The sequence below is a fragment of the Bufo gargarizans genome, chromosome 6 (assembly GCF_014858855.1).
Source record: "Bufo gargarizans isolate SCDJY-AF-19 chromosome 6, ASM1485885v1, whole genome shotgun sequence".
Classification (NCBI taxonomy): Eukaryota; Metazoa; Chordata; class Amphibia; order Anura; family Bufonidae; genus Bufo; species Bufo gargarizans.
This window is the reverse complement of record NC_058085.1, coordinates 387,561,281-387,633,369: the sequence shown is the minus strand read 5'-3', so window position 1 is coordinate 387,633,369 and position 72,089 is coordinate 387,561,281. Positions and strand designations below refer to the sequence as shown.

Sequence of the window (72,089 nt, the reverse complement as noted above, 5' to 3'; positions counted from 1 at the left end):
TTTTACAATTGTGGTGCAATTTTTGATCAGACCACCCCACCCCCCTTTTCCTGAAAACCACACCCCTTTTTATTTAAGCTACACCTCTTGTCTGGCTAGGCACAGACAATTTCTTTAAACCTAGATGCACCAAATTACGCCACAATTTTGGTACAATTACGTCAGAATCTAGGTCCACTCACTTAAGAAGATGTGGGCCTGTATGACAGTGGGTGGCAGCCGTATAGCTCTGTCCTAGAGAACTGCGCGCCCCGCATTTATAATTGTACAGACACAGAAGTTTTTTGTGGTCCAGTAATGCACAGAGAATGCACTTGGTCACTTGGAGGATCTCAGCCTTTATTATACTTTCAGGATATTCATAAAAATAATTTTGAGTATCATTCATGTAATGAACCTGAGCTGTACCTGAAGTATGGAGGAAACTGTGGAGGACGGTGACCCAGGAGGATGAGCAACACGGTGGAATGCTGTTCTGTAGGTGACTACGGGTGACTTCTGTACAAGGGAATGGACGCACAATGAAAAAGATGTAGGAAGAGATTACCCCAGATCTGCTGGAGAAAAACAGGTTCAATGAGGAAGTTTGTCTTACATTAGTCATAACCAGATCTATCTATCTTCAATATGAGCCTTAAGTTTGGGAAAGGTACCACAACTGTGGAAATCATCTTGTGTGGTACTAGTTCAGAAGATACCTCATCCGATGGACCTCAACAGCTACACATCGGTGGCATTGACATCCCACTTGACGAAGGTCTTGGAGAGGTTGGTTCTCACACATCTCCGCCTTCTAGTGAGCTCATCTATGGAACATCTCCAGTTTGCCATCATCCACCTTCTAGACCAAGCTCTTTCGCACCTTGAGAAACCTGGGAACACTGTGAGAATAGTGTTTTTTGATTTCTCCAGTGCTTTCAACACCATACAGCCAGGGCTACTAAGAGAAAAACTGGATCTTGTAGACAACCAATTTGATCGTAGACAACCTGACAAAATGACCTCAGTATGTGAGAGCCTGGGACTGTGTCAGACATGGTGATCTCAAGTACAGGGGCACCTCAGGGCACAGTTCTTGCTCCTTTCCTCTTCATATTGTACACTGCAGACATCAGGTACAACTCATCTAGCTGCTACTTAAGAAGTTCTCTGATGACTCGGCAATAGTAGGCCTCACCACAGAAGAGAATGACATGGAATACAGAGAATCGACCCGGGAATTTGTGGATTGATTCCAGAAGAACCAACATAGGATTAATGCTGGGAAGACTAATGAGATGGTGGTGGACTTCCCCAAGCACAGACATTCTCCTAAACTGGTGGACATTCAGGGGACGGCCAATGGGATTGTCAACACTTATAAGTACCTGGGTGTGCTCCTCAATAATAAGCTGGACTGGGCAGATAACATAGATGAACTATACAAAATGGGTCACAGCAGGCTCTACCTGCTTAGGAGGCTGAGAGCTTTTGGAGTGCAGATGGCACTTCTTAGGGTCTATTTCAACTCTGTAGAGCAGTACCCATCCTATTCGGAGTGGCCTGCTGCGGTAGCAGCATCTCCACCAGTGAGAGGAAGAAACTAGACAAACTGATTAGAAGGGCCATCTCCGTCCTGGGGAGCCCCCTAGAACAAGTGCAGGTGGTAGGTGGGAGAAGTTGATCTCCATGCTGGAGAATAACTCCCATCCCATGCATGAGACAGTCATAGCATGGAGTTGGCAAATCTCCCAGAAAGCAGCCCTCCATATATTTAGCTGTATGTGCCCCCAGGATTATCATATGCAGTATCAGCACCCAAAGGGCACTGAGGGGGCAGAGCATCATATGAATGGGGTGGGGGGTTCACTGCATAAGTCAGAGTTGATATAGGTGTGGCTTGATAAAAGGGGTGTCCCGATGATGGAGGCATTTGGCACTTTGTGCCTATACAGAGGCATATATTGCACCCATGAACAGAGTCTAGGGCAACCAAAACCTCTAAGCTGATTGGATTCATTCCACTTTTTCAGAAACAGATATAAATGTATGATGGCAGGACAGGAGGGGTGAGGGGGGACGCTCTTGCATCTGAGTAAATCTGGGGTCCGTTCAGCCATGCATAGCGCTGATCTGGCAGCAGATTGCAGGCAGACCTGTAAGCCTATCCAGCTACCATTAAGCTGAGTGCATTGTCTATTTATATCAGCTCCTTAGTGCCGGGATCAGCGGCTCTTAACCTGCCGGCCGCTTCTCTGAGTGCAGAGGACAGAGTACTATGTACTAAGGCTGGGTTCACATCATGTTTTCTCCATCCTCTGAAAAGACTGCCCTGCAGTGGCATCCGTTCACCATAGAGTTCCATTGTACTTTGCCGGATACAAGAACGCGATATTCTGCATCTTTGTATCCTTTTTTTTCTTACATATACGTCAAACGGAGACATAGAACGTGATGTGAACCCAGCCCGGGATACAACCTGTGTAATGTCTTCACAATGATTATCTGCACAATGTACAGCACAGAGAGCAATTCTGCCTCGTCGTGAAAATTCATCTTATGCCTGGAGCTGCCCAAACTGACCTGGAGGCCGCCATTCTACTGTAGCCTATACAACCAGACTGCTGCTATAGGGGGCGCTCCAGACTACACATCCAGACTGCTGCTATAGGGGGCGCTCCAGACTATACATACAGACTGCTGCTATAGGGGGCGCTCCAGACTATACATACAGACTGCTGTTATAGGGGGCGCTCCAGACTACACATCCAGACTGCTGTTATAGGGGGAGCTCCAGACTACACATCCAGACTGCTGCTATAGGGGGCGCTCCAGACTATACATACAGACTGCTGCTATAGGGGGCGCTCCAGACTATACATACAGACTGCTGTTATAGGGGGCGCTCCAGACTACACATCCAGACTGCTGCTATAGGGGGCGCTCCAGACTACACAACCAGACTGCTGCTATAGGGGGCGCTCCAGACTATACATACAGACTGCTGCTATAGGGGGCGCTCCAGACTATACATACAGACTGCTGTTATAGGGGGCGCTCCAGACTACACATCCAGACTGCTGCTATAGGGGGCGCTCCAGACTACACAACCAGACTGCTGTTATAGGGGGCGCTCCAGACTACACATCCAGACTGCTGTTATAGGGGGCGCTCCAGACTACACATCCAGACTGCTGTTATAGGGGGCGCTCCAGATTACACAACCAGACTGCTGCTATAGGGGGCGCTCCAGACTACACAACCAGACTGCTGCTATAGGGGGCGCTCCAGACTATACATACAGACTGCTGCTATAGGGGGCGCTCCAGACTACACATCCAGACTGCTGTTATAGGGGGCGCTCCAGACTACACATCCAGACTGCTGTTATAGGGGGCGCTCCAGACTACACATACAGACTGCTGTATAGGGGGCGCTCCAGACTACACATCCAGACTGCTGTTATAGGGGGCGCTCCAGACTACACATCCAGACTGCTGTTATAGGGGGCGCTCCAGACTACACATCCAGACTGCTGTTATAGGGGGCGCTCCAGACTACACATCCAGACTGCTGTTATAGGGGGCGCTCCAGACTACACATCCAGACTGCTGTTATAGGGGGCGCTCCAGACTACACATCCAGACTGCTGTTATAGGGGGCGCTCCAGACTACACATCCAGACTGCTGTTATAGGGGGCGCTCCAGATTACACAACCAGACTGCTGTTATAGGGGGCGCTCCAGACTACACAACCAGACTGCTGCTATAGGGGGCGCTCCAGATTACACATCCAGACTGCTGCTATAGGGGGGCGCTCCAGATTACACATCCAGACTGCTGCTATAGGGGGGCTCCAGACTACACATTCAGACTGCTGCTATAGGGGGCGCTCCAGATTACACAAACAGACTGCTGCTATAGGGGGCGCTCCAGACTACACATCCAGACTGCTGTTATAGGGGGCGCTCCAGACTACACATCCAGACTGCTGTTATAGGGGGCGCTCCAGATTACACATCCAGACTGCTGTTATAGGGGGCGCTCCAGATTACACAACCAGACTGCTGCTATAGGGGGCGCTCCATATTACACATCCAGACTGCTGTTATAGGGGGCGCTCCAGACTACACATCCAGACTGCTGTTATAGGGGGCGCTCCAGATTACACATCCAGACTGCTGTTATAGGGGGCGCTCCAGACTACCCATCCAGACTGCTGCTATAGGGGGTGCTCCAGACTACCCATCCAGACTGCTGTTATAGGGGGCGCTCCAGACTACCCATCCAGACTGCTGCTATAGGGGGCGCTCCAGACTACCCATCCAGACTGCTGCTATAGGGGGCGCTCCAGACTACCCATCCAGACTGCTGTTATAAGGGGGCGCTCCAGACTACACATCCAGACTGCTGTATAGGGGGCGCTCCAGATTACACATCCAGACTGCTGTTAGAGGGGGCGCTCCAGACGACCCATCCAGACTGCTGTTATAGGGGGCGCTCCAGACTACCCATCCAGACTGCTGTTATAGGGGGCGCTCCATACTACACATCCAGACTGCTGTTATAGGGGGCGCTCCAGATTACACATCCAGACTGCTGTTATAGGTGGCGCTCCAGACTACACATCCAGCGCACTAGCTTGTTATAGGGGGCGCTCCAGACTACACATCCAGACTGCTTGCCTATAGGGGCACTCCAGATTACACAACCAGACTGCTGCTATAGGGGGCGCTCCAGATTACACATCCAGACTGCTGTTATAGGGGCGCTCCAGATTACCATCCAGACTGCTGTCATAGGGGGCGCTCCAGACTACACATCCAGACTGCTGCTATAGGGGGCGCTCCAGATTACCAACCAGACTGCTGTTATAGGGGGCGCTCCAGATTACACATCCAGACTGCTGTTATAGGGGGCGCTCCAGACTACACATCCAGACTGCTGTTATAGGGGGCGCTCCAGATTACACATCCAGACTGCTGTATTAGGGGGCGCTCCAGACTTACACATCCAGACTGCTGTTATAGGGGGCGCTCCAGACTACACATCCAGACTGCTGTTATAGGGGGCGCTCCAGACTACACATCCAGACTGCTGTTATAGGGGGCGCTCCAGACTACACATCCAGACTGCTGCTATAGGGGGCGCTCCAGATTACACACCAGACGGCTGTTATAGGGGGCGCTCAGACTATACATACAGACTGCTGTTATAGGGGGCGCTCCAGATTACACATCCAGACTGCTGTTATAGGGGGCGCTCCAGATTACACATCCAGACTGCTGTTATAGGGGGCGCTCCAGACTACACATCCCGACTGTTGTTATAGGGGTGCTCCAGACTACACATCCAGACTGCTGTTATAGGGGGCGCTCCAGACTACACATCCCGACTGTTGTTATAGGGGGTGCTCCAGACTACACATCCAGACTGCTGTTATAGGGGGCGCTCCAGACTACACATCCAGACTGCTGTTATAGGGGGCGCTCCAGACTACACATCCAGACTGCTGTTATAGGGGGCGCTCCAGACTACACATCCAGACTGCTGCTATAGGGGGCGCTCCAGATTACACAACCAGACTGCTGCTATAGGGGGCGCTCCAGATTACACATCCAGACTGCTGTTATAGGTGGGCGCTCCAGACTACACATCCAGACTGCTGTTATAGGGGGCGCTCCAGACTACACATCCAGACTGCTGTTATAGGGGGCGCTCCAGACTACACATCCAGACTGCTGCTATAGGGGGCGCTCCAGATTACACAACCAGACTGCTGCTATAGGGGGCGCTCCAGATTACACATCCAGACTGCTGTTATAGGGGGCGCTCCAGATTACATATCCAGACTGCTGTTATAGGGGGCGCTCCAGACTACACATCCAGACTGCTGTTATAGGGGGCGCTCCAGATTACACATCCAGACTGCTGTTATAGGGGGCGCTCCAGACTACACATCCTGACTGTTGTTATAGGGGGTGCTCCAGATTACACATCCAGACTGCTGTTATAGGGGGCGCTCCAGACTACACATCCAGACTGCTGTTATAGGGGGCGCTCCAGATTACACATTAAGACTGCTGTTATAGGGGGCGCTCCAGACTGCACAACCAGAATGCTGTTATAGGGGGCGCTCCAGACTACACATCCAGACTGCTGTTATAGGGGGCGCTCCAGGCTACACATCCAGACTGCTGTTATAGGGGGCGCTCCAGACTACACATCCAGACTACTGTTATAGGGGGCGCTCCAGTTTACACAACCAGACTGCTGTTATAGGGGGCGCTCCAGACTATACATACAGACTGCTGTTATAGGGGGCGCTCCAGATTACACATCCAGACTGCTGCTATAGGGGGCGCTCCAGACTACACATCCAGACTGCTGTTATAGGGGGCGCTCCAGATTACACATCCAGACTGCTGTTATAGGGGGCGCTCCAGACTACACATCCAGACTGCTGTTATAGGGGGCGCTCCAGACTACCCATCCAGACTGCTGTTATAGGGGGCGCTCCAGACTGCACATCCAGACTGCTGTTATAGGGGGCGCTCCAGATTACACATCAGGACTGCTGTTATAGGGGGCGCTCCAGACTACCCATCCAGACTGCTGTTATAGGGGGCGCTCCAGACTACCCATCCAGACTGCTGTTATAGGGGGCGCTCCATACTACACATCCAGACTGCTGTTATAGGGGGCGCTCCAGATTACACATCCAGACTGCTGTTATAGGGGGCGCTCCAGACTACCCATCCAGACTGCTGTTATAGGGGGCGCTCCAGACTACCATCCAGACTGCTGTTATAGGGGGCGCTCCATACTACACATCCAGACTGCTGTTATAGGGGGCGCTCCAGATTACACATCCAGACTGCTGTTATAGGGGGCGCTCCAGACTACACATCCCGACTGTTGTTATAGGGGGCGCTCCAGACTACACATCCAGACTGCTGCTATAGGGGGCACTCCAGATTACACAACCAGACTGCTGCTATAGGGGGCGCTCCAGATTACACATCCAGACTGCTGTTATAGGGGGCGCTCCAGATTACACATCCAGACTGCTGTCATAGGGGGCGCTCCAGACTACACATCCAGACTGCTGCTATAGGGGGCGCTCCAGATTACACAACCAGACGGCTGTTATAGGGGGCACTCCAGATTACACATCCAGACTGCTGTTATAGGGGGCGCTCCAGACTACACATCCAGACTGCTGTTATAGGGGGCGCTCCAGATTACACATCCAGACTGCTGTATTAGGGGGCGCTCCAGATTACACATCCAGACTGCTGTTATAGGGGGCGCTCCAGACTACACATCCAGACTGCTGTTATAGGGGGCGCTCCAGACTACACATCCAGACTGCTGTTATAGGGGGCGCTCCAGACTACACATCCAGACTGCTGCTATAGGGGGCGCTCCAGATTACACAACCAGACTGCTGTTATAGGGGGCGCTCCAGACTATACATACAGACTGCTGTTATAGGGGGCGCTCCAGATTACACATCCAGACTGCTGTTATAGGGGGCGCTCCAGATTACACATCCAGACTGCTGTTATAGGGGGCGCTCCAGACTACACATCCCGACTGTTGTTATAGGGGGTGCTCCAGACTACACATCCAGACTGCTGTTATAGGGGGCGCTCCAGACTACACATCCCGACTGTTGTTATAGGGGGTGCTCCAGACTACACATCCAGACTGCTGTTATAGGGGGCGCTCCAGACTACACATCCAGACTGCTGTTATAGGGGGCGCTCCAGATTACACATCCAGACTGCTGTTATAGGTGGAGATCCAGACTTCACATCCAGACTGCTGTTATAGGGGGCGCTCCAGATTACACATCAGGACTGCTGTTATAGGGGGCGCTCCAGATTACACATCCAGACTGCTGTTATAGGGGGCGCTCCAGATTACACATCCAGACTGCTGTTATAGGGGGCGCTCCAGACTACACAGCCCGACTGTTGTTATAGGGGGCGCTCCAGACTACACATCCAGACTGCTGTTATAGGGGGCGCTCCAGACTACACATCCAGACTGCTGTTATAGGGGGCGCTCCAGACTACACATCCAGACTGCTGTTATAGGGGGCGCTCCAGACTACACATCCAGACTGCTGCTATAGGGGGCGCTCCAGATTACACAACCAGACTGCTGCTATAGGGGGCGCTCCAGATTACACATCCAGACTGCTGTTATAGGGGGCGCTCCAGACTACACATCCAGACTGCTGTTATAGGGGGCGCTCCAGATTACACATCCAGACTGCTGTTATAGGGGGCGCTCCAGACTACACATCCTGACTGTTGTTATAGGGGGCGCTCCAGATTACACATCCAGACTGCTGTTATAGGGGGCGCTCCAGACTACACATCCAGACTGCTGTTATATGGGGCACTCCAGACTACACATCCAGACTGCTGTTATAGGGGGCGCTCCAGATTACACATTAAGACTGCTGTTATAGGGGGCGCTCCAGACTGCACAACCAGAATGCTGTTATAGGGGGCGCTCCAGACTACACATCCAGACTGCTGTTATAGGGGGCGCTCCAGACTACACATCCAGACTGCTGTTATAGGGGGCGCTCCAGACTACACATCCAGACTACTGTTATAGGGGGCACTCCAGACTACACATCCAGACTGCTGTTATACGGGGCACTCCAGGCGACACATCCAGACTGCTGTTATAGGGGGCGCTCCAGACTACACATCCAGACTGCTGTTATAGGGGGCGCTCCAGACTACACATCCAGACTGCTGTTATAGGAGGGGCTCCAGATTACACATCCAGACTGCTGTTATATGGGGCGCTCCAGACTACACAGCCAGACTGCTGTTATAGGGGACGCTCCAGTCTACACAACCAGACTATTGTTATAGGGGGCGCTCCAGACTACACATCCAGACTGCTGTTATACGGGGCACTCCAGGCGACACATCCAGACTGCTGTTATAGGGGGGGCTCCAGACTACACATCCAGACTGCTGTTATAGGGGGCGCTCCAGACTACACATCCAGACTGCTGTTATAGGGGGCGCTCCAGATTACACATCCAGACTGCTGTTATAGGGGGCGCTCCAGACTACACATCCTGACTGTTGTTATAGGGGGCGCTCCAGATTACACATCCAGACTGCTGTTATAGGGGGCGCTCCAGACTACACATCCAGACTGCTGTTATAGGGGGCGCTCCAGAATACACATCCAGACTGCTGTTATAGGGGGCGCTCCAGACTACACATCCTGACTGTTGTTATAGGGGGCGCTCCAGATTACACATCCAGACTGCTGTTATAGGGGGCGCTCCAGACTACACAACCAGACTGCTGTTATACGGGGCACTCCAGACTACACATCCAGACTGCTGTTATAGGGGGCGCTCCAGATTACACATTAAGACTGCTGTTATAGGGGGCGCTCCAGACTGCACAACCAGAATGCTGTTATAGGGGGCGCTCCAGACTACACATCCAGACTGCTGTTATAGGGGGCGCTCCAGGCTACACATCCAGACTGCTGTTATAGGGGGCGCTCCAGACTACACATCCAGACTACTGTTATAGGGGGCACTCCAGACTACACATCCAGACTGCTGTTATACGGGGCACTCCAGGCGACACATCCAGACTGCTGTTATAGGGGGCGCTCCAGACTACACATCCAGACTGCTGTTATAGGGGGCGCTCCAGACTACACATCCAGACTGCTGTTATAGGAGGGGCTCCAGATTACACATCCAGACTGCTGTTATATGGGGCGCTCCAGACTACACAGCCAGACTGCTGTTATAGGGGACGCTCCAGTCTACACAACCAGACTATTGTTATAGGGGGCGCTCCAGACTACACATCCAGACTGCTGTTATACGGGGCACTCCAGGCGACACATCCAGACTGCTGTTATAGGGGGGGCTCCAGACTACACATCTAGACTGCTGTTATAGGGGGCGCTCCAGACTACACAGCCAGACTGCTGTTTTAGGAACGCTCCAGATTACACATCCAGACTGCTGTTATAGGGGGCGCTCCAGACTACACATCCAGACTGCTGTTATAGGGGGCGCTCCAGACTACACATCCAGATGGCTGTTCTAGGGGGCGCTCCAGATTACACATCCAGACTGCTGTTATAGGGGGCGCTCCAGACTACACATCCAGACTGCTGTTATAGGGGGCGCTCCAGATGACACATCCAGACTGCTGTTATAGGGGGAGCTCCAGACTACACAGCCAGACTGCTGTTATAGGGGGCGCTCCAGACTACACATCCAGACTGCTGTTATAGGGGGCGCTCCAGACTACACATCCAGACTGCTGTTATAGGGGGAGCTCCAGACAACACATCCAGACTGCTGTTATAGGGACGCTCCAGATTACACACCCAGACTGCTGTTATAGGGGGCGCTCAAGACTACACATCCAGACTACTGATATAGGGGGCGCTCCAGACTACACATCCAGACTGCTGTTATAGGGATGCTCCAGATTACACACCCAGACTGCTGTTATAGGGGGCGCTCAAGACTACACATCCAGACTACTGATATAGGGACGTTCCAGACTACACATCCAGACTACTGATATAGGGACGCTCCAGACTACACATCCAGACTACTGATATAGGGACGCTCCAGACTACACATCCAGACTGCTGTTATAGGGCCGCTCCAGACTACACATCCAGACTGCTGTTATAGGGGAAACAAATGAAAAGAGAGCTCATATTACCAAAAATATATAAATTTTATTACAATAAGTTGAAAATAACAGAAAGAAGAAAAAAGTTAATTAGTACATGAGATGCCGTAAATCAAGGTGATGGGAGCGGAGAAAAAACAGCACCACCCTGGGAGGAAGGAGCACACGGTTATAACAAATGGAGAGATGTAATATACGTAATATCTAACATGGGAATAAAAAATCTTGGGTACAGTGCCCAGCCCATGCAACTAGTGGATGGAGAAATAGAACCATGCAATATCAGGTAAAGCGCGTCAACTCATGCACCCCCACTGAAAGTAGATGCAAACATATAAGGATGAAGATGTATATCATAAGGGGCAAGGTGCCGGTGGACAAAAACTGACCACACAATCAGCGGGGGGCAATGAGAGACCAGAGCTTACCTGAATAAACCGTGTGCAAAGAGACCCAGGGTGGCGCTACCCAGGGTGACGAAGGCACGCCGAAACGCGCGTTGGGGTAGCGCCACCCTGGGTCTCTTTGCACACGGTTTATTCAGGTAAGCTCTGGTCTCCCATTGCCCCCCGCTGATTGTGTGGTCAGTTTTTGTCCACCGGCACCTTGCCCCTTATGATATACATCTTCATCCTTATATGTTTGCATCTACTTTCAGTGGGGGTGCATGAGTTGACGCGCTTTACCTGATATTGCATGGTTCTATTTCTCCATCCACTAGTTGCATGGGCTGGGCACTGTACCCAAGATTTTTTATTCCCATGTTAGATATTACGTATATTACATCTCTCCATTTGTTATAACCGTGTGCTCCTTCCTCCCAGGGTGGTGCTGTTTTTTCTCCGCTCCCATCACCTTGCTTTACGGCATCTCATGTACTAATTTACTTTTTTCTTATTTGTTATTTTTAACTTATTGTAATAAAATTTATATATTTTTGGTAATATGAGCTCTCTTTTCATTTGTTTCTGCTATTTCACTCGGGAGCTTTTACCGAGTTACACTTTAGGTGTATCCCCTGTGGCTATTCAGGGTGGGCACTGTCTCTTACCCGCCTTGGGGATACCCTGGGTCATTTTTGTTTGTCTGCTGTTATAGGGGGCGCTCCAGATTACACAACCAGACTGCTGTTATAGGGGGCGCTCCAGACTACACATCCAGACTACTGTTATAGGGGGCGCTCCAGATTACACATCCAGACTGCTGTTATAGGGGGCGCTCCAGACTACACATCCAGACTGCTGTTATAGGGGGAGCTCCAGACTACACAACCAGACTGCTGTTATAGGGGGCGCTCCAGACTACACATCCCGACTGTTGTTATAGAGGGCGCTCCAGACTACACATCCAGACTGCTGTTATAGGGGGAGCTCCAGACTACACAACCAGACTGCTGTTATAGGGGGCGCTCCAGACTACACATCCAGACTGCTGTTATAGGGCGCGCTCCAGATTACACATCCAGACTGCTGTTATACGGGGCACTCCAGACTACACATCCAGACTGCTGTTATAGGGGGCGCTCCAGATTACACATTAAGACTGCTGTTATAGGGGGCGCTCCAGACTGCACAACCAGAATGCTGTTATAGGGGGCGCTCCAGACGACACATCCAGACTGCTGTTATAGGGGGCGCTCCAGGCTACACATCCAGACTGCTGTTATAGGGGGCGCTCCAGACTACACATCCAGACTACTGTTATAGGGGGCACTCCAGACTACACATCCAGACTGCTGTTATACGGGGCACTCCAGGCGACACATCCAGACTGCTGTTATAGGGGGCGCTCCAGACTACACATCCAGACTGCTGTTATAGGGGGCGCTCCAGACTACACATCCAGACTGCTGTTATAGGAGGGGCTCCAGATTACACATCCAGACTGCTGTTATATGGGGCGCTCCAGACTACACAGCCAGACTGCTGTTATAGGGGACGCTCCAGTCTACACAACCAGACTATTGTTATAGGGGGCGCTCCAGACTACACATCCAGACTGCTGTTATACGGGGCACTCCAGGCGACACATCCAGACTGCTGTTATAGGGGGGGCTCCAGACTACACATCTAGACTGCTGTTATAGGGGGCGCTCCAGACTACACAGCCAGACTGCTGTTTTAGGAACGCTCCAGATTACACATCCAGACTGCTGTTATAGGGGGCGCTCCAGACTACACATCCAGACTGCTGTTATAGGGGGCGCTCCAGACTACACATCCAGATGGCTGTTCTAGGGGGCGCTCCAGATTACACATCCAGACTGCTGTTATAGGGGGCGCTCCAGACTACACATCCAGACTGCTGTTATAGGGGGCGCTCCAGATGACACATCCAGACTGCTGTTATAGGGGGAGCTCCAGACTACACAGCCAGACTGCTGTTATAGGGGGCGCTCCAGACTACACATCCAGACTGCTGTTATAGGGGGCGCTCCAGACTACACATCCAGACTGCTGTTATAGGGGGAGCTCCAGACAACACATCCAGACTGCTGTTATAGGGACGCTCCAGATTACACACCCAGACTGCTGTTATAGGGGGCGCTCAAGACTACACATCCAGACTACTGATATAGGGGGCGCTCCAGACTACACATCCAGACTGCTGTTATAGGGATGCTCCAGATTACACACCCAGACTGCTGTTATAGGGGGCGCTCAAGACTACACATCCAGACTACTGATATAGGGACGTTCCAGACTACACATCCAGACTACTGATATAGGGACGCTCCAGACTACACATCCAGACTACTGATATAGGGACGCTCCAGACTACACATCCAGACTGCTGTTATAGGGCCGCTCCAGACTACACATCCAGACTGCTGTTATAGGGGAAACAAATGAAAAGAGAGCTCATATTACCAAAAATATATAAATTTTATTACAATAAGTTGAAAATAACAGAAAGAAGAAAAAAGTTAATTAGTACATGAGATGCCGTAAATCAAGGTGATGGGAGCGGAGAAAAAACAGCACCACCCTGGGAGGAAGGAGCACACGGTTATAACAAATGGAGAGATGTAATATACGTAATATCTAACATGGGAATAAAAAATCTTGGGTACAGTGCCCAGCCCATGCAACTAGTGGATGGAGAAATAGAACCATGCAATATCAGGTAAAGCGCGTCAACTCATGCACCCCCACTGAAAGTAGATGCAAACATATAAGGATGAAGATGTATATCATAAGGGGCAAGGTGCCGGTGGACAAAAACTGACCACACAATCAGCGGGGGGCAATGAGAGACCAGAGCTTACCTGAATAAACCGTGTGCAAAGAGACCCAGGGTGGCGCTACCCAGGGTGACGAAGGCACGCCGAAACGCGCGTTGGGGTAGCGCCACCCTGGGTCTCTTTGCACACGGTTTATTCAGGTAAGCTCTGGTCTCCCATTGCCCCCCGCTGATTGTGTGGTCAGTTTTTGTCCACCGGCACCTTGCCCCTTATGATATACATCTTCATCCTTATATGTTTGCATCTACTTTCAGTGGGGGTGCATGAGTTGACGCGCTTTACCTGATATTGCATGGTTCTATTTCTCCATCCACTAGTTGCATGGGCTGGGCACTGTACCCAAGATTTTTTATTCCCATGTTAGATATTACGTATATTACATCTCTCCATTTGTTATAACCGTGTGCTCCTTCCTCCCAGGGTGGTGCTGTTTTTTCTCCGCTCCCATCACCTTGCTTTACGGCATCTCATGTACTAATTTACTTTTTTCTTATTTGTTATTTTTAACTTATTGTAATAAAATTTATATATTTTTGGTAATATGAGCTCTCTTTTCATTTGTTTCTGCTATTTCACTCGGGAGCTTTTACCGAGTTACACTTTAGGTGTATCCCCTGTGGCTATTCAGGGTGGGCACTGTCTCTTACCCGCCTTGGGGATACCCTGGGTCATTTTTGTTTGTCTGCTGTTATAGGGGGCGCTCCAGATTACACAACCAGACTGCTGTTATAGGGGGCGCTCCAGACTACACATCCAGACTACTGTTATAGGGGGCGCTCCAGATTACACATCCAGACTGCTGTTATAGGGGGCGCTCCAGACTACACATCCAGACTGCTGTTATAGGGGGAGCTCCAGACTACACAACCAGACTGCTGTTATAGGGGGCGCTCCAGACTACACATCCCGACTGTTGTTATAGAGGGCGCTCCAGACTACACATCCAGACTGCTGTTATAGGGGGAGCTCCAGACTACACAACCAGACTGCTGTTATAGGGGGCGCTCCAGACTACACATCCAGACTGCTGTTATAGGGCGCGCTCCAGATTACACATCCAGACTGCTGTTATAGGGGGCGCTCCAGACTACACAACATTGACAAAAATCAATACAAAACAAGGTTTACTAGCTATCCAATTAATGCAATATTATACATTCCGGACAGTACTTGAAAACACTTTAAATATTAAGCACAGTAACTAGCCCGGGACACCTGGAGACTGACAGCTCGAGCAGCCAGAGGGACATTACATCATTATTCTTTCCATTCTCTGTAATTGTCCGGCACAGCTATAAAATACAGGATGAGTTTATAGTGCAAATGTAGCTCAGCGGGTTATTTTATGAATGTATTATTCATGGCAACCTTTAGAGTAAATGTGCTGTTGTACAAAATCAGATAATGCATATGAAAATGTGCCTGAGACCAATGAATCTACCTACCACAAGCTGGCTTACTGGTATAAATAGGGCATATGGATGTAGCAGAGTTGAATGTGTCCTTCGAATGTTGAGGGCTTAGCATCCTTCCCAGCAAACATCTCTTATTATATTGCACCTGTTAGTCTACTTTTACATTCGCGATTTGGCTTTCCGTTTGTGAGATCCGTTCAGGGCTCTCACAAGCGGTTCACAACGGATCAATTTTGCCCTAATGCATTCTGAATGGAAAAGGATCCATTCCGCTTTGGAGACGGACACCAAAACGCTGCTTGCAGCGTTTTGGTGTCAGTCTGATGAAACAGATCCAAACGGATCCGTTCTGGCACACAATGTAAGTCAATGGGGACGGATCCGTTTTCACTGACATAATCTGGCACAATAGAAAACGGATCCGCCCTCCATTGACTTTCAATGGTGTTCAAGACTGATCCGTCTTGGCTATGTTAAAGATAATACAAACGGATCCGTTCTGAACAGATTCAGACGGTTGTATTATCTGAACGGATCCGTCCATGACGGATCCGCACAAAACAGGAGTGTGAAAGTAGCCTTAGTTGACCTATGGCCAGTTTTCTTGATTTTTTTTTTAATCTATCAAAGAGGGTTTTATGGATTAAAATTTTTAAATGGGTTGTATAGGTTAGAAACCCCATTCTATCAAATGTGCTGCTAGGGCAATCCTTTCATTCTGGGGACCTGTCACATGTGTACATTAGGCCCCTTTCACACGAGCGAGTTCCATGCATTGGACTTGCAGCGTGTGTCAGCGAGAGAGCACCCGCCCTGACCTTCCAGCACTGCCAGAGTCGCATAGCATTATATTGATTTATGATGCTATGTAACCTTTACAGTTCTGGAATGTATTGTATAACACTGACGGCATTATGTTAGTGTTATACAATGCATTCCAGAACTGTAAGGGTTACATAGCATCTACACTGACAGCATTATGTCAGTGTTATATAATGCATTTTAGAACTGTAAGGGTTTTATAGCATCACAGTCTACCAACCATGTAATGCTTTATTTCTCCTTTGGAGGCGCTGCAGGGTAATAAAAAAAACTTGCTGTTGGGTCCCTCCACATATTACAGGGCTCCCCGCAGATTGGCTAATTGTGGGGGCAACAGTGGGTGTCCAAACTGGACAACCTTTCTACAATCTACAGACGGCCACAGAGTTAAAGGGTAACTCAAAAGACTTGCATTCACAAACTAAAAGCCTTTAAGGGGTTTTCTGGTCCTTTAATATTGATGGCGTATCCTCAGGATAGGCCATCAATATCTGATCATCAGGAGTCCGATACCCGACATCCTCATGATCAGCTATTCAGCTCCGATGTGGGAACAACACAGCTCTGTCCATTGTGTAGTGGACGGAGCCGGTTACTGAAGAGCCGCTCCCATTCACTTCAGTGGGAGCAATGTTGCAGTAACCGTCCACAATGGAAATGGACAGAGCTGTGTCTGCATCGGGGCCCACACACCAAAGGTTGATAAACCCTGGGCAGGTAACCTGCAGCTAGTTTCCAAGGCTGTATGTGTAGTGCATGGATGTGCCGGGTCCGGATGCTCTTTGTAGTCGCTCTTTGCTCTGGCTAAAAAAAAAAAAAGGAGTGTTCTAGATAGAGGACTCCCTTATATTAAAATACCACCCAAGAGTAAAAAAAAAAAACACAAAAATGAAAACAGCGCAATTCTCCGCCAAACCAGCGCAGATGTTCTCGTAAATGTACACTCTACTTATTACTACTGATATATCATGACCTAGAAGAATGAGAACCTTCACAGACACACTTGCCGTCTCTTCCCGAACAACCAGGAGGGCTCCAGGATGAGATTCATTGCTCCCCGTTCATTGCTCCAGTTGCTTAGCTAGATTCACTTCAGGCTTGCAGCTCAGGGGGCAGGTCCTTTCTCAGTGTGTCCTTTCTGCTGCAGCTCTCCCCGTAACTTTCACACCTTCTAACAGATTATACGGCTGGTGGCAGGCGAAGGATGCAACTGCAGGTCTACCTCGGTGACACGGACAGAAATATAGGGAAAGGAATAAACAGCAGGTGGCGCTATAAAGATACACGTTATTGAATAACTCAGTGGTGATACTACATTTTGAATTAAATCCAATTATAAAAGTATTCAGATCCAGGTGCTGGTTTGCAATATGTAAAATATTTTTCGTGAGACAAACACTTTAACATAGTAGTTTCATGTGTTGGCAAAAGAAAATCGTCTTCTACCCGCATGTTTTACTAAATGCTTACTGAACATTGCCTAATCTTACAAAATCTAGGTGAACTACACGAGGTGAGATGTTACTGCTGTTCACTCATTATATCTAAACTGTTATCAAACTGATAAGACTATGGCTTCAATGAGTGTTTATGAGGTCAGGAGATCAGAGATACGGCTTCACACGAGCTGTTAGCTGATGGGACCGCGAAGTGATACTCTGCAAACAGAATGATTTAAAAAAAAAATACGTTTCTCAAAAATGGAAGAGTATCTTTAATAAAGACCAAATGAAAAAATGATTTTAGCCCAAAATGAGTAGAATGCAATCTACATAGAGAACGGAGCCCCGCAAATGAAGGAGGGTGCACTGCGCATGCGCCCTCCATTTATTTTCTAAGGCTCGGCTATTTCCGTCTGCCCCATAGAAATTAATGCGAGCGGGGGCTGCGCATGCGCGGTACGCTCCCATTCACTTCTATGGGGAGCCAGCTTGGTGGTGGCCGGGCCGGAGTCCTCCAGCCACCACCTTGCGGGTCTCCGTGCAGGTCCCAGCGTTGTCCATGATGAGATAACCCCTTTAAAGAGCGACAGAGGGACATAGGTCAAAAAGAGGGACATTTGGGAGGCATGCGACTATATGACCCGAAGCTCCCGGTTACAATAAATTAGCAACCACAGCCCAAAAAAATAGGACTGATGTAAATAATGTAAGCTTTAGAACATCGCAGAAATAAAAAAATAAAAAAAATACACTTATGCCCTTACAAATAGAAATTTATAGCCAGTTGCAAATTCTGGTCATTAGAGGGTTAATAAACATACACTCAATAAAGTTTACCATTTTGAACTCTACGTCACGTGCTTCAGCAAAGCTTCTGAGGGGAGAAAAAAAAACTTTATTTATAAGAACTTTCGGCACAACTTTTGGAAATACGCCTGCGATTCTGTCTCCTGTCGTGCTCACGGGCGGCCATATTTTTGTAGCCTCCTCTTAGCACCCTTCCCCTTGAGGCCGGGTTTGCCTGAGCAGACAGAAAGCTGACGTTACAATTTTGTTCTCTAGTGAAAGCGCGTCCCGTCACGTGATACGCGGCGAAGCGTGCCGCTGGCGCAGGCGCAGTTTTGCTGCCGTCTTCTGGCCCCGGCCTCTGGCAGCGGTGTGATGGCTGAGGCGCAGGAGCCGCTGTGGGGGTTGGTGGAGGAGTTCGTGTCAGGACAGCAGGATAGCAGAGCGGCCGAGGTGGCAGCAGGTAGGGCTGGTAGTACATTGGGTGAGGTGGGAGACGTGACCAGGTCAGCGCTTGGGTGAAGACATGTGACTGCCTCGTTATTTACATGCGCCTCATGTAATGCATGTCCCCTGCAAGCCTGATGCTGTAGTCACACGTTTAAAGGAATTGTCCATATTTGAGCTCATGACACCGATTATTTGTGGGAAGAAAGTGGTTGTGAGTGAATAAAGTGCAGCCGTTATATACCTGATCCATTCTTCAACTTTCTCATATACCTGGTGCCAGTTCTTCACCATTTGCAAGATCTCTGCTTGCTGTCAGTGAATGAGAACGTTCTTGTTTAGAGCCAGAGGTTGAAAACCTGTAAGCATTGAATGCCTTTGACAGATGCAGGTTTGGTACAGTCTTAGGTCTCATGCACGTAGTCGTGCTGTCCGCAAAACACGGATACTTGCCGCGTCCGTTCTGCATTTTGCAAAACTGAACTGCCGGCCCCTCATAGAGCAGTCTTATCCTTGAACTTAATGCTGACAATAATAACAATCTGTTTGTTTTTTATACTTTAATTTTTTCTATTTTTAGTTCACTCATTTTTTTTTTTATACATGGGAGAATGTAAAAAAATGTTTTGTTTTTTCACTTTTTTTCCTTCAAAGCACAAATGAAACATTTTCTTTTTATTTAGGTTGCCTTGTTTTACAGCCATTTTCATATTGGAATATATTATTATTTTATATCGATATTTTTCTTTACACATTGTGCTGCCCATAGTAACCTACAAGGCTTTTGGGGACATATAACATGACATTTTGGTTTTATTTCAGATTTGTCCTGTAACTGGACCTAATATATTAGCCCATGCTACAAGACGGGGTACAGCCCCCGGAGCCTCACTGCGGAGCTGTTCTGGGTCTGCTAAGACACAGCATCTCCTGCAGTTACCTGGTGATCATGTGATCAGCAAGTTGGGAGCAGGAAGCGTCATGATAGCCTCAGAGAGGTTGGGGGGATTGAGGCCTTTTACCCTTAGGGTCCATTCACACGTCCGTTTTGGTGTTCCGCATCCGTTCCGATTAAAAACGGAACGTTATGCGGATCCATTCATTTTCAATGGAATCCGCAAATAATCGGACAGCACTCATGGTGCTCTCTGATTCCGTTCCGTGGGTTCCGTTATTCGGATCCTGGAAAAAAAAAAATACCCTGTCCTACTATTTGTCCGATTTTGCGTTCCGTCATCCCATTCTAGTCAATGGATCCGTCGAAAATCTGGAAGACATGCTAAAAGCATCCTCCTGTCATCCAGATTTTCGGATCCGCAAAAAACAGGAACGTTTATCTGGAAAGGTAAAAATACTGACGTGTGAATGGACCCTTAGGGTCAGTGGTGGTCTAAGCTCATGTCCGCGCACCAATGGCCAGCTTCCTTCATGCGTAATGCAAGATATACTTGGCCACTGCTCGTTGACAGACTTAACACCTAGCACCGTACATGTATGGCGCAAGGTCCGCAGGGCTCTGGGGAACGATCGGGGGGGGGGAGTCGCGGCACCATACCTGCTCGTTGACAGACTTAACACCTAGCACCGTACATGTATGGCGCAAGGTCCGCAGGGCTCTGGGGAACGATCGGGAGGGAGGGGGGGGGAGTCGCGGCACCATACCTTAAAGAGGACCTTTCATCTGGCAAAACATTGTGAACTAAGTGTCCTGATCTGTACAGCGGCATCGGGGATCTCACTGCACTTACTATTATCCCTGGGCGCCGCTCCGTTCTCCTGCTATGTCCTCCGGTATGTTCGGGGACTTGGTTATAGTAGGCGGAGTCTGTCCTTGTTCTCCTGGGCGTCTCCTTCTCCCAGGCTGTAGTGCTGGCCAATCGCAGCGCACAGCTCACAGCCTGGGAGTTTTTTTCTGTGTTCAAACTTCATTTGCAAGATGGCGCCTGTCGATTTATTCCGGTGAAATCTGCCTTCCAGAAGCCATTTGGTGCTCCTTTCCGTCTGACCCCTGTGGTACTTCCATATAGCAGTATACAAGCACATATGGGGTAATGCTGTAATCAGGAGAAAATGGGCAATAAATTAGGTTGTGCATTTTCTCCATTTCCCTCTTGTGAAAGTGAAAAAGTTTGGGCCTGAAGTCAATTTTTCTGGATTTGTTTTATTTATTTTTTTGAATTTTCACAGCCAATTTCAAAGTCCTCACTACACATCTTGAAATATTCTTTGAGGGGTGTAGTTTCCAGAATGGGGTAACTTTTGGGGGGTCTCCACTCTAGGGGTACTTCAGGGTGTCTTTATATGCGACATAGCTCCCAAAAACCAATCCTGCAAAATCTGTCCTCCAAAAGCCGTATGGCGTTACTTCGATTTTGAACCCTGCCATGTGCCTATACATCATTTTTTGAGCACATATGGGGTGTTTGGGGAGAAATGGGGAACAAAATGTAAATGTGGGGTGCATTTTGTCCTGTTTCCTCTTGTGAAAGTGAAAAATGTGGCTGTAAAGCAATATAAAAATTGTAAGGGTACTTTGACTTTCACATTTGCAGCAGGACGGATCCGACAGGCTGTTCACCCTGTCGTTTCCGCTATTTCGCTGTGCTGCTGGACCTCCGCTCCGTCGCCGTTGACTATAATGGGGACGGGGCGAAGCTCCGGCGCAGTTCGCGGTGAGAGGCCGCAGGACTAAAGTCGGACATGCAGGACTTTTAGTCCGGCGGCCTTTCGCCATGCACTGCCGTGCTGCGCCGGAGCTCCGCCCCGTCCCCATTATAGTCAATGTGGACGGAGCGAAGGCACGGCAAAATAGCGGAAGGACGGATCCGACAGGGTGAACAGCCTGTCGGATCCGTCCTGCCGCAAGTGTGAAAGTACCCTTATTTTTCATTTTCACAGCCAATCGTTTCCTAAATCTGTGAAACGCCTGAGGGGTGTAGTTTCCAGGATGGTGTCACTTTTTGGGGGTTTCCATTGTACGGCCACCTAAAGGTGTCTTTATATGCGACATAGCTCCCAATTACCATTCCAGCTAAATCTGCTCTCCAAAAGCCACATGGTGCTCCTTCCACTCTGAAGCATGCTGAGCTCCAATACATCACTTTTTTAGCACACATGGGGTGTAAACTGATTCAGGGTAATAGATTTTGTGTTTTGTTTGGCTGTTAACCCTTGATGTGTTGCAGACAAAATAGATTAAAATTTTAAATCTGCCATTTTCATTTAATTCTTGTGGGACACCTAAAGGGTTAACAAAGTTTGTCAAATCAGTTTTGAATAGCTTGAGGGGGGTAGTTTGTAAAATAGGGTGATTTTTTTTATGGGTGGTTTCTAATATGTAAGCCCCAGAAAGTGACTTTATAACTGAACTGGTTCTGAAAAAATTGGGGTTTGGAAATGTTGTTAAAAATTTTAAGCTTTGCTTTCTAAACTTCTAAGCCTTCTAACGCCCCCCAAAAAATAAAATGTTATTTTCAAAATGATCAAAACATGAAGTAGACATATGGGGAATGTAAAGTAATAACTATTTTGGAAGTATTACTATCTATTATGAAAGTAGAGAAATAGAAATTTGCTAATTTTTCTAAATTTTTGCAAAATTTTTTTTTTTATAAATACAAATGACATTTTTTTACTTAATTTTACCACACTCGTGAAGTACAATATGTGACTAGAAAACAATCTCATAATGGCCTGGATAAGTAAAAGCAATTTAAAGTTATCGCCACATAAAGTGACACTGGTCAGATTTGCTAAAAATGGCCTGGTCCTTACGGTGAAAAATGGCCTGATCCTGAAAGGGTTAAAACGGTATTTCAGTTGGTAAAAGTTATCCTCTTTCCACAGGATAGGGGATAACTATTAGATTGGTGGAGGTCCTACCGCTGGGACCCCCACGAATCAAGAGAACGGGGGCGCCGTATCTCTTGCAGCCTCCTGAAAAGACGGGAGCAGCCAGTCGCACATGCGCACAGCCACTCCATTCATTTCTATGGAAGTTCCAACGATAGCCTAGTACAGCACTCGCCCATTTCCGGAACTTCCATAGAAATTAATGGAGTGGTCGCCCGGGAGGGGGCTTTGGGGCACCCATTCTCGTTAGGATCCCCACCAATCTACTAGAGGTAACTTCCTCTGGAATACCCCTTTAACATCTTGTACGCCCTGTGTATTTCCGATCACCGCTGCGTGATCGGAACAGAGCATTCAGCAGGCACTCTGTGACAATGCCAAGGGGGGTGTCCTGTGACCCCCCCCCCCCCCCCCCCCGTATCGGCGATCGCTGCAAGCCACAGGTCAATTCAGACCTGCGGTTTGCAGCGCTTTTGGAAGTTTCTGATCCCCGTGGTCCATGACTGTGGAGATCAGAAACTTCAAAATGGCACATCTTTAAAAAAAAATCCGCCCGCCCCCTCTCATTTCCAGGGTGGCCGAGCGGTTTTAGCAGAGTGTTAGCACACATGTCAGCCGTTTAACCCCTTCCATGCCGCGGTCCATAGTGACTGCTGTATGGAAGGGGTTAACAGGGAGGGAGCTCCCTCCCTCTCCCATCAGGGGCTGCTGGGCTGTTTCATCCCCTGATTCTCGACTGGATCACAGAGGGAGGGGCCCCCTCCCTCCCCATCACCCGCAGCGGGTGATGGTTACCATGGCAACCGGACACCTTCACAGGCTTCCGGCTTGCCATGGTAAGGCTTAGTCTGATCAGACTAAGTGTAAAGTGAAAATACAGTACAGTACACTATATAGTGTACTATATTGTTTTATACAGACATCAGACCCACTGGATCTTCAAGAACCAAGTGGGTCTGGGTAAAAAAATAAAAATAAATGCACTACACATGTTTGATATCACCGCGTCCGTAATGACCTGATCTATGAAACGGTCATGTTACTTTCCCCGCACGAAGAACGCCATAAAAAAATAAAAACTATGATGAAATTGAAATTTTGCCCACCTTACTTCCCAAAAAAGGTAATAAAAATTATCAAAAAAGTCGTATGTTCGCCAAAATAGTACCAATCAAACCGCCATCTCATCCTGCAAAAAATGAGCCCCTACATAAGACAATCGCCCCCAAAAAAATATATATGGCTCTCAGACTGGAGACATTAAAACATGTTTTTTTTTTTTTTTTTTCAAAATATTATTTTGTAAAACTTAAATAATAAAAAAAAAGTATATATTAGGTATCGCCGCATCCGTAAAAACCTGCTCTATAAAAATAACACATGACCTAACCCCTCAGGTGAACACAGCAAAAAAAAAAAAACGGTGTCAAAAGCCATTTTTGTCACCTTACATCACAAAAAGTGTAATGGCAAGTGACCAAAATGTCATATGCACCCCAAGATAGTGCCGATCAAAACGGACTTTTCATTCCGCAATATATGAGCCCCTACATAAGACATTCGACCCCCCAAAAAAATATGGCTTTCAGAATTTGGAGAGACAAAAAAATATTTTTTTAAAAAAAATGCTTTATGTAAAACTGAAACAAACCCCCCCCCCCAAAAGTAGTCATATTTGGTATTGTCACGTCCGTAACAACCTGCTCTATAGAAATAGCACACAATCTAACTTGTCAGATCAACAATGTAAATAACAAAAAATAAAAACTGTCCCAATACAGCTATTTTTTTTTTGTTGCAAATTTTTAATTTTTATCCATTTTTCCAGTAACAAAGCAAGGGTTAACAGCCAAACAAAACTCAATATTTATTGCCCCGGTTCTGTAGTTTGCAGAAGAAATAAGTAGAAATTCCAAAAAAGGTATTCAAAACTGATTTTACAAACTTTGTTAACCCTTTAGGTGTTCCACAAGAGTTATTGGCAAATGGAGATTACATTTTAGAATTTTTTTTTTTTTTGTTACCTTGCCTCAAAAAAAGCGTAATATAGAGCAACCAAAAATCATATTTACCCTAAAATAGTATCAACAAAACTGCCACCTTATTCCGTAGTTTCCAAAATGGGGTCACTTTTTTTTTTTTTTTGGGAGTCTCTACTCTAGGAGGGCATCAGGGGGGCTTCAAATGGGATATGGTGTAAATAAACCAGTCCAGCAAAATCTGCCTTCCAAAAACCATATGGTGTTCCCTTCCTTCTGTGCCCTACCGTGTGCCCGTACAGTAGTTTACGACCACATATGGGGTGCATTTAAACTACAAATAAATAAATATTGAGTTTTGTTTGGCTGTTAACCCTTGCTTTGTTACTGGAAAAAATGGATAAAAATGGAAAATTTGCATAAAAATTTAAATTATGAAATTTTATCTCCATTTGCCATTAACTCTTGTGGAACACCTAAAGGGTTAACAAAGTTTGTAAAATCAGTTTTGAATACCTTGAGGGGTGTAGTTTCTAGAATGGAGTAATTTTGGGTGGTTTCTATTATGTAAGGCTCACAAAGTGACTTCAGACCTGAACAAAAAGTGGGTTTTTGAAAATTTCTGAAAAATTTCAAGATTGGCTTCTAAATTTCTAAGCGTTATAACGTCCCCAAAAAATAAAATGGCATTCCCAAAATGATCCAAACATGAAGTAGACATACGAGGAATGTAAGTTAATAACTCTTTTTGAAGGTATTACTATGTATTCTAGATGTATAGAAATTGAAACTTGGAAATTTGCTAATTTTTCAAAATTTTTGGTAATTTTTGTATTTTCATAAATAAAAATAATTTTTTTTTTACTCCATTTTACCAGTGTAAGGCTACTTTCACACTTGCGTTAGGAGCGGATCCGTCTGGTGTCTGCACAGACGGATCCGCTCCTATAATGCAAACGCTTGCATCCGTTCAGAACGGATCCGTTTGCATAACTGTTTATTTCAGATCTGATTTTTCACTTCGGAAAACTCAGATCCGACAGCATCTGCCAGGCAGCAGGGGGCAGACCCCCCCCCCTCCTGTATTTAACTTATTGGTGGCCAGTGCGGCCCCCCCTCCCTCCCCAGTATTAAATATGACCAGTGCGGCCTCCCCCTCCCTCCCTCCCCAGTATTAAATATGACCAGTGCGGCCCCCTCCCTCTATATTTATTGGTGGCCGGGCCAGTGCGGATTCCAAGTATTGTGAGCAGTGCGGCCTCCCCTCTCCCCCCCTAATTAAAATCACCACCCCCCCCCCCATCATTGGTGGCAGCGGAGAGTACCGATCAGAGTCCCAGTTTAAATCGCTGGGGCTCCGATCGGTTACCATGGCAACCAAGACGCTATTGCAGTCTTGGCTGCCATGGTTACTTGGCAATAAATACAAGCATTATACTTACCTGAAGAGCTGCGATGTCTGACCGGCCGGGAGCTCCTCCTACTGGTAAGTGAAAGGTCTGTGCGGCGCATTGCCTATAGCACAGACCTGTCACTTACCAGTAGGAGGAGCGCCCGGCCGGTCAGACATCGCAGCTCTTCAGGTAAGTATAATGCTTGTATTTATTGCCAAGTAACCATGGCAGCCAAGACTGCAATAGCGTCTTGGTTGCCATGGTAACCGATCGGAGCCCCAGCGATTTAAACTGGGACTCCGATCGGTACTCTCCGCTGCCACCAATGATGGGGGGGAGGGGGGGGTTTTAATTAGGGGGGGGAGAGGGGAGGCCGCACTGCTCACAATACTTGGAATCCGCACTGGCCCGGCCACCAATAAATATAGAGGGAGGGGGCCGCACTGGTAATATTTAATACTGGGGAGGGAGGGAGGGGGAGGCCGCACTGGTCATATTTAATACTGGGGAGGGAGGGAGGGAGGGAGGGGGAGGCCGCCGCACTGGTAATATTTAATACTGGGGAGGGAGGGGGAGGCCGCACTGGTCATATTTAATACTGGGGAGGGAGGGAGGGGGAGGCCGCCGCACTGGTAATATTTAATACTGGGGAGGGAGGGGGGCCCGCACTGGCCACCAATAAGTTAATTACAGGAGGAGGGGGGGGGTCTGCCCCCTGCTGCCTGGCAGCATCTGCCAGGCAGCAGGGGGCAGTCATGTACACAGTTCTCAGTATATTCTAACATGAAGCGTCCCCATCACCATGGGAACGCCTCTGTGTTAGAATATACTGTCGGATCTGAGGTTTACGATGTAACTCAAATCCGATGGTATATTCTAACATAGAGGCGTTCCCATGGTGATGGGGACGCTTCAAGTTAAAATATACCATCGGATCGGAGAAAACTCCGATCTGATGGGGACTCCTGACTTTGCATTGAAAGTCAATGGGGGACGGATCCGTTTGAAATTGCACCATATTGTGTCAACGTCAAACGGATCCGTCCCCATTGACTTGCATTGTAAGTCTGGACGGATCCGTTTGGCTCCGCACGGCCAGGCGGACACGAAAACGCTGCAAGCAGCGTTCAGGTGTCCGCCTGCTGAGCGGAGCGGAGGCCAAACGGTGCCAAACTGATGCATTCTGAGCGTATCCGCATCCACTCAGAATGCATTGGGGCTGGACGGATGCGTTCGGGGCCGCTTGTGAGAGCCTTCAAACGGAACTCACAAGCGGAGCCCCGAACGCTAGTGTGAAAGTAGCCTAAGGAAGTACAATATGTGACGAAAAAACAATCTCAGAATGGCCTGGATAAGTAAAATGGCCTCAGATTTGCAAAAAAATGGCCTGGTCCTTAAGGTGAAAATGAGCTTGGTCCTTAAGGGGTTAAGCTATCAGTCCATTACAAACAGGCTCCTGCAAACAGGGGAAGCCTTTGTCAGCTGGACGTCCCCGTTGCAGCAGCCACAGTACACCGAGGGAGCGTGTCCACCGTAGCAGGAGCCAGTGTTGGAGCGCTGTCCACTGTTTCATTGAGTGGGTTTCAAGTAGTGGACCCCCCATCAGTGATGTGTTTTGATAGGTCAGGAGACAACACATTAAATTTTTTCCCCCATTTAATAAAAATAATATTAAAAGTTATGGACTCTGTTTGAATTTCTCACATTTCAAGATGTCTGCTTGCTGTCAGTGAATGGAAACAAGCTGTATATGTTTGATAGCTGTGAACCTGTCGTGATCTAGAAAGCTCTGGCAACGATGTGCGTGCGCAGTGCAAAGAAAAAAAAAATGGGAGTTAGCACATCCCAGTGTGCAGGTGCACGTCACCTTGGCTGAAAGCACAGAAACAAACACAACAGCGCTCTGCAAACGCAAATAATCAGGTGAACAATACAACATAGCATACTCACTGTAGAAATGTACTAATGCTACGTTATAAGGCTCCGTGTGCTGTCCGCATCTGTGGCTCCGTTCTGTGGACCGCAAAAAAAAAATATAACGTCCTATTCTTGTCCGCGCTTTGCGGACAAGAATAGGCAGTTATATTAAAGGCTGTCCATGCCGTTCCGCAAATTTCGGAACAGACGCCATCAGTGTTTTGCGGACCGCAAAACGCACAACGGTCGTGTGCCTATAGCCTAAATGTGAGATTCTTGGCAAATACATTTTGTACAAAATTGTTTGTGCCTGTCAACCAACGACAAGACGATCTCTTTAGGACAGGAGCTTACACTAAAATACTACCTCCTGTGGTGCCGTACTGGCCTTCATTAAATTCAGAGTATGCAGCTTCTACATGCATGCTGAGCCCGTTCTGTATTCTACCTCTTTTGGTGCCACAACGGCCTCCATTATGTTCAGGGAATGCAGGTTCCCCATGCATGCTGAGCACACTCTGTATTTTACCTCTCTTGGTGCCTCCTTTAAATGCAGGGACAGCAGACTGCAGCTTTATACTTGCACTATTTAAAATCAGTAAAAAAAAAAAGGGAAACTAATACGTGTGTATTCTGTTTCCGTATGTCCATCCACAAAAAAAATGGAACAAGTCCTATTATTATCCACCTTAGGCCTCATGCACTTGTTTTTCGTGATTTTCTGCGGACCCATTGATTTTCAATGGGTCCGTTGAAAACTCTGCTAATGCACCGTTTCCCATCCGTGGTTCCAGTCCGTCAAAAAAATATAACCTGTCCTATTATTTTCGCGGACCCATTCAAGTCAATGGGACTGCAAAAAAACGCGGAGGCACACAAGATTGTCATCCGCGTCAGTTTTTTTTTTTCCTATCATTTGCATGGCAAACCTGTCTTAGACTTTTTTTTTTACATTCCTTTGTCTGGTGGTCCTCCAAAAATAAAGGAAGACACACAGAAACAAAAACGGATCATGGAACAACGGAACCCCATTTTGCGGAACGGAACACAACAATGGTTGTGTGCATGAGGCCTTACTGAGAAGGATAGACTGTTCTGTTAGGGGCCATTAACGGATCACGAAACGCCCAACGGTCGTGAGCATGAGCCCTTAGGGCTCTTTCACACCTGCGTTCTTCTGTTCCGGCATAGAGTTCCGTCGTCGGGGCTCTATGCCGGAAGAATCCTGATCAGTTTTATCCTAATGCATTCTGAATGGAGAGAAATCCGTTCAGGATGCATCAGAATGTCTTCAGTTCCGGACAGGAACGTTTTTTGGCCGGAGAAAATACCGCAGCATGCTGCGCTTTTTGCTCCGGCCAAAAATCCTGAACACTTGCCGCAAGGCCGGATCCAGAATTAATGCCCATTGAAAGGTATTGATCCGGATCCGGCCTTAAGCTAAACGTCGTTTCGACGCATTGCCGGATCCGACGTTTAGCTTTTTCTGAATGGTTACCATGGCTGCCGGGACGCTAAAGTCCTGGCAGCCATGGTAAAGTGTAGTGGGGAGCGGGGGAGCAGTATACTTACCGTCCGTGCGGTTCCCGGGGCGCTCCAGAGTGACGTCAGGGCGCCCCACGCGCATGGATGACGTGATCACATGGACACGTCATCCATGCGCATGGGGCGCTCTGACGTCATTCTGGAGCGCCCCGGGAGCCGCGCGGACTGTAAGTATACCGCTCCCCACTACTACTATGGCAACCAGGACTTTAATAGCGTCCTGGCTGCCATAGTAACACTGAACGCATTTTGAAGACGGATCCGTCTTCAAATGCTTTCAGTTCACTTGCGTTTTTCCGGATCCGGCATGTAATTCTGGCAAGTGGAGTACATGCCGGATCCGGACAACGCAAGTGTGAAAGAGGCCTTAGTCAGCACATCCCAGTGCGCAAGTGCACGTCGCCGTGCTGGACCCACTACTTTGTTTCTATAGTGGATTTGTTTTTCCTAAGGATCTGTGCACCGAGTACTGGCAAAGGCGGTGAGCTGATTGCATTTATTTTTTTGGTGTATTTAGTGTAGTTTCCTGTCCTAAAGAGATCACCTTGTTGTTGGCGAACAGGCACAATTTTGTACAAAATGTATTTGCCAAGAATCTCACATTTATAACGTAGCATTAGTACATCTTCTATCGTTAGTAAGGCACGGTTGTATTTACTTCGTTATTTGTGTTTGTAAAGCGCTGTTGCATTATGTCTGTTTTTGCTGAAGTGCGTGCGGAGGAGTAGATCTGGCCGGATTGTCAGCCAGTGAATGGAAATGAGGAGGATTTTTTTTGTTTTTCCTTTCACAGACAGCAAGAAGAGATTTTGAAACCTGCAGGAACATGAAATATAAAGTATATGATAAAGCTTGTTGCCATAGGGCTGGAGAACCCTTTACATGAAGGCTTACAGTGGGGGGGGCTGCAGTGTGTTTAGCACAAGCCGGGGGCGCTATCAGCTTGCCCCATGTGTTGGCAGAGAAGGCGAATTTATATAATAGTCCTTGTGAGATACGAGATAAGATCACTGATGGCGACGCTGTATGAGCTCACTGCGGACAGCTCCGGTTTCCTGTATGTCGCTGTTTCTTTCAGCAGCATACACTCCATTTCCTGCACAAGTAAACAGAACAATGTGCGGTCACTAAGTGGTTAATACAGAGGAAGGAATCATGCACACAGATGTATTACCGCTCTGTACAGCGCAGTATTGACTCCATGGCACAAAAAAAGTACCTTTTATGTATTATAAACATCATGGGTGGTGCGGGAGCTGTGACCACAGCGATAGGTGCCAGCTGTGCCGCCCCCTGACACCCTGCTGCAGAGTGGCCCGTCCTGTGCCTGCCTGATAGTGCTGTGACGTCACAGGTAGGTTAGACATCATAGACTACTACTCCATCCTCCTTGTCTCGTGGATCTGCATTACCAGCCTTGCCTCCGTAATAGTTAATTACTGCACGGTGCGAGCTTGCGCAGGATGCGTACAACGATGAAAAGCAAAAAAAAAAGGAAAATGTTCTTGGGTTAATGTTTTTCATTATCATTGTGGCCAAGGTCATCCAGAATGTAAAATACATCCTGGCTCTAGAGGAAAACCACCTGCCGGTCTAGGCGCGGTTCACGACAGGGATTTAACTAAAGGGGTTGTACAGAATTAGAAAAACATGGCTGCTTTCTTCCAAAAACAGCGCCCCCCTGTCCTCAGGTTATGTCTGGTATTGCAGCTCTGCCCCAGAGCTAATCTGAGCTGCAGTACCAGATGCAACCCTGGTGTGGCGTTTTACAAGGAAGCCGCCATGTTTTTCTGATCCTGGACAAGCAGAGGACACCAAAGTGAGAGAATCTCTGCGCTTTACGTCGCCCTTCTCAGGCCCTGTACAAAGTATAACCCAATGGGCCTGAAATCTGGCATTTTTAGTGCACAGTACAGGTATATATAATTGTATATATGTATACCGGAGTGGTCATTGACTCTGCCGTCTGTTCCTCCCGCAGGTGTGAAGGATGGGGCGTTCACGGTGTTACAGGTGGTGGAAGCTCTTGGGTAAGACATACTCTGGCTATATCACATAATGAAGAATTCCGACTCCAATCATTCATCTGTGAATCGCCGTAAAAATCACACAGTGTCCTGGAAATATTAGTCCCAGTATCGACGTGTATTCTGCTTCTTCAGTGTCAGGCCTCTATCACACGTCCGTGAATCATGAACCACGGACAGCACACGTACCCATTGATTTTAAAGGGGTTAACAGAATTTATATTGATGACCTATCCTTTGTGGGGGGCCGACACCCACCGATTAGCACTCTGTGAAACACCACAGCCTCTTCCTAGGCCATGTTATGTCACCATACCTCGGTCGCGTGGCCCAGTTGCAGATGAGCCCCATTCAAGTCAATGGGACTGAGCTGTAATACCAAGCACAGCCACTATGCAGTGTATGGCGCTGTGCTTGGAGCCTGCATTGCCCACCAGAGCTCTGGAGAGCGCAGCAGCTCCCTGAAACAGCTAATCAATGGGGGTGTTGGGACTCAGACCCCCACCAATGGGATAATGATGACCTATCCTGATAACCCCTTTTAATGTATTTATTTTCCCATCAGTGAACCAAACCTGTTCACTGAGGTCTGGGAAATCAACTGAAACATCATGGATGCCCTCCATGTTCTATTAGGGATTTTTCACTGATGCTTGCTATGAGATGCTCTGGAAACTAATTTTCAGCCAAGCAATTTACGTGGAATACAAATGACGCACCTTTCAAAGCCGGATCCTTCGCCGACCATCGTGTGATTGATGTCATCACGAACATGTGAAAGAGGCCTTATATTGGTAGAACAGGTGCCGTGTGGAGATACCTACCTCTGGTGACCTCCATTATCAGAGCCCATTGGGGTTGTCATTCACTCATTTACTGACCGTGAATTACAAATAAAACATTATGCAGGGTGACCACGTCCTCCGCCATCTTGCTGCTCTTCCTATATACCTATCATAGTACTTCAGGAGCACTTGATGGTACAAATGGCCCATATCTGGCTGTAACACTGGTATTGGCACAATATGAACTTATTCTCTATCCAAAGGATAGATGTTAAGCATGTGATTCGTAAAGGTCTGACTGCTGGGACCCCCTGTAATCACAGTAATGGGGGTTTGGCGCACCAGAAAGAATGGAGTAGTGGTTTGAGCACTCCCTCTACAGCGCCATTCATTCTCTGTGGGACTGCTGGAGACAGCTGAGCGCTGCACTCGCCTCTCTCTGACAGTCACCTAGAGAGTCAATGGAGGTGCAAGGGCTCTGACTCCCACCAGTCAGTTCTTTTTCCTTTTTCTCCGTGGATAGGGGATAAGTTAATATCATCGCACAACCCCATGAATGTTGCCATCTTATACTGTAGATGAAGATTTTCTAAGTCTAAGGCTACTTTCACACTTGTGGCAGGACGGATCCGACAGGCTGTTCACCATGTCTGATCCGTCCTGCGGAGAAAGCTGCCGGACTAAAAAGCCTGACATGCCGTAATTTTAGTCCGGCGGCTTTTGCCGTGCACCGCCAGAGCTCCGCCCCCATCCCTATTATAGTCAATGGGGACGGAGAGGCGGCACAGCGAAATAGCCGCAGGACGGATCCAACATGGTGAACAGCCTGTCGGATCCGTCCTGCCGCAAGTGTGAAAGTACCCTTAGGGACCCCTTAGGTTCTCCGGTAATTAGGAAAATGAAAATATTTAAATATTACTTTATTATAAATATGTTCCCAAATAACTTTCATTAGGTATAATGGCTTGTTTTGTCCAGGAAGCAGTCGTCAGGGGAAATAAAATGGCCCCTATCCTATTAGCACATAGAAAACCTGTCCTAATCACACATGAGGACAAGTTACTTCAGAACACTGAGCCAAAGAGCTGCCTCATCCTCCTCTCTGCTCGTCGGGGATTATGATCCTGAATAGAGCAGATTAAGGCTAGGTCTACACGACTACGTTTGTTGCACCAATGTCGCTCAACAATTTTTATAATGATAGTCTATGGTGTCACACTGCGACGCGACAGTCGCAAAAAATCCATTCGAGATGGGAACTGTCGCAGCATGTCGCATTGTGACGCCATAGACTATCATTATAAAAATTGTTGCGCGACAAATGTTGCAGTGTAGTTGTGCCCTATCTGTCACACGACACATGTCATCGTGTAGACCTAGCCTAAATTAATCTGTTGGAATGGAGTTCATGAGGAGAGTATAGGGAGGAGGTGGGATGTGGCTAATGAGCAGCAGTTGTATGCAGTCTCCATTACCACAGCCCGACATTACCACAGTCTGTCCTGTCCGTCCTCTCTGTACTTCATGTCTCCTCATGAACTCCATTCCTACAGAGAATTCATTTAATTAGCCGTTTTCAGGATCCTAATCCCTGACGAGCAGAGAGGAGGATGAGGCAGCTCTTTGGCTCAGTGTTCTGAAGTAACTTGTCCTCCTGTGTGATTAGGACAGGTTTTGTTTGTGCCAATAGGACGGCGACCATTTTATTTCTCCTAATGATTGCTCCTCAGACAAAACGAGCCTTTATAACTAATGAAAGGTATTTTGGAATAGATTTATAATAAAGTAGTAATTGAGTATTTTCAGTAATTTAATATTTTCTTAATTCCCAGAGAACCCCTTTAACCCCGTAAGGCAGTATAGACTTTGCTGTAGGAGGACCCAGAATAATGACAGGTCAGCGGCTGTAGTGTCAAGACAGAAATCTAGTCTGGAATGGAGCCAAAGGTCAAAGCCTGGATAGAGACAGCGGGTACTGGGTAAACAATCCAAAGGATGAAGCCGGAGCCATGTCCATTAACAAGGCCGTGGTCAAACAGGAATCGGGATCAGGGGCACCAGGACAGATAATGAATCTGGCAAGGCATGCCGGGAAAATTCCCCTTTAAATAGGCCGCAGTGTCTGACATTCTGACATAATTTCTGGCTGCCAGTTGCCTTAGCTACCTGATGCTGTTGTGCCAGGAGCAGCCATGGAGGCTGCCAGGGGTGAAATGAGTAACAAACGGTCATTGGCATTCACCGCTCTTAGAAATGCCATGTCTCCAGTGGTTAGGACTCGTCGTAACAGATTTATTGCTTATCTCATTTTTATTTTATTTTTTATTTTTGCCCAGGTCCTGTCTGGCAAGCCCTGAACCCAGGACTAGAGGGCGAGGCGTTCAGCTCCTCTCACAGGTCTTACTACAGTGTTATGCCAACCTGAAAGAAAAAGAAGGTACAGCGCGTCCTCGTCAGCCCTCACGAGCCTCTCTCACGTTCTGTTCCTCCGTCAGGACACATTGTGATTTGCAGGGATGACTCCGCTGTGTTACAACAGATGTTTACTTTGATTTTAAAGCCGTTCTGTTCCTCTGTAATTGTCGGTTAATGGGCACGTCCAGATGTTTTTGATGTCCGGGCCTGGCTCATTGGTGCGGATTCTGCTCATTGTGCACTGGCATCAGTACAATAGCCCATGGAGCGCCCAGTGAGCGCAGCGAAAATTGTAAAATAAAAATTAAAGTAGCTGAATATGAAATTAAATGGATCAAACGCAGCGGATGTCTGTATGATGCTGACTCTCAATCATCTGACTTGAGTCATGGAAAAAGCCGATATTTCAGTGCTGACGATCTGTGTCATAATGGCAGATTATTTACAACCAGGACCTAGCTGGATGTCCTATGCAAAGCAGCAATAATCGGAAATTGCATTGAAAAATGTCCAATGAAGCTGCGTTGCAAATAGCTTTGATTAAAAATCTCCTACCATGATGTGTGTTCATGGTGCCAGACAAACCCTGTGCAGCCATACTGTCTTCTAATTCCCTCCTACCTCTGAAGCTTCACTAGGGAGCAATTCATATTGGTAACCATATACTTATGGTGCTATGTGCCCGCAGCTGCAGGTCTTTTCAGCTTGTAAATACCGCCTCTGTGTGATCTCTTGACGATTCAGGTCGGGAGTTGCTGTACTTGGCACGTAGTGTTCTAGTGCAATATTATCAGCGTCTTCTAAATGCTCTTACCCTGGGTTCACACCTGAGCGTTTTACAGCGCGTTCAAACGCGCTGTAAAACGCTTAAGACATGAAAACCAATGCTTCCCTATGGGAAGGGTTCACACCTGGGCGTTTTACAGCGCGTACGAACGCGCTGTAAAACGCCCGACGCTCAAACAAGTACTTGAGCTTCTTTGGGGCGTTTTGACGCGCGTTTGTGGCCATAGGACACTGCAGTCAATGACACAAACGCGCGTCAAACGCGCGTCTACTATTACAAAAAACGCGCATAAAAACGCGCGTAAAACGCGCGTTTGAGGAACGCTCAGGTGTGAACCCAGGGTAAAAGGGCATCTGTCAGCAGATTTGTACCTATGACACTGGCTGACCTGTTACATGTGCGCTTGGCAGCTGAAGGCATCTGTGTTGGTCCCATGTTCATATGTGCCCGCATTGCTGAGAAAAATGAGGTTTTAGTATATGCAAATGAGCCTCAAGGAGCAACGGGGGAGTTGCTGTTACACCTAGAGGCTTTGCTCTCTCTGCAACTGCTGCACCCTCTGCACTTTGATTGACAGGGCCAGGCAGTGTAAACATCATGACTCCTGACCCTGTCAATCCAAAATGCAGAGAGAGAGGAGCCTCTAGGTGTAATGGGTACGCCCCCGTTGCTCCTAGAGACTCATTTGCATATAATGAAACTTCATTTTTCTCAGCAATGCGGCCACATATGAAAATGCGACCAACACAGATGCCTCCAGCTGCCGAACGCGCATGTAACTGGTCAGCCAGTGTCATAGGTACAAACCTGCCGACAGATGCCCTTTAAATAAATGGTGACTGTTTCCTTTTAAACAGGGGATACAGGGGGGAATTTATCGTCGGAGGAATATTTGAAGTCAGTTTTGCTTGAGTCTGTGTTGGGGTACTTTGTGCCACATTTTAAATGTCACAGGTTGTTTAAAAAATTTGGCTTTTCCTTAAACCTAACACTTCTGTTTTCCTCCTCCACCTCTTACTGGAGTGAGATTGTGACTTAAGAAAAAAAAAGCCGCAATGATAAATCTTGAGTGCAACTCATTAACATAGCTAACCACACCCACTTTCCCACCCATATTTCAAAAGTGGAGTGAGTGGTGTAAAAATGCAAAAAGTTGCAAAATTTTGCACAAGTGTAAAAAGCTGTAATTTTTTGCGGAAGCGCTCAATTATTGCGCAGTCAACTGTGAAAAAGTTGAGACTTTTTGATGCCAGAATTCTGGAGTGAAGGTATGATAAATCAGGGCCACATCATTTCTGTATTCAATAGGCCAGACTTTGTGTACTGTATGGCCTATCGCAAGCCTTTTTCAATCTTGGGATATTAAATGAAGACAGATTATATATTAATAAAGACCTTATTATACAGTCCTATAGTTCCTCTCCCTCCTTGGTACACCCCTCCCTCCATTTTGTGGTATATTTGCCATTCAGAACTTTATCAGAGCTGAATGATAACTGATGCAGAAGCTGAAATCTTAGATATATATATCTCTTGTTCTTTGACTGACATTTGCTTCTTCTGTGTTTTGTGTCATTTAGTGGAGGTCTTAGTTGTGTTTTATGAAAACAGACTGAAGGATCACCACGTCATTATACCACATGTCCTCCATGGACTCAAAGCGCTGGTAAGTCTGCTCGTATGCCATCCTCCTGTGCCAGCAAAGCAGTGGACTTTTTTTTAAAGTGTACCTCCAGTTATAGAGCAGGAGTGTGTGCAAATATCATTTTTCTAAATACATTGCATTGCAGATTCTGTCTCTAAATCGCAGCAGGGATCGGCCAGTCCATGTGCTGTGGTCTGACTGTATCCTTCTGTCTCCTAGGCTTCTGTATTAGCTACAAGCCTGTGAGACTGAGCAGGACACAGTCTCCTAGCGCATAGATATGAATAACCTGTAGCACAGGCGTTGGCTGCTCCATGCTGTCTAGACGTGTAGTCTTCAATGCAGGTTATTAAGAAAAATTATTATACACACCTTATGATATATTGCTTACAGCCCCAAATGGGGAAAACATCATTAAATTCCCCAATAGATTATATACAGTGTCCTGATGCTGTTACCCCATTGTCCTATTATTGATCCATATGGTTCATTTTCACAACGATATATGCCACCAGGGATATATATAATTGCATGTTTTCTTTGGCAGAGTATGTCTGTGGTCTTCCCCCCGGGGCGCGTGGTGTCGGTACTGAAATCCATATTCCAGGAAGTCCACGTTCAGGTTAGTATCTGGATTGCCTTTCTACTATTGAATTCTGCAATGTCTTGGTTCTGAGTAATTGACTGTTTATCTCCTTCCTTGTGTTCCAGTCTTTAATGCAACTTGACCGTCACACAGTCTATAGGATCATCACCAATTTTATGAACAACCGGGAAGAAGGTATGAACCCATAGGAATCTATGACCTCTTAATGGTCCCTGACTTCTCAACAAACTTTGCATAACTTTATAGTAGAGGTGAATATATAAGATCTTATAATATATCTTATTAGAGACAGCAGTTCACTCCTCCTCGCCCCTCCCCTCTCCGTAGACTTCTATGGGCAGAATTTCCTTCTGTGAAATGACAGTCTGTCTTTTGTCTCAAGACAGATTTAACAGAATGTTCATTCAGGAGGGGGGAGGGGGAGGGGGGGGGGACAAAGCATTTTTCTTTGATTGGGTATATTACAAAGTTTCTTATATTCACCAGAACAATTAATTTATGCAAACTTTGTTGAAAGGTTAGTGATCATTTAAATATAACAAGAAAGGGAAAGCTATATGCGCTATATTTTTGGGGCAGTTGGTGTCAAACCCTTTTACAACCTTGGGGATCCTTAAAGAGGGTTTTCAACTTTTGGATTGATGAACTAGTCTTAGAATAAGCCATCTCTGTGTAAATGATGGGGGTCTGACCCCTTGGCCACACACCGATAAGCAGATGTAGTTCCTCTGAGGTATTGCCTCAGGCTGTAATGTCCTCCTTTGTGCCCCGGAGAGTAAATGTCCCCCCATTTTTGGAATTGAAGTTAATTGGGGCTGAGCGCGATACCAAGCACAACCGCTATCAAATGGACAGTGCAGTGCTTGATGAGCAGGGAGAAGGCAGCAACAGTACTGCAAGCATCGGTGCCTTTTCAAACAGCTGGTCAGCGGTGGTCCCGGGTGTCAGAACCCCACTGATCAGATACTGATGACCTAAGTCTTGGAAAACCCCTTTTAAGGTTCGTTAGTTGCTGCAGCATCTAAACCATTTAACTATTTCACTGCAGAGCTAAAGAGCCTTGGAGCAGATTTCACATTTGGGTTTATTCAAGTCATGGATGGAGAAAAGGATCCAAGGAATCTTCTGGTGGCCTTCCAGATTGTACAGAACATCATTACGAAGAACTATTCTCTTGGTAAGGTAACATCTAGTATAATGATGGGTTTTACTAATGGAGGTGATGCCTTGTGCTGATTTTAGAGGACCTGTCACCTTTTTTTTTTTTAATACCTTTTGCTGTTGTCCTTCTTTCCAGCGCACCCCCCCCCCCCCCCCCATCCATCCTTCCATTCTCTCATTGTTGGGCTACACGACCGTATGTGTTTTGTGGTCCACAAATTGCGGATCCACCCAAAAAAATGGATGACGGATCCATTGTAACAATGCCTATCCTTGTCCGCAAAATGGACAAGAATAGGACATGTTCTATTATTATTATTTTTTTTGGCGGGGCTACGGAACGGACAGACGGATGCGGATAGCACACATTGTGCTGTCCACATTTTTTGCGGACCCATTGAAATGAATGGGTCTGCATCCGATCTGCAAAAAAAACACGGAACAGACAGTGAAACAAAATACTTTCGTGTGAATGCAGCCTTAGAAATAGCAGCTGGGAGGAAGAGGAGGTTGTACATGGTAGATCTGAGTGTGGAGAGGAGGGAAACATCCAAGGAGCGCAGACCAACACCCTGCTGCAGTGGCCAGGATCAGAGCTAGACTGGGTCATCAATATTACAGACCCTGCAAATAGTTTATATTAACTTTTTTTCTTTATTTTAATTGAATATTTTTTTTCCCTTTTTTTATTAGGTCCATTTGTGGAGGAATTATTTGAAGTGACGTCCTGTTACTTCCCCATTGACTTCACCCCTGTAAGTGTCCACTGCGCTGTGATTTCATTTATTTTATCACCATGTTGTTTTGGTATCCATTCACCTATTTGGTTGTTTTGCAGCCATCCAATGATCCACATGGAATTACCAGAGAAGATCTGATACTGGGCCTCCGAGCTGTGCTGGCGTCTACGCCTCGTTTTGCTGAGGTGAATCGTCTTGTATAAAATAGAAAATTAATACAATTGTGGAACTGTATATCCCAATATCCTTTATTGCAGATTTATCTTAAAGGTTTCGCCCCCAGTTTCAAGCTGCAATAAAGAACGGGTAAGCACTTACCTGCCAGATCCTGCGACGCTTCACATGTTCTCCCACCCTCCTTTATTTACCTGGATGCAGCAGTGACATCACGTTGACAGCACATGACAGCTGCAGTCACTCACTTGCCTCTTCGGCTGCACCGTGAGGCCATTGATTGGCTGCAGCAGTCATGTTTTGTCTACGAGACATCTCCACTTCAGCCAGGTAAATAGAGCCCAGCTGGGAGAAACTGAGCAGCAGCATGGGATCTGCCGGGGTAAGTACCTACCCATTCTTCATTGTAGTTTGATCAGGAGGGTTGTTTTAAAGGTATTGTCTCCTGAGGCTTCCGCAGTCAACCCACTTGTCTACTGATTTTGGACTCCTTAAAGAGTCTGAGCTGTACCTGAAAAGCTAAGACTACGTCCACATACCCATTTACAAAGTAGTCTGTTCCGGCAGAGAACAGACTACCGGAGTTCACTGTATCCGGCATAGCAGAATACTGCCGTGTACCGCCAGATCCATATTGACTATAATGGGATCCAGCAGCTTTCGAATAAATGCTGTCATTTATGCCGGAAACCATTCGGATCCCTCTATAGTTAATGTGGATTTGGTAGACCGCAGCAGTATCCAGCTGTGCCGGATATAGTCGATTTGTAAATGGATATGTGAACGTAGCCTAACCTGTGGAGAGAAGACACTTTGGGGGAGATTTATTAAGACCGGCTCTTTCTGGGCTGGTCTTCATATCCTCTGCAATGCCTGAGGATGCGCCTAATATATGACAGGGCGCACGCCTCCTCATATATTAGATGCATCCTCCAGCAGTTCATGTGACTAGACCGCAATCTACAACAGTTTGGAACGGTCATAGATTTCTGGCTTAATTTGCGCCGGGAAAACTGGCGTAAATGAAGATAAATTTGACGTGGCTGCTGGTCACGCCCCTTCCCACCCTGCCATGTCCCCTTTTGGAAAAGTGGTGAGGTAAAACCCACCACTTGTGACTGTTTTTTCAGAAGTCATGTTTAAAAAAAGGCAAACGCGCTGTTTGTGACTTTCTTTTAACGCCACTTTTCTTCCGCAAACTAAATGATAAATCTGCCCCTTTGAGCAGTACTTGCCCTTTGGTCACTCCGCTGATTTTGCAATCCTGGCAGGGAACACATGACCACCTGACTGGCAGCTGGCTCTTCCTCGTGACCAGATGTGCTGCTCGTTCTTTCTGTTCAGCTGCTTAATGTATGTGTAGCTGAACAGGAAGAAAGAGGAGCACATCTGGCCGCAGCATCAGAGGGAGAGCCCGCAGCCACTTGGGCAATCGCATGATCCCAGCTGGAATTGCCGAATCGGCGCAGCAGTGTAAAAGTAAGTACTGCTCAAAATGTCTTCACTCCGCAGGTTAGCTGAAAAAGTCTTTTTAAGTACAGGTCTGGAGAATCCCTTTAACCGTAAATGTCTACAGCAAGGCTCTAAAGTAGCTGCCAGTGAATGCACAAGTGTTTGTATCCTCTTCTTTCCAGATATATGTGTGATAGGTTTTCCTACTTTGCCTTTTGTATGATCATTTCCTGTTTCAATTAGAAATATGGTGTCCAGCAACCTCATCCCTAGCCCGTCAGCAGAGATGTCCAGTCGCTAAACGAAGTACTAGTAATCCGCTCAGAGATGAGTACTAATGGACTTGCCATATGTTCCTGTTTTACAGTTTCTGCTTCCGCTGCTGATTGAGAAAATGGATTCTGACGTACAAAGTTCCAAAGTGGATGCAATGCAAACATTGGTAAGGAAATGATATTGGAAAGCGTGCGGTCTAGATTATACCCCTGGTCAGTGTTTGGCATCGCAGTGTAGTTAAAGGGGATGTCCGTCTTTTTTTTTTTTTTTTTTTTTTTTTTTATATTGATGACCTCAGGATAGGTTATCAATATCAGATCGGCGGGGGTCCGACTCCCAGCACCTCCGTCGATCAGCTGTTTGCAGAGAAAGCAGCGCTTGTATGACTGCTGCCTTTTCGTCATTGTTTACTTGCAACCGCAGTGGAGAGCAGGTGTAATTACTCCTAAGCTGTCCCATTCACTTCTATGGGACTGCTTGGTTGTAATTACACCTACTCACCGCTGCAACGGCGAGAAGCTAAACAATGAAGAGAAGACGGCACTCGTACAGCACTCAGTTGATCGGCGGGGGAGCCAATCTGATATTGATAATTAGAGTTGAGCGAAGAGAGTTTCGGATGCTTAATACCAATTCATTTTGTTTAAAACTTCAGAATAATACTGTACAGAGATTCGTCTCTAGAAAGTATTAGAATGTATGGGCTCCGATGAGCCAAAGTAAGTTATTCATGAAGCCGCGCGAGACTTCGTTAAATACCTTTTAGTAATTGATTATTATAGTGAAAAACCACTTCAAAACTTGGAACCGAACTCTGCTTTGGTTCCGAGTGGTACCTTGGAACCGAAGCCGACTTCGTGAATAACTTACTTCGGCTCTTTGGAGCCCATACATTCTAATACTGTACGGAGACGAATCTCCATACAGTATTATTCCGAAGTTTTGAACGAAGATGACCTATCCTGAGGAAAGATCTTTTTAATATAAAAATTTTTTTTAAAAAGGGGACAAACCCCTTTAAGGACAGAAGAGGCTACGACAAACATTACCTACATGTTCAGACTCCAAAATATAGAGTCTTAGAAATCTCTGTGATCCTTCCCTAGATTGGCATCAGTGTTGCTGTGCAGTTAACATTACTCTCTGGTATTGCTCTGCTTGTGTCAGTCTTTACTGTAGTTCTGGCATTCAGTTCATCAAGCAACAAGCTCAGGATGAAAGGTGCTATAGGTCTGAAGCTTATATAGGAAATATTCATGAAAAATGCATAAAAATAATTTGTAGTAAGCAATACATGTGTGGCTGCAATCATTCATATTAACCTCTGCCTTTGATCGCAGACTGCGGCATGTGCGCTGTATGAACAGAAAGAACTGAAAGAGTTTCTGTCTGGCCTTTGGTCTTCCATCCGCAGAGAGGTTGGTTTCTCTTGATGATTTCTACGGATTGCTGTTTTATCCTGATGGATTTGGGGTGATTGTTGCTTGTCTCTTAGGTATTTCAGACAGCGAGTGACAAGGTTGAAGCTGAAGGCCTGGCCGCTCTCCATGCTCTGTCCGCCTGCCTGTCCCGCTCCGTCCTAGGTCCAGACTCTGAAGATTTATTAAATACTTTCTTAACCAATATCTTGCAAGGTAAGAACACCGCCTACTGATATGGATTGCTCAACCATAACGATCAGTACCGTGTTATCTTCCAACTCTGTCTTCTTAGACTGCAAGCATCATTTGTGTGAGCCAGATATGAAGCTGGTATGGCCCAGTGCTAAACTACTACAGGCGGCCGCTGGTGCCTCCCCCCGGGCCTGTCTAAAGGTGACCTGTAATGTCCTGCCACTGCTTCTGGAGCAGTATAACCAGCATGAGCAGGTATGTGGCCTCTCTCTTGGCGGTTACCCTACCCTCCTCTAGGGTTGTATGGGATGGCAGTGCATATGCTTGGCCACTGCTTCATACAGCTCCTCCTTACCATGCATGTGCCGGTGGGGCAGAATGGGGGCTGGATATCCCACTAACTTAACATTTAAGACATAATGTATGACATGGTAAATTTGATGGTTGGAATATCTATTTAAAGCGGTTTTGAAAATTAAAATTTATTGAAGATGTATTCTTGTGTTATAATGTTGCGGCATATTGCTATGAAATACCATTGCAATCTGGAGCCGATCCGTTGTCTAGTGCCTCAGTGATGGGTCCATAGAAGGTAGGTTTTACACTGTATGTAGTAAGGTCAACACTCGCTGCATAATCCATTGTGCGTATAGCTGCACCAATCTGCTGTAGCCTGAAGGAACTCTGCACAGCCTGAGACATCAGTATATGACCTGCACCTTACCAACAGCTAGGGGGCGCCACACTGCTGGAAAATCAGAGGATTGTAGCGGTAGCAGCCGGATCACTGAGCAAACCCTTTTTGAACAATTTTGTTCTCTACTTTCAGAGCAGCCATCGTAGGACAATACTGGAGATGACGCTGGGATTCCTCAAGCTGCAGAGTAAATGGCTTCCAGAAGAGGGTAAGAAGGCATGTCCATCCCACATTAACGCATGGTATTTTTTCTTAACGGCTCCGTTCTCTATTTTCAAACTGTCTCTTCAGACATTTCTAAGTTATCTAATAAAACCGATGGCAGAGCCTTCCTGTAGCATTGTAATTGTCTTACACTACGATTTGTTCTATAGCAGTTCTGCATTTGTAAATTAACCTTACCTTTTTTATTACTTTTTTCTTATGTTTTTTTATTTTTTCTTTGCAGAAGAGAATGGGCTGAGTCAATTCAAAGACCCCCTGTGCAGTATGGTGTTCTCCGCAGTCACTGATCCCAGTCCACAGCTCCATCAAGTAGCCGTAAAAACTCTCACCGTGTTGGGCACACACCAAGGTATTTTACCCATCTCGTCGAGAGTCGGCCCTCTTTACCTAAGGAACCCCCACTAAAATCAATGTTATAGGGTATCCTACTGTTATACTATAACATGTTAAGATTGGAATTCCCATTTAACCCTTTGTCACATTAAAATTGGAAACCTTCTCCTGAAAAGTCACTTTTTTTATTGTAGATTTTGAATTTATGTCCGAAGTAAATCTAGTTGGCGCACAGCTCAGGGGACACTGGGGTATTTTAAACCCTTAGGCTGGTTTCACACAAGCGTTGCGGGAACATGCGCGAGTGCAAAACATTGTAATGCGTTTTGCACGCGCATGAGAAAAATCGGCATGTTTGGTACCCGGACTTCACAGAAGTTTGGGATCGGTGTTGTGTAGATTTTATTATTTTCCCTTATAACATGGTTATAAGCATGCATGATCTCCACTACATTGGGAAATTTGGCTGTTAGAATTAATGTCAGGAGTGAAAGCAGCTGAGACCTGTTTTCACTTTCATAGCTGCTATCACTCCCAAAGTAGAGTAGATCATGGATAATGCTCTGATTCTGCTTTTTTAAACCTTAGACTGTCTGCTTTCAAACAAGCCTGCTAGCTTTCTAGCTGCTACCGATCCTTGGATACAAGTGCATAAAGCAGCCCCCCCCCCCCCCCCCCCCCCCCCGTGCTCTTCTGAGGCTGAACTATTAAGTTATTTTCACAAAGCCTGAGCAAACGATGGGCAAAACCGTTAAAGGGGTTTCTAATTTTATAACAAATAAGTAATTATGGCCTTATTAAAATCTCTGCCTGTGCCTACTGACAGTGAATAGAATAATTTTTTCTTCCAGACAGAGGCTGAAAACATGTCCTAGTACTTCTTACTCTTGTGTTTCTTTCTGAAAGGTTTCTTATCATCTGGTGACATTGATCTGGTGGTTGACCACTTGACCCGGCTTATCCTGGAAGAAGCAGATGCTCAGAGCTGGTATTTCTGCCTTTAATATTTCTGTAAAGAGGGGGAAGATGGTTGTATTTCTTAACGTCTACTGATAGTAATAGGGGGCCTTGACAACCAGACATCCCATTTAACCTGGCACTACAGGTTCCATCAATTTCAGGAAATCCTAATAACATTTTTTTATGTTCCCAGGGGAATTCTGATTGTCCCCTAATGTCTCCTGTTGTGCAGGCCAGGCTGTCCATTCAGTGGTTAGCCACTTATCATTATTTCGCAATGTTGGGTGACCCAATGAGATTGTGTTTGTTCCTGCAGTTGTTTTCTGTATAACATGATATTCTCTGTTTTTGCAGCCAGGCTGCGATTGAATCTTTAGGATCATTGGCCCGAGTTCACCCTGCAGCGTTTACCAGTCGTATGGTGCCTCAGCTCTGTTCAAGGCTGCAAACAGGCAAGTGAATGAGTGAGTCTGTCAGGTAGACGGGATGCCTTTGTGCTGCATCCCACAAAGTAAATGGGCTATCATTTTATAATTGGCAGGGGTCTGCCAATGGTGGGTGACTGCTGAGACGCCCCACAGATTCTCAGAATTGCAGCACAACCGGGGTGCCACTCTGTATGATAAAACTTAAGAGGCCAACACCCTTTTTTTTTTGCCACTGTGTCTGATGTTGCAGAATGGGCTGAGATGCAATACCAGGCACTGCCCATCAACCAAAAGTGGCTCTGTTTGTGATACCACTTTGTAGAGGTTTTCTGGAATGAGAATATTGATAGCTTAGCCACAGGATAGGCCATTAATAGCAGATAGTGGGGGCCTGACTCTGCACCCTACAGATCCACTGTCTGAAGGAGCAATGACATTTGTGTGCATTATGCAGCTTCTTCTTTGTTTATTGGGGTCTGCCTGCATGCCCACATGCTGTCTTAGTACTGATCGTGTAGGGGATTGCAGCTTTGTCCTGTTAAATTGAATTGGGTGAAGCTGTGATATCCTGCACTTCTGCTACAAAGTAGATGGCGTGCAAGTTGACGGTCAGGTGTCAACCACGAAAAGACCGCAGAGCTCGTGCAAGCATTATGGCCCCATCAAACAGTTGATGGTCTGGGGATGATGAGAGTTGGACCGCACAAATCTGATACTGGGGGCCTATCCTGAGGATCTGATCATAGGACCAACACAGAAGCCTTCAGCTGCGAAGCGCACATGTAACAGGTCAGCCAGTGTCATAGGGACAAATCTGCTGACAGATGGCCTTAAAGACAATAATGTATGAGCAAAAATTGTGATCTGGAGAACAAGAATGTATAAGGGAAAGCATGGTTTGGGTGCATTCCGATATTTATCCCCTACGTAATGTTATGATTTTTCTAGTGCCTATGGAGGGTGCTGATCACCCTGCCAGCGTTGTACCCCAGCACAGTATATGGCAGCGCTGTCTTGAAGCCTTAGCTGCAGTGTCTACACATTACAGTATTGTTCAAGAGACTGTGCCAATACTACTGGATTATGTGCGACAATCACAAAAAGGTAAGTTCCCTTTACATACTGACTGTACTACAGCCGAATGTCGTGTTAATATACTCTTTACAAATAACTAGTGTTGAGCGAACTTCTGTTTTAAGTTCGGCGTCTAAAGTTCGGCTTCCGGTTAGCGGAGAATCCCGATATGGATTCCGAATTCCGTTGTGGTCCGTGGTAGCGGAATCAATAATCTGCCATTATTGATTCCGCTACCACGGACCACAACGGTATTCGGAATCCATATCGGGATTCTCCGCTAACCGGAAGCCGAACTTTAGACGCAGAAGTTCGCTCAACACTACAAATAACCCCTTCAATGCCGTCCTACGTGCCATATGTACTCCTTAATAGAGACTTGCTATCCAGCTAGACCTATGCACTTATGTATTTTTTTTCTTAATCATTTAAGGAGAAAGAAGTGCAGAAGATGTGGTCACTGTGTGCAAGAGCCTTCATCATGTCGCAGTGCTGTGCCAAGAAAACGCAGAGTCTCTCTGTTACTATCACCAGAAAGTGGTGCCCTGTCTGCTGTCCCTGACCATACAGGCTGCAATGCAAGGTAACGCAACATTCTGGATTTCAGCTCTGTGACTACCCTCCCGCACACAGGCAGAATCATTGCTCCAAATCTGCCCTCCCTCCTACCACACCGCTGCTAATTGCTGAAAAATTTACTGCTGTCTGCTAGATCAGGGCTGTGCAATGGGGCTGTGTAGTCAGAGGCCCCATGCTGAACTCTGTACACTACTGAAAGTGCCTACATGGTGCATGCACATCAGCAGCAGTATTGGACCATTGTCCTGGAATGGTTTGAGGAACTCGATAGAGTTCAAATTGGCGATTTGGCCTCAAAATTCTCCAGATTTTAATCCAATATTCCTCTGTGGGATGTGCTGGAAAAACAAGTCCAGTCCATTTTGCTGCAACCCACAATTTACAGGACAGGACATGGTGTGACAGATACCACAGGACTCCTCCAGAGATTTTGTGGAGTCCAGGCCTTGACGAGTCAGGTGTTTAGGACACATAAAGGGGACCTACACAATATAAGGCAGATTGAGTTAAAGAGGACCTTTCATGGTTTTATATTAATTGAGATAAATACCTTTAATTGGGGGGTACCCCCCGCTGATGCTGCCACCCTGCCTGATTTTTTTTTTTTTAAATATCGCTCCTATATCCCGCTGTGCCCCCCCCCCTGCAGTTTTCGCGCTCAGTATGCTAATACTGAGCATCGGTACAGGGAGGAGGAGACGCCAGGGTTTCTCACAGGTCTCCCTCTCCCTTGCTGTGCTGCGGTCTAATCACAGCGGAGTGAGTGTCACAGTCAGGGAGAAGGGGAGTTGTTGTTTTTTTTTCTCCCCTGCTGTGACGCTCTCCGCTGTGATTGGATCGCGGCACAGCAAGGGAGAAGGAGAAGCCCATTGAGAAACCCCGGCGTCGTCTCCTCCTGTACCGATGCTGAGTATTAGCATACTAAGTGCGAAAAATACAGGTGGGCGCAGGAGCGATATTTAAAAAAATCAGGCAGGGTGGTAGCATCAGCATTTATCTCAATATAAAACCATGAAAGGTCCTCTTTAATGCTATGGCTGATCTGTGTAAATCAAATTCAGTTAATTATGTGGGTGTAATTGCTAGTGTTCAGATTACAGATTGTCTCCTTTCTCAGACAGGGGGGATGCAGCAGATCTTCACGTCCTCCTCCATGACAGCCTCCTTACAGCTATGGCGTCATTAATCATTGCGTCCACCACACGCCTCAGCCCTGAGTGAGTATTCGGATGATGACCAGTCTCTGGGGTGGTTCTCCACTACCGATCTGCTGCTCACTTTCTGTTCTGGACTCTCTTAGGTTACAGTCTTCAAGTGTTTCCCAGGTTGTAAACCTGTTTCTGGATGGGGATGTCTCCATTCTTACAGAGAATAGCTTTACCTCCAAGTTCCTTCCTTTCCAGGTAATTAACTCGTTCAGCCCCGAGCGGTTTTCCATTTTAGTGGAGCCATGGCTTTATCTTTCCGTTCACATAGACATATGGAGGCTTGTTTTTTTTTAGGGAAAAAGTTGTACTTTCTAATGGCACAGTGTGATACTGCATATGGTGCAGTATCATTATAGATGTAATTTGTAAAAAAAAAAAAAGCAATTCCGCTATCGTTTTATGGGTTTCATTTTTACGGCGTTCCGTATGAGGTAAATCTGACCATTTCCCTTCATTTCTGGGTCAGTACGATTAAAGCTATAGCACCGTTATGTAGTTTGTCGTGTTTTAATACTTACAAAGTAAAAAAAAAAAGGGGTTGATTAGAATTTTGGCATTTTGTTTATATTTTTTAAAACATTTTTAGTCCCCTTAAGGGACTTTAACAAGCACTTATTAGATCACTTGTCCTTCAGGCTGCAGTGAATTAACGTTGCAGCCTATGGGAGTGGCAGGCCTCCATAAGAACTACTGCTGTAATAGCCTCGAATCCTTCAGTGGGACCGAGGCTACTACAAGGAATAAACAGTTCCCCCTATAGTTACTTGAGGGAGGCGTTTATGGGCCCTGATAAGCCCCGCAAGATTCCGTGGTCACAATTCACCCAGGCGTCTGAGGGGTTAAATGTCTGTGATGGGTGTTATTGCTGATCACAGACATTACATGACAACAGAACCTTACATGAACGCCTCTGGTCAGGAAGGGGTTAATGAAAAGGGTTTGTATGAAATAATGCCATTCTCGCTGGAATCTGCTGAATGCAACTTTACAATTTGCAGTTGCTCCTTAGCAGCAAATGAGTTTTCTATTTCCTGTTAAAAATAAGAACTATCCTTTCTTGATTCCAGGTTGATGGATCGGCAGCCACTCAGAGCCGCCTAGTTGCGCTGCTTATGGCTTATGTCTGCTCATTGCCAAGAAATGTGAGTAACTGCAGTAGATCAAGCAGAGGCGGAAGTTCTGTGTGCAGAATCCGTAACCTGACCCACACCTTCTACGTACCAGTTAGGGATACCGGTGTTATCCTATGTAGCAGGAGCCTTGAGTGTGACTGCTGTACTTTGCTCCTTTTGTAACTAAACCCTTAAAATTATACATCACTTCTTGGTACAAAATCACAAATCTAGGCATCCTGTGAGTAGGTATGGTTGCTCTTATGTCTCGGATCATGTTTTCCATGTCTGCATTTGATTAGTATTGCAGAACATCCAGAAACAAGATCTAAGGGGAGATTCACATGTGCAGCTTTTGTTGCAGTTTTTTGAGCCAAAGTCTGGAAGTGGATTCAAAAGGAGAGAACCACAAAAGAAAGACTTGTGCGTCTCCTCTATCTCATCTACTCCAGTGTTTGGCTAAGGCTACTTTCACATTTGCGTTCGGGGCTCAGCTTGTGAGTTCCGTTTAAAGGCTCTCACAAGCGGCCCCGAACGGATCCGTCCAGCCCTAATGCATTCTGAGTGGATGCGGATCCGCTCAGAATGCATCAGTCTGGCACGTCTGTCCTCCGCTCCGCTCAGCAGGCGGACAGCGTTCGGGTGTCCGCCTGGCCGTGCGGAGGCAAACGGATCCGTCCAGACTTACAATGGAAGTCAATGGGGGCGGATCCGTTCAAAGGTGACACAATATGGTGCATTTTTTATACGGATCCCCCCCCCCCCATTGACTTTCAATGTAAAGTCTGGACGGATCCGTTTGCATTATCATGAACATTATCATGTTTTGTTCATGGTAATGCAAACAGATCCGTTCTGAACGGATCTAAGCGTTTGCATTATAGGTGCAGATCCGTCTGTGCAGATACGAGACGGATCCGCACCTAAACGCAGGTGTGAAAGTAGCCTAAAATGCATCAACTGCTCCAAAACCTGCATGTGTGAAGGCAGCCTGTATAAAACTACATTTAAAGGGGTATTCCTATCTTAGACAATGGGGGCATATTGCTAGGATATGCCCCCATTGTCTAATAGGTGCGGGTCCCACCGCTGGGATCCGCACCTATATCGACAACAGAGCGGGGAGCGCTGTGGCTGAAGGACCCCAGATTTCCTGGGGTCCGTCCACCACCAAGCGCTAACCCCCGTCTCTCCCATAGAAGTGAATGGGAGCGTGCCGCACATGCGCGGCCCCCGCTCTTATTCATTTCTAGGGGGCAGATTTTCGGCGGCCCCATAGAAATGAATGGAGGGTGGCTGCGCATGGCGGATTCGCATGGCGGATTCGCTTTCGGGGCTCCGTTCTCAATATAGGTGCGGGTCCCAGCGGTGGGACCTGCACGTATAAGACAATGGGGGCATATCCTAGTGATATGCCCCCCTTGTCTGAGATGAGAAAACCCCTTTAATCCATAATTACGTAGTGAGATGTGCAAATACAAGTGCTATGCTAGTAGCTGATGCACATAGGTTGAGAGAGATGTCAAAAAAATCTTCCGAGAAGCCACCTATCACCCTGTCATTGATCATACGTAAGAGATGAAGTATAGAGAAGGCAACTGATATGCCTTACTTATGCCCCATGTCAGGTGTTTGTTATTCTGAATTGTAATTTTCCCTGCAGGTGGAGATCCCACACCTAAGCCGCTTGCTGCAGGATTTGCTGTCCCTGAGCCTCGCTGGATGCTGTGCCTTTGCTTTCACATCTGCTGCTAAATGCTTTGCTGGTCTGATAAATAAATGTCCTGCAGGTCAGTGATTATTGCACTTTTCGTTGGACTCTCGTAACTGGTTCTTTCCACTCAGTCTTTTGATTCTGTTCTCCAGTTAAGGATAATGATGACCTATCCTCGGGATAGGTCATCAATATCAGATCGGTGGGAGACTGAGTCCCAGGATCCCCGCTGATCAGCTCCTGAGCTCTGGGGAACGCAGCCAGCTCCTGGCAGCTTTCCAAGCACCGTGCTGTACATAGTACAGCAGCTAAGTCCTATTCACTTTTGTGGGACTGAGCTGCAACTAGGCCATGCGACCGTTGTACAGTGATGTCACATGGCCTAGGAAGAGGCCGCGGCGCTCATTCAGTGGTGTGTGGAGGTTTGATCCACATGCTGTCATTTTGCTACCACGAATAAAGAAACAAGCGAAATGGTGCTGGAACTTCATTTATCAATGTTTTGCTACCAAGAAAAGTGTTGTTTGTAACCGCTCTCCACTCTAGCCTACAGATGAGGATCCTGAACAGAGGAGCCCTGTCTAACCCAGAATTGCCGAATGGGGTTTCTAAAACAGAATCCCATTAAGACCTCTTTCACACTGGCGTGTGCGGCCCGTTACCGTATTGCAGACCGCATTTGTGGATCCGCAATACACAGGTGCCGTTCCGTGGGCATTCCGCATCATGGATGCGGACCCATTCACTTCAATGGGTCCGCAAATCCAGAGATGCGGACCGGAACCCTACAGAAGCACTACGGAGTGCTTCCGTGGGGTTTCGTCCCGTACTTCCGTTGAGTGAATGAGTCCGCGATCCGCTGCGGCTGCCCCACGGACTGTGCTCGTGTATTGCGGCCTGCATTTTGCGGGCCGCAATACGGCAACGGGCCGCACACGCCAGTGTAAAAGAGGCCTAAAGGTGTGCCAAGTTCAGAGGATCATCTTGACAAAGCTTTTGTGCATTTCTTTGCACTTTTAGGGGAGCAGCTTGATGATATTCTTCAGAGTGCGTCTCACGAACTGACGTCAGGACTGGAAGATGAAAGCAGAAGAACTCAGGCTGTGACGCTGCTTGCTTGGGTAAGACTAAGAATTCATTCTGCTGTATTAAGTTATATGGTCAGACGGTGTAGACGCCTCTAGTCACTGCTTATAAGGAACACTCCATCCTGGCATTTGCCATTGAAGCGACCCTCGGGTTCAAAAAGAAAACTTCACATTAACTGGGGAACAAATAGAACACTTCCCTGGAGCTTTCCCTTCCATCTTTACAGCTGCAGATCTGCCTGCAGGTCAGTGATTATTGCACTTCTTCTGCCATCCAAGATGGCCGTACCGCTTTTCAGACTACCTGATGCGTACTGTGTATTTGGTAGCACAAGACACTTCCTTCCTGCTGCTGAAGTGAACAGCGCTGGCCAATCCAAGAACAGGGCTGGACAAGCGGGAAGGGTCTTGGACTTGTGATGCACAGTGTACACCAGGTAGTCTTAGAAGGGGTGCAGCCATCTTGGACGACAGAAGAAGAGCTCGGGAATCGATGGATCTGCTGATAGAAAGGAGGCCACCAGGTAATTGTTCTGTTTGTTCCCCAGTTAATGTAAACTTTTTTTTTTTCTTCTTAACATGGAGGGTTGCGTTAACTACACCGTGCCAGCTTCCTTGAAGATCTGACATGTTATATAAAGTTGAAGGTGGGATTCCTATTATCCTTTTCCCATAGGATAGAGGCAGGGGCATTCAGTTCTTCTAACTCTCCCCCCCCCCCCCCCCCCCCCCATAAGAAACTGGATACCCTATAGCAGGGATCAGCAACCTTCGGCACGCCAGCTGTGAAACTACAATTCCCAGTATGCTCCATTCATTTCTGAGAGAGATCTGAGAAGAGCAGAGCAAGTATGCATTCTGGGAGTTGTAGTTTCAAAACAGCTGGAGTGCCAGAGGTTGCCTACCCCTGCCCTATAGTATATGTAACCACCATATAGACCATATCATTCGTTTTATGTTTGTGCTGAACACAGATCTTGTTTTTATCCAGGTAACCAAAGCTTTGATACTACGGTACCATCCCATGAATGGACAGCTCACTAACAAGGTGACTAACACAGGAACGTGGGCGCATCTTATAAGTCGCTTGATGAGACATAACAGAACTTGTCTGGGACCCTTATGGCCTATAAAACTGAAGTGGCTTGCACTTATCTTAAAATCTGAGGGATGCTGATGGGCTTTTGCATGAAGAAATAGTGTCCAGCGCCCATAGTATACCCAGGCCCCCATCCATTCTAGCAGACCGTGGAGTTCTTGTTCCTAGACCGCCTTTATGAGAATGACTAAGGTCAAGGCAACATGGCGACGTGTGGTTTCTAGTAGGGGTGAAAACAAGCCTGCATATTATGATTTTAGGAAACCCAAACCAGATGGAGAATTTTTGTGATAACCACAAGTTGCATGAATTTTTTTTTTCCCATTGGGAATAATGGAAAAGTGTTAAGTCTTTGTTATCATGTGGCTGGTGAATGTTGCCTCTTATTACTCGATCTGAGCTCATTTGGTTTCCTACACCTGTTGGGTTCTCTTGTAGATGATCGGTTTGTTGTCTGACAGAGATCTCGGACCCCTGGCTGCTGACATGTTCTCTCTTCTCGTCTCCGATTCCCCTGATATCCTTAACAAAGCATGTCACGCCGATATCCGCATCATGTTCCGCCAGAGATTCTTCACGGAGAATGTGCCCAAACTGGTGCAGGGTTTCCATGCTGCTAATGGAGGTAACACATAAGAGCGCGGCTTGCTTCAGTCTCGAGGTGAAATGTGTCATGATAGATCATGAAAGCGACTGTAGCTGCTCACGTTATAAACGTATTTGTTTCATTTCTTACAGACGACAAGCCCAATTTCCTAAAAGCCTTGTCCCATGTGCTGAACTGTCTGCCAAAGCAAGTTCTCGTCACAGAACTCCCATCGGTGAGTGAGCGCAGCCCAGTTTTCTAGATTGCTGGGTAAATGAGGTTTTTCATGATTTACATTAATGGGCTTTCCTTAGAATAAACTATAAATGATTGGCGGAGGCCCCATCCACAACAATCTGCAGACTGGAGATGGTCAACCCCCTGATATGGCACCCTCCATGTGTGTGTGTGTGTGTGTGTGTGTGTGTGTCAGCATAGTACACTTAGTCAGTATTTTGTAATGCAAATTTGCAGAACAGAATGCGGACCCATTTAATTTTGAAGGCCCTGCAAAAAATGCGGGCAGCACTCGGTGTGTTGTCCGCATCCGTTGTTCCTTTCCATTCCATTATGTGGATTCGAAAAAAAATAAAAATAGGGCTTGTCCTACTATTGTCCGCAAAATGCGATCCATGGTCCCGTTGTCAGTGGTTCCGCAAAAATTTGGATGACATGCGGAATGCATCAATGTCATGCGTAATTGCTGATCCGTTTCCAGGAAATAGAAAAAAAAAACATTTTTTAGTACCCTAGCAACATATATTCCCCCCGTGTTTTTTTTTTTTGTTTTTTTTTTGCGGAAAAACTGAATGGATGCGGATGTACAATTAATAAAAAACCGAAGGTTTTTGTGGAAATTTGGATCCGCAAAAAAACAGAACGAAAATCTGGAAAACAAAAATGCTGAAATGTTAATGCCTCTTCAAATGCCCAGGCCCCTCACACAGATTGTACTTGCCTTGCTCCCCGGCATCCGCGCTGCTTCTGATGCCTGCGTGGGTGACGCCAGGGAGGTTTGTTCCTGTCGCAGCCTGCTATTGGCTGCAAACTCCTTGCCCCCAATAATCCCCCCCCCACCCCCGATGTTTTCATCCGCTCAAGGGGGAATTTAAGCATTGGCCATGCAGTCATCAGAAGCGACGCGGGGAGCGAGGTAAGTAAAATCTGTGTGAGGGGCCCGGGCCTTTGGCGAGGCAATATAGTTGCATAACCCCTTTAAATGAGTAGAGCTGCAGGACCAGACATGGCCGCACATATGAAGATCATGTTAGGGATCACTGATTCATTACTGCCCTAAAATGCTGAAAAGCACTGTACCTGCACTATGATAACCCCAGGACTTGTTACCTTTTTCTCCTGTAGTTGATCTCCTTGCTGCTCGAGGCTTTATCCTGCCCTGACGATGTGGTTCAGCTTTCCACACTGACCTGTCTGGAGCCACTACTTCTAGATGCTGCTGACATATTGAGTGTTCATATAGATACCCTCATCTCAAGGCTCCTCCGCCTGACGTGTAGCCCCAGCATGGTAGGACTAACATGCTGATGTCCTGCATTATTTTACACCTTTGTAAATATTTAGGTGGTTGTTTGTAGTGTTTGATACCCTAATGCAGGGATGCTCAACCTGCGGCCCTCCAGCTGTTGTAAAACTACAACCATGCCCTGCTGTAGGCTGTTAAGGCATGCTGGGAGTTGTAGTTTTGCAACAGCTGGAGGGCCGCAGGTTGAGTATGCCTGCTTTAATGGATGGCAATTGAACCCTTTAATCGCCATAAATACACAGGAAGCTTTGACTGCTATGATGCCATCTTCCATATACATGCACGCAGTAATTTATTTGCAGACAACGCTGGGATTGGTTGTTGAAATCAAACTGCCCGACATTGCAGGAGACTTGGAAGGCTCCCTTACACAATAGATGGCGGGTTCTGCTGACATACCTCTGTGTATAGCTGGCTTCAATTTCCACACTTTCTCGTGCATGGCATTGGGGGACACAGCACCATGGGTATATGTCCAACTACCACTAGGAGGCACTAGACACAAAAAGTGTTGGCTCCTCCCAGGTGGGCTATACCCTCTCCACAGGCACGAGGCTATTCAGTTTTAGTCTAGTGTCCGTAGGAGGCAGACCTGTCCTGCTTTTTTGCAGGTTCTGCTGTTTATTTTTATTCTTTTTTTCTCTCTTCCGCAGGTCGGTTTTTTTCCACCGTTATACCTGCTGCAGGCTGGGGCTCCATCGTGTTCCACTTTAGTTGCCCCCCCTGCGGGCGCGTACTTCGGTACCATCGCCGGTCACCCAGTCCCCACGGACTGCATCCGCAGTGGCTTGCCGGCATTCCCACGGTTCCCGTGTTGAGTCTGCCGAAGGGGTGACCGTGCTGCGCCCGAAGACATCGGATGGTGAGTATATCGGATGGTGAGTATACTCCCCTGTCCCTGTGTCCCTGCCCCAGGGTTAGGTTCCCTTCTGTGGCCAGGGGGATGGGATCCACCTTAGCTGGGGGTCCTGGGGAGCCTCTTCGTTCCTCCTAGCCAACCCCCTCCCCCTCCTGGGGGGGTTATATTCATTTTTTTCCTCCCTTCTTTTCCCCCTCGGTTGGTCTTTTCTCTCCTCCCTGGCCACAGTCTCTCCCTGGCTTCCCCGCTACTTTAGTCCCCGGCTTCTGCCGGGACTAGGCCTCATCTTCTATGGCCTGTCCCCGGCTCCCAGGTGCTCTGTTTGCCCTGATCTGCCTATCCCCAGGTGTCGCTTCTCCCCCCCTACCCTACTCACCTATTTTTATGGTTCGGTGGGCCCTCTGTCGGCCGCGGTTCGCCCCGCCCCCCTTGCTCCATTCCCGGCCACCTCATAAATCGAGGCCCCGGCTTTTGGGCCTGCTAGGCCGCAATCTTCCCGGCCCCTCCCCCTTGCTTCCCGGGCTTTTCTGAGCCCCGCCCGGCCCTCGGGAGGAGCTATCTCCTCACCCTTTCCTGGGCTAACATGTTTTTTCTGTTGGAGGGGGTGGTTAACCCCTCGATTGCTTCATGTCCCCTGCAGCCCTACTGACCACCTCTTTTTTGGGGAACAGCTGCTGCTGCACCTCTTTGGGGGAACACTGCGTCCGGGTCAGGATAGACAGCCTCTGCTGGCTGCTTTTTGAGCATCTCTTCTCCCAACAGCTCCTCGGTCGCCACGTGTTTTCACGTGCGTCCGCTGTCTACAATGGCTGCCATGTGGTCATCCTGTCCCTGCTGGTGTGCAGTACCTCTTCCCAGATCCCATTGTTTTCCCTGAACAATCTTTTTGTGTAGGTTCCCCATGAATGGGTCCCTCCGTGTCAATGCCATGGGAACCTTGGCCGACTCTCCTTGGCAGTGTCGCTGGAACGCTACCAACCCAAATTGCGGCCACCTCTGCCCTCCCAGGGTCCTCCCTGCAGATGGGGCATGCTCAGTTAGGGGTACCTGCACCCGGGTTCGGCGAGGGGTAGCTCACAGTACACCCTCGGGTGGTCTCAACGGGGTCCCACCCCTCCTCGGCATCCTCGGATCCCCCCCAGGACAGGCCTGAGGCTGGTGACGAATCCTTCCTGTCACCCCATCCGTTGCCTCTGGGGACACCTCTGCACCGATTCCCTCGGAACAGAGCATCAGGCGGTCTTCCTCCATATAGAAGCCCTCTGGGAGGTCAAGACTACGTGCACGGAGGAACCTCTCCTACCTAAACAGGGTTGGTATCCCCTCTAGTGGATTTTCGGATGGTGCTCCCCTGACCGCACAGGTATTCAACCGCACAGGTAAGGCAGCCGTCCCCGTGTTTAGCATACTGAGTCACCTACCCGGTGTCTGATACGTACGCCTTCTCCTTAACAGGGGGGTTCCTGCACCACTGCCATAGGCTGTCCCTGACAAGCCTTCCTGGTTCCCCTATACCAGGGGCTATCCTCTACACATTTGAGAGTGTTTCCGTGGGGTTCCCATCCTGGTGTTGGTGTTCGCCACTCTACCTCATTACAGGGAGTTCCTGTTCTGGGCAAGCGGTTAGCTCGGCTATCGCCTCCTGTAGGTTGGTGAGTTCAGAGCAATTGTACAGCCGCCTTGCCCCTTTTCTTAGGTAGTGTACCTACAGGAGCCATTACTCCTGGCTGGCTCTATGGTGTTCCATACAGCACTATTTCTCCCTTCCGGGTGAGATATACAGGTCGCTTCAATTGCCGTTGCAATTGCACCTGTCTGTTCCCAGCCACTTTGCTCCTGTCATAGGTGGAGTACCTACACCATCTCCTGATGCTGTAGCCGATTCCCCTGGCTTGGCGCTATGGTGTTCCATGCGACACTATTTCTCCCTTCCTGGCGAGATATACAGGCTGCCTTTAATTGCCGCTGCAATTGCGCCTGTCTGTTCCCAGCCAATTTGCTTCCTTCACAGGTAGAGTACCTACGCCATCACCGGTGCTGTAGCCGATACCTCTGGCGGGCTCTGTTGTGTTCCATGCGGCAACATTTCTCCCTACGGGCGGAATATAGAGGCCACTTTCAATTGCCGTAGAATTGCCCCTGTCCGGTTCAGTTACCTGTCTGTTCCCTGCCGCCTTGATCCCTTAACAGGTGGAGTACCTGAGCCATCTCCGGATGCGGTAGCCGTTCCTCCTGTCCGGCTTTATGGTGTTCCATGTGGCATTTTCTCTCCTTACAGGACGAGATATTGAGGCCTCCTCCTATTGCCGTGGCCATTGCACCTACCTCATCATAGTGTGCACCAAACGGCCATCTTACTCCCTTCATGGGTAGAGTCCCTGAACCGTCTCCGATGCTGCAGCCGTTCAACCTGTCTGGCTTCTAGGGTGTGCTATGCGGCCCTGTTTCTGTTGCCATTGCACCTACCTGATTGTGGTGTGCACCTGTCTTGTTCTTTGTGGTACCGTGCGGCCCTACTGGGTTCCATTGTTAACGCGGTTGCTGTTGCACCTCTCTGGGTCTAGGGTGCACCATGCGGCCACATTGCTTCGATCTTAAATGTAGTTCCTCTAACACAGCCATATTTCTACTTTACAGGTTGTGTACCTGTACCCTCCGTATGCTGTCTCATTCCCAGATGCTGTGGCTATGTTTCCACTCTCCTTAGTTGGCAACATGCAGCCACTTTCCCCATATTTTAGGCGTGTGTTTGTAGTACCCCAAGCGCTGGGCCCTGTGGTGCGGTCTGTAGCTCAGACAGTTTCTGTATCACTGGGTGTTTTCTGCCCACGGGTTCTAATCTGTGCTGCGGATGTTGGTTCCATCCATTTGGTTCTTCCATACATCTGCCACTCCTTTACTGTCGCGCTCATTGGTCTCCTTCTACCTCTCAAGGCACTGTCTGCACCAGGCCCCCTTCGTTCAGCGTGTGCATGGTTTCCATGTCTGGCAGGTGTGGGCCAGCCCAACCCCCACCTTGTCGGTCTACTGCTACTTCTGGTAGCTCCAGTATATGACTGATCTGTCTGATCCGGCGGGTGGTCCTCATTCAACCACGCTCCCTACTCCGTGGCCAGGTGGTTGTTGGCCTTCGTGCTGTAGTTGCTCTTGCCTTCTCTTTACGGTACTACGGTATGCTGTGCTCCGCGTTACCCCATGTTATAGGGGAGTACTCGCGTTGTTTCCTAATTGCTGAGCGGCCCATTCCTGGTGAAGTACAAGGATCTCCACTGGATCTTCTACCTTGTTTGGACACGTAGCTGGTGGCATCGGCCGCGGCTGCGGTTTTCTGTCATCGCTGGATGTCCGCCACACGGAATCCTTCTGGGTCCACGGCTTTTATCATTGCTGGACGTCCTCCCTGATGGGTCAAGGACAGGACCTCTGAGCGCCACACACACCTGTCTGAATTTTCAGCTGCTTGCTCTGGTATCGGACAGGGCCCCGTAGTTCCTTTTGGGTCCAGGTGTTTTCGGTATTCCCTTGTATTTTCTGCTTAGTTGTGCTACATGGCGGAGGGGCAGTCCTCTTGGACCTTGCCGTCGTCTGCACCTGTCTGGTGCTTTCTCCCCCCTGGAAGTTTTCTGTATGCCGGTCGCAGCTGGTTTCTACATTTCTATGTAGGCTACCCCGGTTTTTTCATGGCGACTTCTGCATTCCTTATGCATATGGATGTCTGTCGTTTTGTGGTACATCCCGAGCTGCTGTACTTGCCCTCTCTGGGACAATGTTTAAGGTTTGCTGGTCAATATTCTTGGTACGGCTAGTTGTCCATGGCCTATGCCCCTTCCCCTATGGTGGTTTCTTTTCGCCTTTCCTGGATATTCTGGCTTGCGTTGTCTTCTGGTGGTTCAGCTTCTGGTTCCTTGTGAGCCCATACTGGGTACTCCTTTCTGGAGTCCCTGTCCCTGTTCATTTGAGGTCCTCTTGGGATTTGTGTCTCTTTTTCCAGCCTCCCACGTCAAGTACCTGGTATTGAGTGGTTTAGTGCTGCGGTTTGCAGTTCCACCGTATGGTCTCCTTCGGGAGGGACCTCCTCCTGTTGTAGGACCTTTCCTCTTTAGGTTTTTTGGAGTGCTCTCCTTCTACTCCCATGTCTCTCAGTCCAGTGTGTCCTGCCGAGGTTGCCTGGCCTGTATCTGGCTTCTTTTTTCCATGCTACTTCACATGCCCAGTGTTTCCTCTGGTCTTGCGCTTCACGGTGATATCTTGTTTTCGGAGGCTTGCGCCTCGTCTCCTGTTTTTGGGGACGCAGGAGCTATCGTTCTTTTCCTGGTTTTTTACCTACAACCCCCTCCTTCTCCAGGGTTGGCGGTTTCCTCTAGCAGCCTTGGGTTTTCACCTTTACATGGGGCGCTTAGCTTCTTTCCTGGCCTTGCGGTGAGGGGAGTCCCCTCCCTTCACATGTGAGCCTTGCTATGGCTCCCCCACTCGTTTGGTTTTCAGTGCTTCCCTGTTTCTTTTCTCCCCTGGCCTTTCAGGGGATGGCCACAGGTTTTTTTGGGTCTGGAACAATGTAGAGCGTTGGGTAGTTTCACCACGCGGTGCTGTCCTAATTTTTTCTCCAGCCCTTGGCTGCGCTCTGTTTCCTTTTGCCACCTTCTTGCATTTGGGATTTTCTTCCAGTCATTTGTCCTGGGGTGCTGGCAGTCTTCCCTGCTTCTTCTGAGGTTTCTTCCTTGTTATGGAACCTCTTGCCCATCTCGTGTTTTTTCCCGTTGGGTCACATGGTTCTCCTGCACCTGTATGCCCAACCGGTGGCGCGTCTCTTCTTTTCCCTCCCTCAGGGACTGCTTTGGGACGTCCCATGGTGCTGTGTCCCCCAATGCCATGCACGAGAAAATTGGATTTTTTGTACTCACCGTAAAATCCTTTTCTCGTAGTAGGCATTGGGGGACACAGATCCCTCCCTATGTTTTTTCTTCCGCTTCTCCGGGCTGGTCTCTTGATCTTTCCCGGTACGGGAGTTGTTGGTTCCTTGCTTTTCTTCTCTCTCCTACTGCTTTTGGTACAAACTGAATAGCCTCGTGCCTGTGGAGAGGGTATAGCCCACCTGGGAGGAGCCAACACTTTTTGTGTCTAGTGCCTCCTAGTGGTAGTTGGACATATACCCATGGTGCTGTGTCCCCCAATGCCTACTACGAGAAAAGGATTTTACGGTGAGTACAAAAAATCCAATTTTTCCCTGCACAGTTCTTACTCCCGTTTTTTTACAAGTCGCTGTCGTTGAAATGAATGCTTATTTGGGCAGTCCTGTAGAGTCTATAGCAATTTGGAGAACCACTTTAATCCTATGAGTACATTTTTGTGTTTGCAGGCGGTGAGGATTACAGCTCTAAAGTGTATGCTGGCCCTTCCAAAGCTCCCTTTGCCTATGGTAATTTTTTTTAAATTTCGTTATGACCGACTTCAGTGACCGTCTTGCCGACTTCAGCTGTTAATTTCTTGTCGTCACAGCTCCTGCCTTACAAGCAACAAGTGATCCGTGCCTTAGCTAAACCGCTTGATGATAAGAAGAGACTAGTTAGGAAGGAGGCTGTTGAGGCCCGATGCCAGTGGTAAGTAAAGATGTTTGTTTTTTTTAGGTATTATACGTTGTCGGGTTTGCTGAACCTTTTCACTTTCAAGGACGTAGGTCATGGCTTTAAGTGATTGTCAGAACTTTTCTTCATGTTGGCAATCACAGGCGGATCTGTGGTTTCACAAAAAATACAGCAGCCAGATGTTGCCAAGTAGGAAATTATAATAATTTTTTTTCTGTCCCTTGGCATTTGTTCATATTGCACCACTTTTGGCAGATTTTTTTATGTTTTTATTTTTTTTTTAACTAGAAGTTTTCCCATAGACTTAAAAACATCTAGAAAACTGCAAGAAAGATTTGTTTTTACAAGCCATTAAAAAAATTGTCTGCACCCATGGGGGGTGGGAGATTTTTATTTTATTTTTCTCCCTACCAAAAGAGTAGAAAATGACCTGATGCATGTGTGCATCCACTGTGAGGGGGGAAGGAAGAAAGAGATGATTTAAGTCTTACATTTTTAAATATAGTCCGAAGAAAGTGAATATTTTTATTAAAAAAAAAAAAAAAAACTATACATCATTTCTGTAACGAGCCTTAAAAAAAAATGGTCACATTCTTTTTCCAGTTCAGTGAACACTAATAATAAAACCCAAATTGTTGATTTTGTTCATTCGGTGCTGAAAAAACCCCCATCAAAAAAAGGTTAAAAATCCTATGTACCCCAAAAGAGCTGAAATACAAACTGCAAGTTCTCCTGCAAAAAAACAAGCTCTCAACTCTGTGGATGGAAAAGTGAAAATGCCCGAGTCTTTGGATGCAGCAACAGATAACTTACCGTATTTTTTACCCTATAAGGCCTCTTTCACACTTGCGTTATCCGGATCCGGCGTGTACTCCACTTGCCGGAATTACACGCCGGATCCGGAAAAACGCAAGTGTACTGAAAGCATTTGAAGACGGATCCGTCTTCAAAATGCTTTCAGTGTTTCTATGGCAGCCAGGACGCTATTAAAGTCCTGGCTGCCATAGTAGTAGTGGGGAGCGGGGGAGCAGCATACTTACAGTCCGTGCGGCTCCCGGGGCGCTCTAGAATGACGTCAGAGCGCCCCATGCGCATGGATCATGTGATCCATGCGATCACGTCATCCATGCGCCTGGGGCGCCCTGACGTCACTCTGGAGCGCCCCGGGAGCCGCACGGATGGTAAGTATGCTGCTCCCCCGCTCCCCACTACAGTTTACCATGGCTGCCAGGACTTTAGCGTCCCGGCAGCCATGGTAACCATTGAGAAAAAGCTAAACGTCGCATCCGGCAATGCGCCGAAACGACGTTTAGCTTAAGGCCGGATCCGGATCAATGCCTTTCAATGGGCATTCATTCCGGATCCGGCCTTGCGGCAAGTGTTCCGGATTTTTGGCCGGAGCAAAAAGCGCAGCATGCTGCGCTATTTGCTGCGGCCAAAAAACGTTCCGTTCCGGAACTGAAGACATCCTGATGCATCCTGAAGGACGGACTGTCCATTCAGAATGCATTAGGAAAATCCTGATCAGTATTCTTCCGGCATAGAGCCCCGACGACGGAACTCTATGCCGGAAGACTATAACGCAGGTGTGAAAGGGCCCTAAGACGCAGTTTTGCGCTTCCATTATGGAGGCCCGGGAAGCGGTGAATGCAGCACTCCCCAGGCTCTGTACTCACCGCTTCCTGGCCCTCAGCCGCTCGCTGTGCTGTGACTGCGCACAGTGTGAGGAAGTCCAAAGTATTTTTATTGTGCAAAATTGTAGAAAAAAAGTTTCTAGGATCTTGGTAATCGTACTAAGCTGCAGCATAAAGTTACCATGTAATGTATACAACAAAACTCATCCTGCATCACATTGTCCGAGATTCATCGCCTTCTTCTGTTCTGTGCTTAGGTTCCTGCTCGGGAGCCCCGGCAGCTGAGACTCCTGAAGATGGATATTTGCACGGAGACAATCTAACCAGGATGCCACTTCTTTACTGACCTGTAGATCGCCAATGTCATAATGCCAGTGCCATCTTGTTTAGCCACCTCTACCACGAGGGACAGCCAGAAGACTCCCCCCTCATATTTCTTGCATTCCAGATTTGCTTTGCGTTCAGTACTTCGCTCCCGGAGCTGGATCATGAATTATGTTGCACTTGAATAACATTAGCAAAAATTTACAATAGGAAGTCTCCTGGCTGGCGTAGACGGACTAGACTATGAAATCTAACGAGGGACAGTCTTTTAAGGCGGAAGGATTCTAGTTGGGCTGAAGAGCGCTATTCCTTCGGGGACAGTATCTCAAAGTTGGCTGTAGCCTTAGATAGTGATGGTCACTCTGGGGTTGGGCTCGGTGTAGGCACAGCTGATGACATCACAACATTTTTAGTACAACATAACACCCCCAACTGGATCATACATTATTTTGCACATATGTAATTTTGATTTTGCAGGTTAACAGAGTATGTTATAGCTATTACGTGTTCACAACAGAGGAAAAATATATGTAAAGCAACATTGACTTTTACACCTTTCCAAAAAATCTTTTCTGGTTTGTGAATAGAGATCATTTCGAAAGGTTTGCATCAAGTTTACATTAGGAAATAAAGCCGCTATGTTCAATCTGTGTGTTACTTCATTTTTTTTTTTTCTTGCAGTTCCTCGGAGGGGCATTGGGAAACCAAAGCGGTTGTCTCTCACTTTAGCAAATGACATTTATCATGTAGGGAAAGGTAATACAAGACACTTACTAATGTATTATGATTGTCCATATTGCTTCCTTTGCTGCCTGGATTCATTTTTCCATCACATACACTGCTTTGATCCAGGTGTTACTGGAGCCAGCACTGCCCGTGAGGTGGCTTGGACAGGAGTTGCTGTAAATGTGTGCCTTAGCCGGTTCCCACAGTCCTGGCCACCAGAGAGGCTGGTGCTCTCTGCTATAGTGTGCAAGCACGACCACCACTGCTGGATTACAGGGTGGTCGTATCCCCTGGATATGAGTGATGGAAAAATGAATCCAGCCGGCAAAGGAGACAATATGGACAATCGCAATACATTAGTAAGTGCCTTGTATTAACTTTCTCTACATGGCAAATGCCATTTGCTGAAGTGCGAGACAACCCCTTTAATACTTTAGAACTGTGTGAGTGCAGGATTAGCGATATATTTTTGGTGTGGTGTTTCCTTTTAGCTACCACTGTAACCAACACATACGTTCAATGAATCCACTTCTGTTACCGCAGGGATGTGGAAATTAGGAATGAAACACCAAAAACATTCTTAGAAATAAATTTATATCGAATATAGTTAATAAATAACACCAACGTTACAGAATCGGCACACCCGAAGCTTCATACAAAACAGCAATAGTAGAAAAGGAACCAATTTCCCAAAATCTGCCCAGGAACTGTGATCAATGAGAACAAAGTAAGATCAGAGCCAAATTCCTGCAAACCAGAAGTAATGTAAAGTAAGAACAATCTCTGAGAAACTGCTACAACTCCCATCATTTACAAATACCAATTTGATAACCTGCAGGAGTGAGGGATACTGCAAAAATTCTCACACTAGTCCTAAACTAAAGATGGCAACAGATTATGACCCTTATCCATACTATTGGGAATGTTTTTTTTTTTTTTTACTGTTTGATTATTTATATAAAAAAAAATCAGTTTTCACACCAGCACAGAAGCATATACAACAGGATCACATGATCTATCCTGCGCCGCCAATTGGCTTCAGCTTTGATGTGTAGATTGGGGCAAAGTCAGCGGAGTCATTTCATTATCATTAAAGGGCTTCTGTCACCCCACTAAAGTCATTTTTATTTTTTTTTTGGGCTAGTTACATTCCTTATAGTGCGATATATGAAAATATAATGGTGTTACTTACTTTCATTCAGCCGTTTCTTATAAAAACGAAGTTTTATAATATGTAAATCAGGTCTCTACCAGCAAGTAGGGCGTCTACTTGCTGGTAGCCGCCGCAAAAAAACCGCCCCCTCGTCGTGTTGATTGACAGGGCCAGCCGCGATCTCCTCCACCGGCCAGCCCTGTCAGCATTTCAAAAATCGCGCGCCTGTGTTCATTTGGCGCAGGCGCTCTGAGATGAGGCGGCTCGCCTCCTCAGCACTCCCTCAGTGCGCCTGCGCCGATGACCTCACCGAAAGAGAAGACGTCATCGGCGCAGGCGCACTGAGGGAGTGCTGAGGAGGCGAGCCGCCTCATCTCAGAGCGCCTGCGCCAAATGAACACAGGCGCGCGATTTTTGAAATGCTGACAGGGCCGGCCGGAGGAGGAGATCGCAGCTGGCCCTGTCAATCAACACGACGACGCCCTACTTGCTGGTAGAGACCTGATTTACATATTATAAAACTTCGTTTTTATAAGAAACGGCTGAATGAAAGTAAGTAACACCATTATATTTTCATATATTGCACTATAAGGAATGTAACTAGCCCAAAAAAAAAAAATATGACTTTAGTGGGGTGACAGAAGCCCTTTAATAGGTTTGGGAATTCACTAACATGACAGCTCTATAGTACTGTTGGATGCCTAGAGAAGACAGTATAGCAACATTATACAGTGTGGACAGGTAAGTCTCTGGGTGTAACTTTCCTTGGGTGGGGGCTATAAAGGATATCCATTATCCTGCAAATATATTATTAACCTGTAGTCTGGAGAGGACTCCTTTTCATCTATCAGAGTTTTGTAGGCATGCTCTGTGACCTATGCAGGGAGGGGGAGAAGATAAGCTTTCACATTGCTGATGTGAATGGTGGATCTTGTTTTAGTTATATAGTCAGATGTTACCTTTCATTGTAATACTTGCCTGTGATGATAATGAAGTAACTGTGGGGGAAGTGATTTCTACAGAACATGAAGTATCAGTCTATTATAAGGCTCAGTGGTCAGAATGGAAACTGCAGGATTATTGAAAAATGTAAAAAAAAGAAGACGTTTACAAAATTTGTGGGGAAAAAAAAGTTTAAATTCTTGCAAGTGTCCAGTGATGTTTTCCTCACATTGTAAACCTATGCCGGTGTATTAGAATTTCTGGATTATCAGATGCTGCATTTAAAGGGAACCTGTCACCGGGATTTTGTGTATAGAGCTGAGGACATGGGCTGCTAGATGCCTGCTAGCACATCCGCAATACCCAGTCCCCATAGCTCTGTGTGCTTTTATTGTGTAAAAAATCAGATTTGATACATATGCAAATTAACCTGAGATGAGTCCTGTCCCTGACTCATCTCACGTACAGGACTCATCTCAGGTTAATTTGCATATGTATCAAATCTGATTTTTTACACAATAAAAGCACACAGAGCTATGGGGACTGGGTATTGCGGATGTGCTAGCAGCCCATGCCCTCAGCTCTATACACAAAATCCAGGTGACAGGTTTTCTTTAATACAATTAAGATAAAATGAATTTTCTACTGGAAACCAGTCCAACAGTAAAATGCATTAAAATATACAGGTTCTCCTTCATTATAATGGATATTACCAGTCACAGAAGTGCTGATTATATTATGCATTTTTAACTCCGATATGGAGTAACGTCCATGTAGTCAAAAAATAAAAATGAATACTTGTAATTCTGGGGCCTCTTTCAGCTATTGTGCTTCTGCTACGAAAGTAATGGAAGCGCCAGATCAGGCGTACAGCTGACTATAATGGGGTCCACCAGGTTTCAATCAAGAAGCCGGGCGTTTCACCAAAAAATAGTGCAGGATGACTCCCGTAAATTATTGGGCCATACCATCCACAGCCTATGGACAAGGGTGGTGCTGTTTCTGGGACAAATCTCAAGCCCTGGCTCATTTAAATGACACTGTGTGCATTAACTTATCTAGTGGACACCGATGGACTCAACGGCTCCCTGCTCTTTAGAGGTTTACAATGATGCATACGTCTCCAGGCTCCCCATCAGTTATTCTGCAGAATCTTTATAAAAATCCTCCTACCTCATTACAAAGGGTGGATTAGAGAAACATGACTGCTTTCTTCCAGAAATAGCGCTGCCGCAGTCCATAGGTTGTGTCTGGTTTTTGCAGCCCAGCTTCCCTGAAGTGAGTAGGGGATGAGTTGCAATACCACACACCACCTGTGCACAGGAGTGGCAATGTTCTTGGAAGAAAGAAGCCATGTTTTTCTAATCTTTGAAAACTCCATTAATTTCAGGTAAATGGGGGTACCCATTATATAGGATGACACATTAAATAAAATTTAATTTTGCCTCTAAGGTTCCCCTTAAAGGATTGTCCAGTTTTCAAACCAGCACCTGTATCTGAATACTTTTGTAATTGCATGTAATTAAATAGTGTATAGCCACCAAATAATTTAATAAATTGAATCTGTATAGCGCCACCTGCTGTTTGCTCTTTTTCTCGTGTCTTTGTGCAGCTCACAGAAGGCCGCACATGCTCAGTTTTATCCTTCAACTGCCACCTGAGCTGTGATAGGGAGAGCATGGACACGCCCCCTGAGCTGTGATAGGGAGAGCATGGACACGCCCCCTGAGCTGTGATAGGGAGAGCATGGACACGCCCCCTGAGCTGTGATAGGGAGAGCATGGACACGCCCCCTGAGCTGTGATAGGGAGAGCATGGACACGCCCCCTGAGCTGTGATAGGGAGAGCATGGACACGCCCCCTGAGCTGTGATAGGGAGAGCATGGACACGCCCCCTGAGCTGTGATAGGGAGAGCATGGACACGCCCCCTGAGCTGTGATAGGGAGAGCATGGACACGCCCCCTGAGCTGTGATAGGGAGCGCATGGACACGCCCCCTGAGCTGTGATAGGGAGCGCATGGACACGCCCCCTGAGCTGTGATAGGGAGCGCATGGACACGCCCCCTGAGCTGTGATAGGGAGAGCATGGACACGCCCCCTGAGCTGTGATAGGGAGAGCGCTCCAGCAGACAACACAAACCCCCTTGAACATGTTCCATTTTTTTTTTTACAGTGCGGACGGTTCACCGATCCATTCAAGTTGAATGAGTCACCAGCCGCCGCATGGATGTTGCCCGTGCATGTGGGACCGCAAATTGCGGTCCCCAATGCACAGAACGGCCGTGTGCATGAGGCCTTAGAAAGATATTGTCATGTGCTATATGATGTCAGAGTTTCATTTTTTTTTTTTTTACATTAATCATGGGATCAGGCAAGTATGATCACCAGTGACGGTTTGTGGTTAATCTGAAGAATTCTCAAGGGATGAACAAACCCCCTTTAAGTGAAACACTCCGCTGTGGTAAAAGCCCAGACAAACAAAGATGACGACTCTTATCCACAGGCTGCCTCTGGAATAGCTCAGCCCAATTCACTTGAAAGCTGCAATACCGGTCATAACCCTAGGACAAGAGTGGTGCTGTTGTTGGAAGAGATCAGCCATGTTTTTTTCTAATCTCATACAAACCCTTTAAGGAATAAAAAATATTTTCTTGTACTTTTCCCTTTTCTATTGGAGGTAAACCATAAAACTATTCATTATCTGCTGGGTCCCTGACCACACGACTGCGCAGGAATCGCTCTGCCGCCATCTCCTGCATGTTACATTATTATACTTTTTTTTGCGTTCTTGCTGGTATTACACACAGTACAGTTCAATAAGCTTGTGCGGTTGTTCTAGCAGGCGTCTGGTGGTAGACTGTACCATCTCCTGGAGGAGGGGGTTTCCGCTCTAGATTGCAAGGACAGAAGTCTGTTTTGTGGGCAGCCAATGTGGAGTGTTCCACTTCAGACCGTCCCCGTAAGCCGGATGAGAAGACGGCAGGACGACGCGTGTGATCCATTGCCTAATTCAGAAGATAAAGCAAGGTTTAACAGAAAAAAGGAGGGGGTCACGCCCCCATCTGTTACAGTCTATAAATATGTTCATTTTAACCCCTGGGCAACCTCCCTTATACAGCAGCAGTTGCCACTTTAAAGATGGCACCTGCTCACGCGGCACCATAGCCACCAGGTTTCAGCCCTAAGGCTGATTGCATAAATTTTACCCCTCAGATGCTGTGGTCAAATGTGACCACAGCATCTGAGCAGGGCGGATGTGGAAGCCCGTAACAGCGTTCCCTGACTGTTATAAGCCAGTATTAGCTCAGAGCCTCAAGAAGACGTTAAATTTTAACTAAAGAAGTTAAATTTTTTTTTTATATATATATAAAAATTTCAAATCATCCCCCTTTATCCAAAAATAAAAATACATAAAAGAATACTCCTAAAAACGCCTGTGCTATTAAAATATAACAATATATATCCCGTATAGAGAATGGCGTAACTGAAAAATTCAAAATGGCTAATTCGCTATTTTTTTTCACTTCACTGCCCCAAAAGAATGTCATAAAGTGATCAAAACGTCACATACACTTAAATCGCTGAGAAGTACAGATCGCCCTGCAAAAAATGAGCCTTCAAACATGGCTCTGGGAAGGTGGGGGAGTGAAAACCGAAAACGCAAAAACATAAATTCGCAAGGTCCTCTAAGGGTTAAAGGTTTTTTCTGGATCTCATGAGAACTTACCATTGTGTTTCTACTCCAAAGAACAGCCTCCAGTTGCTGAAGCGGCCGTAGCTGTAAGGATTCTGAAATATCTGCAAAAGGGAAAAACCTATCAGTCACAACCGATCAACCGGGAGAGTCAAACTCTAGTGACGTGTCCACTTGGCCCCTAAAACACAGCCACATTGCAACTGACCCTGCGTCTGTCTGTGCAAACCCACCGACTGCGGAAAACTGCTCTGGTCCCAACAGCATAGGCAGGATGTTGGAGACACACAGATCCAACTCTAGGGCTGGATTCACACATGCTTTTTGGGGGATTTTCTACCAACTTTTGCAGTTTTTGACACTTTTTGTCCCTGCATTTCTAAAAGGTGTGTTTTTGCTGTAAAAAACTATAGCTCAAGAATTTTTTTTATTTTTAATTTTTTTTCAAAGAAGGAAGCATCCTCAAGGAATGTTTTTTTTGAACTTTTTTCCAGAAAAATCCCGTAAGATATGCGACTTAAAAAAAAAATAAAATAAAAAAAAAAATAAAATGCGGTTTTCATGGCTTTTTCGGAAAAAAAAGCCAAACCACATTCATATGTGCAGGCGCTCTTAACTTTAGAGGCGATGGACCCGCTTACAGCGTCAAGCAGCGGCTGTCCGCACACCGGTCTAGACCCCTTATCCCCTGACGAAGGTGCAACTGCAACGAAACATGTCAGGAGGGGTGCGCGGTCCTATCTTTTATACCAGTTGCCAGCTAGCTGCTAATAAGTAAAAAAAAAAATAATAATAAATAATAATAATAAGTTCAATAAAAAAAAAAAAAAATCCAAGGCACTTCCAAAGAGTAAATTAAATAATGTGCTTTTTAATCACCAAACAGCAACGTTTTAGTCCTCTTACTGTACCTTTCTCACCTAATAAGTTTAGGCACAGAGATTATGAGAAAAAGGCAAGTGCGATGTGCCTGTAGGGAGAGGTTACATAGGCAGGGGCCGTGTGTGAATAAGGGTCCATTCACACGTCCGTAAGTGTTTTGCGGATCCGCAAAACACGGACACCTGCAATGTGCGATACGCAATTTGCGGACTGCACATCAGACACTATAATAGAAAATGCCTTTTCTGTTCTGCAATTGCGGACAAGAATAGGACATGTTCTATTTTTTTCAGGAACGAAATTGCGGATCCTGAAAAAAACGGATGCGGATCCCGGAAATGCGGATTCGCATCCGTTCCAGCCCCATTGAAAGTGAATGGGTCCGCAAATTGCGGAACGAATGCGGACCCAAATTACGGAC

At 47.0% G+C, this 72,089-nt stretch overlaps 2 protein-coding genes across 4 annotated transcripts in view; one reads left to right on the top strand and one right to left on the bottom strand.

Moving 5' to 3' along the window:
- The first annotated feature begins 18,736 nt into the window (after positions 1 to 18,736).
- MMS19 (MMS19 homolog, cytosolic iron-sulfur assembly component) lies at positions 18,737 to 64,916 on the top strand. The gene is made up of 31 exons (XM_044298216.1): positions 18,737 to 18,872; positions 31,525 to 31,573; positions 34,692 to 34,792; positions 37,138 to 37,223; positions 37,750 to 37,824; positions 37,914 to 37,983; positions 38,858 to 38,986; positions 39,664 to 39,725; positions 39,809 to 39,895; positions 41,704 to 41,778; positions 42,953 to 43,030; positions 43,108 to 43,246; positions 43,326 to 43,480; positions 44,055 to 44,130; positions 44,371 to 44,496; positions 45,387 to 45,468; positions 45,795 to 45,892; positions 46,817 to 46,972; positions 47,376 to 47,525; positions 48,639 to 48,738; positions 48,822 to 48,924; positions 49,797 to 49,871; positions 51,505 to 51,631; positions 52,576 to 52,676; positions 53,635 to 53,691; positions 54,181 to 54,367; positions 54,481 to 54,563; positions 55,691 to 55,855; positions 62,087 to 62,146; positions 62,227 to 62,327; positions 64,204 to 64,916. The coding sequence occupies exons 1-31, from the start codon at positions 18,785 to 18,787 to the stop codon at positions 64,229 to 64,231; spliced, it is 3,069 nt and encodes a 1,022-aa protein (XP_044154151.1). The 5' UTR covers positions 18,737 to 18,784; the 3' UTR covers positions 64,232 to 64,916.
- A 4,847-nt stretch (positions 64,917 to 69,763) lies between these two features.
- The window catches only part of LOC122940871 (palmitoyltransferase ZDHHC16-like), a 21,985-nt gene continuing 19,659 nt past the window's right edge, over positions 69,764 to 72,089 (bottom strand). For all 3 annotated transcript variants that reach the window (XM_044297740.1, XM_044297741.1, XM_044297739.1), the window contains 2 exons: positions 70,820 to 70,890; positions 69,764 to 70,097 (listed from right to left, as the gene is read on the bottom strand). In XM_044297740.1, the coding sequence (XP_044153675.1) occupies positions 69,983 to 70,097; positions 70,820 to 70,890 (186 nt within the window). In that variant the 3' untranslated portion in view covers positions 69,764 to 69,982. The remainder of the gene's footprint in view (positions 70,098 to 70,819; positions 70,891 to 72,089) is intronic.

Coding starts and splice junctions, on each gene's coding strand:
- MMS19 (XM_044298216.1), top strand. CDS start 18,785: ATGGCTGAGGCGCAGGAGCCGCTGTGGGGGTTGGTGGAGGAGTTCGTG. Junction 37,224..37,749: donor TCCATGGACTCAAAGCGCTG/GTAAGTCTGCTC, acceptor TTTCTTTGGCAG/AGTATGTCTGTGGTCTTCCC. Junction 48,925..49,796: donor CCAAGTTCCTTCCTTTCCAG/GTAATTAACTCG, acceptor TCTTGATTCCAG/GTTGATGGATCGGCAGCCAC.